General features: G+C 47.4%; 1 protein-coding gene across 1 annotated transcript; it reads right to left on the bottom strand.

Moving 5' to 3' along the window:
- Nucleotides 1-8584: 8584 nt before the first annotated feature.
- Nucleotides 8585-44745, bottom strand: LOC115312900 (alanine--glyoxylate aminotransferase 2, mitochondrial). The gene is made up of 12 exons (XM_042293454.1): nt 44677-44745; nt 35147-35337; nt 34364-34483; nt 33800-33894; nt 27568-27661; nt 24630-24830; nt 22667-22759; nt 17977-18049; nt 16519-16667; nt 14382-14531; nt 14019-14117; nt 8585-8778 (listed from the first exon to the last, which is right to left on the bottom strand). Exons 3-12 carry the CDS (start codon nt 34424-34426, stop codon nt 8680-8682), a joined length of 1116 nt encoding a protein of 371 aa, XP_042149388.1. The 5' UTR covers nt 34427-34483; nt 35147-35337; nt 44677-44745; the 3' UTR covers nt 8585-8679.
- Nucleotides 44746-56225: the final 11480 nt, after the last annotated feature.

The raw sequence follows: 56225 nt of genomic DNA, 5'->3' as shown, positions 1-56225 counted from the left end.
CAGAGCAGAGGCATTGCAAAGCTGCCCAAGTTATTGTCGTAAAAGCACATTTTGGACATAAAACAAACTAACCAAGACTTATCCCGTTGATACTGTTATTAAAGATCAATAAGCAATTATTTAGGCAAATATTTGTGTGCGGTTCTTCGTTAAAATCTTGACGTAAAACGATAAGGTCATGTGTCTAATGATTAAAAATGTGCAACATGGCGGCGGCAAATTGCCGCCGCCATGTTGCAGTCAGCTGCCAGTTTATCGCTCTGAACCCCTCTACCACGTTGGCGCGCGCAGACGGATCAGCGGAGTGCTTTATTCCACGTAGTCCCAAGCTGCCTCTGCCTCGGACGAACTAAGTTTCAGCAGTTGTTTGCGCGAGCATGTGATGGACATTCACAATCTGACGCCGTTAGAATTAGAAATCTTTCGGCGGATAAGGCTGTTAATACTCCGTCGATGAATGCAACATGGGCCAGCACAGAACGACGTGGCAACAGCATCGCCTCGAGCAGCATATTTCCATTTCCTGGTCGGTACAAATCATGCAATTGGTGTATGCGGTTCGTTCGTGTCGCGTGGTCATGCTTTAAACCAGCGATTTTGGGCAGTAAGTTCAAAAACAAGAAAATGATGGGGGCACACCAGCATTTATTTTCTCCGTAATGTCACACAAATACTGACAAAAAAAAAATCGCAATATTGTGTCCATTGAAGCTAGCCACTTGGCAGGTCCACCGTAGTCCCGTAAAATTGTCCCGCCTGTCCCCAGCTGTGCTAGTTAGTTGTGCATCATTCAATTTTCCCCTAGATGATTCCTTCCGCCCTTCTAAGACCAATTTTCTCCCCTAACTATCACCAGGCAGTGTGGGATATCACCAGGATGACCTTTAATTGGAGGATTGGGCAAGAAAACTAAGAACATAACCCGCCGCTTCTCCCCCCGGCGAGGGAGTCGTCAATTTTCCTCTGGTCAAACCTTCTCGTTACCTCAGCACCGAACCCACCGGGAGAAACAGCTGGGTTAAGACTTTGGCCCGGAGCCACGCGGGAGGGAGTCCCAATTTTCCTCTGTCCTGCCTGTCCCCAGCTATGCGAGTCAGTTGTGCATCAATCAATTTTCCCTAGATAATTTACACCAATCTTCTGATCCCCTCTTTGTGAGTGTAACATTTTTCTCTTTGGTCCTTCCAGGCGCGAAGACGGCACTACTGCAAATCTGCGAGCCCTACCGCTGTAGCCGCGTAAACACTGGCGGATGTCTAGATTAGCTTATAGCCAGCCGGCAATGACCAAGCGGCGTTGGCGGAGTGATAGCCCACGGTTATACCCTGTCTCGTAACTTGACAAAGAGCAAACGCTACACCCTTCATTGCGTTCTGACGGCTTCTCGATATGTGCTACGTATACGAACACAACGCACACACATTGGAGCGTGATGAAGCGAAAATCCCCACACTTCTTCGCAGTAAAAGCGCACTCCGGTAATAGGCTCTGGTAGTTACGTGCCTCACACCCTTGTTCCCATTGGCTCGCAGGGGCCGTAGCTTCCGCTGTACTGGCAAGTTATACGCCCACAATTTCCTGGCCTACCCAGCATTTCTTGCTTCGGACACTAGGCTAAGCGACGCCACCACTTCCAGGAATATTCAGTGTTTCTTTCTTCAGTCTCTAGATATCTCCAAACCAAACAGCATTGCAGGTTGCCTATACTGCAGATAAAGCGGCGGCGGTAGCCATGGTGTTCGCCGATGTATCATCCTACATTAGCATGCAAGGACGACTCCTATCATTGAGCTTGAAAAGTGAACCACTTGATTGAGTGGTTCACAACGAGCCGCCTTCGCTGTTGCTGCCCACTCACCTGGTGCTTGGTTGGCCCAGTGAAGCCGTGACGCCTTTCTTCCGCTTTCGTTTATATGCAGACCTCTAACTCCAGATCGCGGACATGCTTTGTGGCATCCTCGGTTTGCCTCGCCTTACCCTACATATAAAAAGTAGACTACAGCAGCACATTATACAACCATGGTTGTATAATGTGCTGCTGTAGTCTACTTTTTATATGTAGGGTAAGGCGAGGCAAACCGAGACAAAATTTTGTAAAGCGATGCTGTTTAAATTTGTTCATTGCAAATTAAAAAAAAACTCTATGAAATTTTTTTTGGCATTTTGGCTTTGCGGTCAGTAAAAATGACTAAAGTCGAGTTACTAGAACTATACATTTATTGATAATAAAAAGTTACAAATGTCTCATCTCGCCCTGAGCCCCGGGAAAAAATGAGACACCCTATCAAAACCAAGACTGCTCAGTTCTTGCACTTGGAACATTTAAATTATACTGCTTGGATCCCTACACGATCTTCGTGAGCCACTTTTCGCAAGCCATGCATTGGATCCACACGGAACAAGACACAATTTTACTCCATTTTTTGCACACCAGGCACTGCCATTTGGCGCTCGTCGCACGGTTCGCAGAACACTTCCGCCTCACCAGCTTATTCAGTGAACAAAGAGTATGCAGACCATCTCCTTCACAATGAATAGTCCTTGGTTTGATTTGCTCCACGGTAAGTGTAAACTACCTAAACTATTTTTTGAAGGCGAGCCCAAAAAAGAGACCTCTGCATACACACAATATGCTCGATTAGCTCTTCGTTTTGCTCTTCGGAAAGAACTTGTTTGGATCTTAAGTGACTTTTATAAATCACTTGCTATTTTAGATTCGGTGAGTTTCCTTGTGCGGCTTTGGAGTGCATCCGTAGGGACCCCGAGGGCTTTGGCTGCAGTGCGAATAGAGCGATGCTGCTAATGCCCACCTTCTAGATTTGTGTCACTTCCACACTATGACGCCGGTTTTTCTTCTGTACGTCCAGTCAATCATTGATAATAAGGAAAAAAATACTGAACCCACACAAAATCTGTTTAAGCCTGTTTATGGCTATATTGTCGCGTTTTGTCCCTTGCATGTACTTTCTTAAACAATTTTATCACAAACAATCAAAACTTTCAGCAGAAAAATTATATCTCGTTAGCCAACAAAACAGGCAAAATAAAAGTTTAACTTGGTACACTAGCTTTTACGTACATAACTAAGCTGCGCAGCTCCAGAAGGAAAGTGCAGAATCTCGCCCCATCAACAATAACTGCGCCGTTTTTTTGTTTTCGCCTGTTTTAAACAATCGACCATTTTCAAAAATCCCAAAAGCCCGCGCGCGCCGCGCGACGAATAATGGGAGTCCTCGGTACGCCTCTCCCAACACCTCCCCTCCCGATACCACGTGCCATACGCGAGCAAGCGCAGGTTACCACGGCAACAACGTTTGAGCGGCCAAGTCAGGCCAGAGCCGTATATGGGGAGAGTTTGGTCAGTCTATATATATATATGATCTCGCCACCGTAACGCTCTCCTCCCAAGTGAGCCAATCAGCACGCGGCGTAGAGCGAGAGGCATGAGCGCATGCGCGTGAACTTCCGGCTGCTCCCACCTGAGTGGGGAGGGCCGCCATCTTCGATCATTCTCCCGGCGGAATGCGTGGGATCGGCATCTAAATCTCGATTATTGCCTTTCATATAGCTGGCTCTGGCAAGAAAATGACATTCTGTTATTCCTCGGTGGGTTAAAAAGCTAATAAATGAAGATTTTTCGGCTTATGGGCCACAAACTTTTATTCAGGCGAAAAAGAAGTCGGCCCGTAGCAGACGACGCGTAGCCTCAGCAGTGCTCTTCTCCGACCAGTCTCCGACAGCGTTGCTCAAATATGGCGGTCGTCTCCTCTCTGCTCCCTTCTTTCTCTCTCGCTCCTTCGGCGCTCTCCTCCCTTTCATTTACTTTTCTCCTCTCCGGCGCCTTCGTCGCCACACCCACTGGCCAAACTCTCCCCGGCTCTGAGTCCGGCTCTGAGTCATCCCTCTCCTTTGTACCGGCTCTGTCGTCTGCTGCACCAACGCTTTGTCGAACCTGGTAGAGAACTGCCACGGTTGCGGTGCTCAGCAGTGAAGGTAAGTTACGATGAATAACGTATTCCCAAAATTCCCTGCCGTCGTGGCGCTGTACGTTTTGCAACAGGTCTATCGTAGCAGAGTTTCTATGAAGTAAAGCGGACCATTGCCGGCACTTGTCCGCAAGGTATCAATTACAGATGGCGCTAAACTCAAAACGTCCCATTTTGCCTAACATCTCATTTTTTGCCCCATGTTTTGCCCCGCCGGTAGCCAGTGGCGGATCCAAGGGGGGGGGGGCGGTGGGGGCGATCGCCCCCCCCAAACGCCTCGCCATTTTTTTTTTTTTTTTGTGGAGCCATTGCTTTTTCCGTTTTTTATCTTTTTGCTCGCTTTTGAAGCACATCCCTTGGTGCGCCAAAAAGTGTGGCGGCAACGCGAAGGGAGTGACGCTGTTGCTTCACTTTCAAGAGCATTCGTAGTGTTACTTATGCGCCATGAAGCCCCTGTTGTCTTTCTTTTGTACGTTTTGATCCTCCTAGACACCGAGAGGAAAATATGACTCAGGAACAACCAGGAAACTGGTACATTATTGACACACGCGTCATACAATGCCACATTGTCGCGTTTTGTCTCGCGCGTATCCCGTTACGTGAATAATTATTTCCGTAAAAAAAAGCACGCTGAACACTCAAATTTGGTCTGCATGAAGCTAATAAAACTTAGGAATGAAATTAAATTATACCTTGGTAGAAAGTCTGTGCCAACCGGGGCGTACTTCTCGAAGCGAAATCTCGCGCGGAATTATGCACCTCTTTGACGGGCGGTAAACTCGGCAATCTCAAATCGGCATTTCTTTTTCTCCGGAAAGGACTTGCCAGTCATTTATGGCTCACGCAAAGTGAACAGGCTAAGGCACGTCTCAGTGAAGCTTGAGACTTGTGTCTAGGTGATAGCTGGCACTAAACAAAAACTTTCGTTGGGTGCCTTTACTCCAACTGTCGCATTTTGCCCCGCGTCTCATTTGGCCCATCTTACCCTACTTCACTTTGGACAAACGCAATCTATTAGTTTTGGAGCTTCCCCCACACGAGTGTTCGTGCGGTCGAGGTGTTTTTTGACATATCAGTAGTAGTAACCAGGCATTGTGCGCAGCTTTTATCGGCGCCCAGCATGCTCGGGCTCACAAGCGCTTAGCTTCGAAAGCATACACTGTAAAAAGTAACCGTCAAATTTACGGCGCTATACGCTAATAAAAACTACAAGTACGCCGTGAAGAGGAATTATCTGAAATGCACCGTAAACGAGCAAAAAAAACCGAGAGGGAAACGCAAAACTTCATGGAGCAAGAAAACAGAAAGAAAAGACGCGCTTCGCTAATTGGTCACCACGTTTGACCTTTCGGAAGCTGCGGAAACCCAGAGAGTCTCCTCTCGCCCCTTCACCTCCTTTCTTTGTCCGCGCCAGCCGCGCCAACGCAGAGCGTAACTGGCGTAACTGCCTTAACTGAAAAAGGAAAAAAAAAAAAAAAAAAAAAGAGAACTAAGAGCAAACAGTAGAGCAACAATGCGACTAGCTAGAAGCATAAACAAAAGAAAGGAACGTTGGTTGGGATAACGCGGAAAGAAGTGGAAAAAGCTGACGTTCAGTTCATTTTCCCGCCTTCCCACCCGTCTCCGCGCCATTTTGTCCTCGTTCGTTTGTGGCATTCCCGGATTTTTGTGCACCTGAAAATTCGGAGCGGAAGGCAACTGGATACTCGAGGCAGGTATTTCACTATCAATCTACTGCTTGATTGGCAAGGATAGTGTAATGGTGGCATAAATACAACACTCTAAAAGATGTTTACTTGCAGAATTTGTAGTTTCTGTTCAAGCACGCTTGATGGTTGTGCAACTCGATGAGCACGTTTTCAGCTCTCGAATTCTTCAGTGTGTGGACGAAGGATGCTGTCGCCAGTTTGTTACGTATGATGCTCTCAGGTGTCATATTTTGAGAAGACATAGGCATTGGTACGCCTAAGGGAAGTTTGGTTTGTTTCGACGAGTTTGGAAAGCTTTCAGTGCACTTTGCCACCATGCCTAGAAGAGTGCCACACAAGGGAGGCTTTGCTAAAACATCTAAAAGGCCACATCACCGACAGTATTCTGTTTTCGTGTTCGTGCTCCAACTGTCAGAAGGTGTGAAATCATAGTTCGATCACGGCACATTTGAACTGGGCGCATTTACGAGTGACGGGTTTCTTGGGCGACGGCGCATCGCCTGCAGGCCCGCTTCAGGTTGAGGACTCTTCGACTCGGTCGACTAGTGCGGATTCTAATGAAGACGGTGCTGTTAACGTGATGCAATCCCCCAATGATAACTACGACGTGTTAATGTCTCTGTCTGCAGGAGAAAAAAGGAAGGCCGTAAAATACGACCTTGTTTTTTTTTTTTTTTTGTACCTGAAGTTCAACGGAACGCTTCTTATGCCGGTATCAACAGTTCAAAAAAACATTTATGAATTTCAACGTCGGCATTTCTTGTACAAACAATACATGTTCGGCCAACTTGCTGAAAGCCTTCAAAACGTGCTTGGTTCAGTCGAGGTTCATAACATCATTGAGTTCATAACATCACTATACAATGATGTTATGAACCTGAATACTACCACCTTTCTCGCCGTTTAAATTGCACCGTAAAAATAACGGCGCGCTGTAAATTTTTTTTTTTACCGCAAATTTGAAGGCCGACCGTAGATTTCTACGGTCCCCGTTTAAATTTATCGTAAACCAGATTTACAGTGCACCGTTATTTTTACTGTACAAGTTTGGCAGCATCATGTGCCTGGTATTTGACAGTAAATTTTACGGTCAAATTTACAGTCAGGACGCTACAGTGTAGCGTCCTGACTGGTGCCCCCATACGAGCAGGCACGTGTGGCGTGCACGTGAATATAGCTTTGGTAGGCTTGCAATTGCACGTGATTTTCCGCACGAGCAGAGACATTGCGTTGGAAAGATGCCCAGCTTTCTGAGGCTATGCAGTCAAAAGTACGGGAGCGTGTGCCTTGGTGTGCATGGGTCCATATCACAAGAGCGAATGACATTTTAGCGAACGGCGACATTTGAGCGAATGCTCGTTTTAGCGAATAACGGGGGCGCGCGTTAACCCATCCGTCGCGCTGCGCTTTACGCCGCTTCGCGGCGACAGTCTGCGGCAACTCATTACAAAAATATGAACTCACTTGGCCCACCCGAAAACGCCGCTTCGCGGCGTCCTACTATTCGCTAAAGTGTCGTTCGATGAAACGTGGGCGTTCGCTAAAACGTCATTCGATCAAGTGAGTGCCTCCCGGTGTGCATAGCCACAGAAAGTTCAAAGAGTTCATCCCCTACAGGTAAACCGATGCAAAAGCTCTCAAGATCTATATTATGTTATCAGAGTTTAGTAAAAACGATGACTCCACAAAAAATATAAACACTCCCTGCCCCCCCCCCCCCCCCCCCCCCCCGTTTTACGCCGAGGAACCGCCCCCCCCAAAATGGAGGTCTGGATCCGCCCCTGCCGGTAGCAGGCGCATATGCGCAAGCCGCCGCGCACGCAACTATTTATAGTGCAAATAAATTACAATTACCTACTGAATCCACCTCGTACTAGAACCTTGTAGAATTTGCCTTTGCAAGCTAGGTGTCGGCTGTGCGATGAAGTGTCTCCCCGGTCAGGTGAAGCGCACCACCATCAGCGTGCCACGTCGCATTCCAGCGCGATGACGTCACACCTGATGCACTCCCCTTTCCTCCGCAGCAACGAACACACTCTCCACCCCCTATCAGCTGGTTTACGTGTAAAAGTTAGCGCCGGACGCTAATGCAGACGGCCGAGTAGGGCAAATAGCCAAGTTAGGTCGGGCATCAACATTTGCGGGGATTTCTTTTTATTTTACAGCGTCAGCTGTACTGGGCTTGCACAGGGGCAAGTGTTGTGTTTGCAAAAACGAACAGAGCTTACGCGCGTGTATCAAACGTGTATCGCAGCTGCTTCGGCGTCGGCAAAGGGCGTTTCGAGACGTCATACGTTGTAAAACTTGCAGGTAGAGCACGCAGTCTAAAAAAGTACATTGCACATTTTCTTTTTGTTCTGTTGGAGCCTTTATTTTCCCAGCATTTCTTTCACTCAATCACAATTCTCGTAACCCGTCGGGAAGAAGCTGCATGCACTGCCCGAATTTGGCACAAATTACGTCTTTCATCAAGTTTTCAGTGTTACTAGGAAAACCTCTCAAGTAATTCAAAAAGAAAAAAAAAAATCGTTCAGCCTTTCCAGTCTCGTGAAGAAGGAAGACCAGCGGAGCTGTACTCGATACACTGTGTGCTTCTTCTTCGTCGTCGTCTGCTTTTCGCGCTGTTTCCTACGATAAATTCCCACCAACGCGCCCAACTATCCATTCTTCTATTATAGCTGGAAAGGTGGGCGCCATCTACGAACGACGGCGGAAACCATACTGGTTGTGTGCTTGCCGCCGTCGCTTATAGATGGCAGTAGCTGTCCAGGTAGGTATGTGTCGACATACCGGACACGATCCTGAGGAACCTAGCCCTTAACAGCTCCGCTGTAAAAACAAAAACAAAAACAAAAAAAAAAACGGTGGGTATTAATGTTGAAAATTGAATAACCTAGCAAAAAAAAAATATTTATTTTTGACATGGGTTCCTAGTTGAGGGTTTGCTGAGGCCGACGAAAGACTCAAATCATCTCGGCGGCGTCTCACTGCTGGGAAAGCCGTTCCAGGGACCTCCGCAACACGGCCGCCGTGAAGTCCACGTCGGCGTCCGTGATGCACATAGGGGGCTTGATCCTCAGCACCTGCCGGGGCAAGCCAGACACCGTGATGGTTAGGCTTCCGTCTTATCGGTATATACCCGGAAACGTATCACCCGAGCCGGTTTTTTTCTTTTAGATCGGGAAACAGCGAAAAAACTCCGAATTGATGCTGACCTTGAACAACCGTGTTACGATTTTTATAAAATTTTCTATTGGTTTTTGTGGCACGATACCGGTGCTATGCCGCTGTTACTTGTAATGCCTCACCTTGCACACTAAACACTTTTACACTCTTAATCGTGGGCTCCCATCTGGCTACACCCTTTCAGGACAATAGCTTATTTTGAGTACCTTTCTAGTCCTAAAATCGGATGCTGTTGCATGGGACGCGCGCCTTCAGTATTGAGGAGTAAGAAGGGTGCGGAAAAGAGTGTAAGCGACCTTACATCCGATACAAGCAGCGGAGTTTAGCGACTACTGTACCCAGGATGGAGAATAAAAATCGATGCAATTTAAATAGTGACTTATATTATGATTAATCTTATTCTGATTTAAATCAGACCAGTTTTGCTACGATTATTGAAATCAAACATTTCCCCAAAATTAATCCCGAAAAAAAATATTTTTTTTTAATTTTCCGTGTATCTATTATTTGATAATTTTATGGGCATTCGGTTTATATTTCAATAAATAAAATAACTAAGCAAGAAAGATTTATATCAAGCTGAACGCGAGCAAAAAGAAGTGCTCTTCTGAACAAAGCAGAGCACTAAGCTTGATCTCTACGTTTCATTTAGTCAGTCACAAACGTCCTATTGCAACACAATCGAAACGCAAATAGAAAAAGAGGAACTCTAGAATGTCTTATTGTAATCAAGTTGGAACACGAAAGACAAATAAAGCAACAAAAAGTTCAGGTGGGCTATAGTTTGGTCTATCCGCTTCTATCCAGTCAAACAAAGCTCTTAAAAAGAAAGCTTTTTTTATTTAGATATGGTGGGCATTATATCAATAGAAAGTACTTAAAGGGACAATGAAGACGATTTTATCTAATTTTTTAAAATGGTGTTTTTATGCTTCTTGGGAACATAGCATGCTGCCCAATTTTTTGTAGCCATTTGTGACGCGTATTTCTGTGCCTACGAAGGAAGTACGTCAAGTGTGAATAGTCGGTATCGGTAGTATTTAGGGAACCAGATTCTGGTTACCGCGGTAGGTTGTAGCAGCGCAGTGGCGCGGTCGTTTCGTCGAATCTGTCAACATGGACGGCAATGCCGCTCTCGCGAGCGAGTTCGAGCTTCCGTTCAGTAACCCAACACAAACGGAACGGGAGTGCGTGTGTGGCGGCCTCCGCCATCACCCGAGGGAGACCGACCAGCCGGTAACGAGCGGCCCGCATGCCGAAGTGCCCATAGTTGCTCGTTGGCCGTTTTGCGTCCAGCGTAGCAAAGAAAAAAACAATTATGCTGCTTTATTTACGGTTTAGTAATCCTTTCCGGTCCGATTTATGCTTTTCATGGTTACTCAAGCGCAAATTAGAACAGTATTCCTAAAAACCGAGAACCAAAACGTGACCGAGGGCGCGTCTCTCGTTTCGACCAATCGCTGAGGAGTCTCTTGTGACGTCGCGCTTCCTGGCCTCGCATCGGTCACGTGAGCTCCGCTTCTCCTGACTTCTCCCGCAACTCTCGGGGCGTCGCCCCAGTCGATCTCAGTACGATTATTACCGCGACTGTTTAATTGATTTGCGCGGCACACAAGCGCCGGTTTCGGCTGAAATTTGGGCAACGTGGCCTGAGACGTGCCTGGAACCCAGTTCAATCGCCAAAAAGATGTCCGAAATTGCCTTCATTGTCCCTTTAAATTAACTGTACCTTACGGTTCCAGTAATTCTTTCTTCCGCAGTTATTTATTATCGAACGAATTGATCAATCAATTGGCCATGTTGAAAGGCACATTATATAGTGATGAATCGCTATTTTCCAACTACAGCGATTTAAATCAAATTAATATGATTTAAATAAAACAAAGCAGAATAAAATAATATAAATCTTGTATGCTTAAATTTTTTCCTCAAAAATCATGATTTTTTTATAGGTCGTTCTAATAGTTAGCTCTTGCGCGCTGCCATGTTTGTCTACTGGGCTCACGTCCTGACATCCGCAGTAGCTCTCATCTGCGGAATATTAGACGCCGCACATGAGTCCGGGGCCCAGTGACTCAGCGCTTTTCGCTTAGATGGTAGATCGTAAGCAGTGGAATGGTGCATATCGAATAATTATTGCCTCTGGCAATTCTTTCGACCGGGAGATGCATTCCGTCAACCCGAAGATATTACGCTTGCTGTCAAATCTTGACGCCAACATAGCAACATACGTGTAGCCTTCAGAGTATTACAGACCCTTTTTCAAGAGTGCATTCACAATAGGGACTTTCAAAAGTGGCTATTGCTTGAGGGGAGAACAGACGTAGAGGCCTCTATGTCTGTTCTCCCCTCAAGCAATAGCGACTGCCAGTGTTGCTCGATGCACTTTTCAAAAAGAGTCTATAATATTGTGAAGGCTACGCGTATGTTGCTATGTTGGCGTCAAGATTTGACGGCAAGCATAATATCTTCGGGTTCACGGAATGCATCTCCCGGTCGAAAGAATTGCTAGAGGCAATAATTATTCGATATACACCTGGGTTTCGGTTGAAAAGATGGGAGGGTGGATTATAAAAGGGTTGAGGTAACGAAAATGAGGTTAGAGCATTGGTGGAAGGAGACCCACGTGGCTCCAGCCGGAAGTCTCAACCCTGTCTCTCAGTGGGTCTGGATTTTGGAAAGAACCCCACAAGGTTAACCAGAGGAAAATTGGCGACTCCCTCGCCGGGGGGAGAAGGCGAGGGTGCGTTTTTCTTTTTTTCTTTTTATTTTGTATTAGCCCGATTCTCCAAAGGTCAGCCTGGCGGTTCATTCCCCCGGCCCGGTGATAGTTGCAGGGATGTACAGGGAAACAAATCGGGTATTTAAGTGTGGGAGGAAATCATTTTCTCAGGCTAGGTGGCGCAAGCTACCGCCCGTTACAAAGGGCATAGCTAATATCATCCATCCATCCATTCGTGGAAAAGAAGCGCGTGATTGGATCCGAGCCCTCGCCGAACGCTGACGGAAGCCTCGTGTCCGATGCGTGCTCAGAGTACGTGCCCAAACAATGGCTGACTCGTATAATGGGCACAGCAGCTGCTAGATGGCGCCCACTTATGAATAGGGTCTATGCGACGAGAGTGAGGATGGGAGGAGGAGACGAGAGGGACGTCAGAACGCCGAGCTCTGGAAGGTACGATTCCACTGCATTCCTGGAACGCGTTCGAATGCGAAAGCCAAACGCCGGACGCCGGTGTTCCGCGTTCGACGAGTGCGGTGGGGACAAAGGCTGCTAGCTTCACGTCTACCCTTTAATCGTTCCAACAAGAGCACGGTGTTCTGACGTCCCTCTCGCCTCCTCCTCTCCATGTTTCTCGGCGCATCGCAAAGGCGGCCACATGACAACGAGTATCTTTCAGCTGTCGAGTATGCCAAAAAAAAAAAAAAAGGTGTGGTTTTTACACCTGTTGTCACACATACGACACCCTAAAAATTCAGTTCGCCGTACAGCGCACTGAAGTCAAACTGACGGCCCTATCTTTTACGAGAGCCTTGATGACGGTGCGATATAAAATATTAAACAGCTAAAGTACGCATCAAAGAGTACAAAAATAAAACACTGAGGTTTTGCAGTAGGGCCAATAAAAACCCCGATTACTTTTTTTACAGGCTATTTTAATAAAGCGCGAAACACATGTACGACGAAAAGGTCCGATCCGACGTGCGTACTGCCGGAATTACCTTCAGGGCCGAGGGTTTTCGTAGCACCGGAGAGCGTTGAAAAAACCCTCGCCTCCGACCGCCGTATTGTCGGATCGGACGGTTTCATCGTACATGTGATTCGCGCTTTAGTTGTACACCTCGGCTATCAAGCCGAGTTGTAGAACTAAAACAGCTGTTTTATTGATTTTGTGATTATGGGTTCTGTGCATGTGCAACTGTGTGGGGCGTGCCGCTCGTAGGCCCGTTGCTCGTAAAATATGTATTTCTGGGATGCTGCTAATTTTCTTAGGATATTTGCCATCTCTTAGGAGCGATGCTGAAGAGCCTTAGGGTGTCAGCAGCACTCGTCCTAGGAGGTGAGGCAAACACCCTAAGAAGCATAAGGGCTATAACACCCCAAGGGTGTTCCCCCTTACACCCTTAGTGTGTAACAGCGACAAAAGATCTGCGATTGATCCAATCTAAGACGTCCGTGGCGAGACTCTATAGACCATTCCATTTAGCGCTCTCTGGGCGGCACCATTTTGTTCGACGGCAGCGCCCTCTCCACACATCCGGGAAGTTCAGCGGGTTCGGCGGGGTAAAATGAGAGAGAGGGCACGCCGCCGACTCCGCTAGCAGACGACAAACCGGGAGGTTGCCGTTCTCCATCTTTGGGCTGTATCGGCGGGCTCTAACGAACATCGAACTCTCGCTCGTGGCTGCCGTTGTGAAGTGGTTCGCGTTCTTAGAATAGTTGTGGCTACTCCAAAATCAGCCTATATATAGCTCTCTGTTGTTCTATTTTGCTAAATGATCAGCTAGCATATCTTTTTTCCGTGACTTAAATAGCAGTTAAGTCAGCCGGCAGTACTACCCTCAACTACTGCTTGTATTGCGGCACGAGAGCACGTTTTATTTATTATTTCAGACTTCCACTCAAGGTCGCTAAAGGCCTACACCAGTACGAACTTTTTTATAGTAAAAAAGGTACAGCAACCGGATTTACTTTTCGCCAAAGAGACCGGCCAATCTGACACAGTTTTCCTTATATATTTTTTTTTATTTGCACGCAGGTAACAGCGCAATTGAACACTGTGAGTCTTTTTATCTAGCATAATATTACACGACAACTCGCATACCAAAATCTACGCATCTGTGCTTGAAAGTTCCAAAATGACGCGATTTTAAACAGGGTTTGCACGCCAGCCGGACGCTAGCTACAGCCCACTCGGCGGAGCGGACGACATGCGGGGTGAGAGGGGAAGTGCATTTTTTTCTCTTTTACCCTCTCTGCTATGACCCTAATGGAACGGTCTATAACTAATTACCGGTTCTCTTGCGAGAGCGATTGTCAAAATATATAGCGCGCGTGGCCAAGACGTTCAAAATTGTTAGATACGAGTTCCTTTCGTTGGTCCCTTGGGCCTGCAAAGACGGAGAGCGAACTCACGTTGCCGTTAAGGCCTCCCTTGCCGATGAGGAGGCCCATCTCCCGGCAGGATTCCAGGAGGGCACCGACCCGGGCAGCCGGGAGGGGTTCTTTGGTCTCCTGGACAGGGACACGTCGTCGCTGAGCGGAGCAGTTCTCCGGACGGCCGACACCGCCGGCGAACTAAGCGGACAGCTGGGCCTAGTAGCAAACCGCCCCGAGTAGGCAGTGAGCGAGTACTGGGGCAGGCGCCCGAGACACCCAACTGAGGGCTCTTCATCGGCCGCTAGCTGGATCTGAGAGGGGCCTCTAGAAAGGGGCCACTGACAACTCCAAAACTATTTTAACGTAGGATCTGTTAAGGCGACAGCAGAGGGAGTATACCCTGTCCTGGACCAGCTCGACGCCCAACATCAGGCCCTTGCCGCGCACGTCGCCAACGACCGGAAAGTCCTGCTGGAGCGCCGCCAGGGCGAGCAGCAGGCGCCGGCCACGCTCTCGGCTGTTGGCCATGCAGCCGTCTTCGTCGATCACCTGCGCCGGTGTGACGACGGAGCAACCCTCACCGTTTGCTCAGGCTGCAGCGAACATCCAAGACTAGAATGACGAACGTGCCTGCTCACACCTTAGGACTACACCTTAGGACTACATCTAGTCAACATGGCCTAGAATAGCCAAAGCCGGTAAACGGCCCACTCTACCTCTAAGTGATGTAATCACTCTAGGATGGCGCCAGTGATAGCGTTGGTGGCTACTTTGCGCCAAATTGGCTACACATTTCGAGCCTGTCTGGCGACCAAAAATTGGGGTTGGCTCCGGATCGGCTGGGTTTCGGGAAAGGGGGGATGAAGCCCCATAAACCTCCCTCCTGGCTACTTTTTGGTTACTTTTAGCTACAAATGCAAATATGGCTGCCAAATGCTTCGCCCGCGGTTCGAAAGCTCAATGCATCAGCCCAGAAAGCATAAGGGGCTGCCAAGAGTCGTTCAGACATAATGTGAGTACTACGTCACTTTTTTTAGACATTCTACTCATGAGATAGAATAGTATATCTGGCACGTGCAGTGAGTCTCTGGCATCATTGACCAAACAATCTGTCTAAACTCAGACTTGTAGACGTTACTAAAGAAAAGTCAGGAATTACATTTACAAATTATCCATGGCTAAATGTAAATAAATGTAACAGTTACAATCACACTCCCATATAAGTAAGTGACCGATACTTCAAAAAGTAATCCGTCACTTTTACGGCGTTACTTTCAACCTGACTGTCCTAGGGTAAGAAACAGGAGCGTTTATTGTTGCCACTCACACTTGTCTGACCTTGAGCAACATCTGGCTCTCAAAAAGTTTCATCGGACATCTTCCCTCGTTTCTTTGTGAAGATGTCGTCCGCTGCACTAAACACCTTTTCAATCCATCTTTTTCCAAACAAGTGCTGCCACCTGGACGCGCAACTGAGTGGCTAGAAAACAACGCGTTCGCAAGGCCTTCCCTACCCGCTGGACACCCAACACGTCGGCTAGATCCTGTTGGCCCATTGAGACGCTGTGTCCTAATTACAGCTCCACCAAACTTCGCTTTTCTCCCCAGCGTAGATTATCTTGGTCCCTGAAGTTGATACAAAGAAGTCATCGTCTCTCTCTCTCGGCCAGAAGGAAACAAAGAGAGAGTGAAGAGACAAAAAGAAAAGTCGGCGCACGGATCCGCTACACCAGCTCGTGTGCACTTTGACGTGTTTTTTTTTTCTTGCTATTTTTTTGTTGGAACAATTACTTTGAACTCGGGAGTTTGCCTATTATTGTTTGCAAATATACTCCAAAAGCCGGGAGACGTCATAACGAAAATAAAAACACCAACTTAAAAAAAAAAAAAAAAAAAAAAAACAGAATTTTTTTTTTTCATTTTTATGCGGGAGGCATCTTCAGTAGTTACAAAGCAAATGCAAGATTCAACCTCAAGTCAACGCCATTCATAAGGAATGTCAGCGTAAGCTTCGTGGAGAGAGTCGCGTTTTTGTTGCACACGGATGTGTCTCTGCGGACACATCCGTGTTCGGGGAGTCCGGTTCTTTGTATCAGTGTGTAAAAAGTGGAAAGCGCGAGCTGGTAGTCGGCCTTTAAAGTCATTCAGCCATAATTGAGTGAGAGGTCGCGTTTCATTGCGTAAGGTGTGCTTTATTCCAGATTGTCAATTGGGTCCTTTAAGAAGCAAATTCTAAGTGGCCAGATGCCAGACTCACAACATAACCAAAAAAAGTACGTGCACGAAGGTACAAGTACAAATCCTTATCACAAAATAAAATGATAGTGTTTCGCATAGCCACAACATAACTTAAAAAACAAAACAAAAAACTTGTTAATTTGGTTGTCGTTGCGTAAGAAGATTTTCGTGTGACCTTTGCTATGTACTTTGACTTTGCGATGTCCTTCCATGCAGCCATGGTATGGCGTAATCGCGGGCTCACCTTCGTAGCTACAGAGAGTGAATATCGATGCTGTTGAGCGAGTGCAGAACTCACGTCCACAACGGCCGAACCCACGGCGCAGGCGACGGGGTTCCCTCCGAAGGTGTTGAAGAAGCTTGCCGCGTTGAGGGCGCTGGCGATCTCCGGCGTGGTCACCACCGCCGCCAGGGGAAAGCCGTTGCCGATTCCTTTGGCCATGGTCACTGTCGTCCAGACACGGTGCCCATTTGAGACAGCCGCCTTCCGAACATCGAGCAAGCCTATCGAAGCCCCGTTAGCGCACGGGCACGCCCGTGACGTCACTCGTCATTGTCATTGGTGAGCTACCGAGCACACCTGATTGGGATGACCCCACTCATCGCTCCAGATGCAGCATTACAAACACAAGCTCACGTTAAATGTACAGCGAGGGGCAAATTATTCTAGTCCCCTTAAAATAAACCTCAGAAATCAGTTTCGCATATCACCCTATGCTGTAATTTAGCTCAAAAATATGGCTAGGACGATGTTTTGCGGGCTACTGTGAACCTCCCCTTTCTCTTCCTGTTGCAAGAAAAAAAGGACGATGCGACTGCCAGAGGTGCCGAGTGGGGTCGGGTCGGATGGGTCGTTCGTTGCGTTGGCCGCAGCAATGGTCTTTGCCAGCTGGCGCAGCGCTGTGAAGGTCTCAGGCTGGGGGAAGGAAAAAGCCCCTATTGTCGGAATTTAGAGAGATCTGCTAATAGCCGAGGGGAAGAAAAGGAGAAAAACGACTGCTCTTGAACGACGAAAATAATCACTGGAGAAGGGAAACAAGCGGGACAAAGAACAAACACGGCTACGTGACTGGTGCGCGACTGCAAAAATCCGCCTGGTTTTGGTATCGAACCAGGGACCTCTCCATTTCCAGTGAAGCGCTCTACCAACTGAGTTAACCGGGAGTTAAACGTCAGTAGAGCAAACAGGTTTTATCAGCTGCCACCAGTCGAACGCCAACAAGGTTGAACGGCTTGCATTTTTTCAAGGTTGTGACTATAATGCTATTAAAGACAAAGGTGCAAGCGATCTGGACAAGAATGACGTCATTCTTGTCCAGCTCGCTTGCACACCTGCCTTTAATTGCATTATCATCATGCTCTTTAATCCTCCCTCTGTTCTCTGAAGGGTTCGCGAGAGGCGAAGAGTGGCCTCCCCTTTCTCTCCCGCCCGCCCGTTGAGGGTCCCGAAATATATTCAACTCCAAATGCGGCAAGCGGAAGCGGTGACATGTCACCGGTGACGCCACACCACTTGCAAAACATTTCCGGCTTCCAGCAATCGGAACTCGAAATGTGGTCAGATTTGGACTGCATTTTTCCCGCAACCCAAAATCTCTCGTGACGGGAAACGGAAACCACAAAGATTGGGCAGCGCTACCCATAGCTGAATCCCGATGAAGTTAAAATGTTGGCACGAGTACCATGATTACAGGGATCTCACGTTCCAGGCTCATAATTGCAGCCGAGAATAAACGAGAAGAGCGCAAATACATACCGATATCTGGGACGACGCCGTGACCCTCGAAGCCCCAGTAAGTGTCACCCATGCGCCCAAAGCCGGTCTGAACCTGCACACAATTTACACGGACACCATGCGCTTACTCGCACGATTACTTAGTAAGAGTAGCGAGAGCTGCTAATCGCGTTTTCGAACAGGAAAACTATAAAAACCGAGATAATATGGTTGTGGCTTTTAATTTACGAAACCTTCAGTATACTTTGTATCGTTAATTACTTGGAATGATTCACGTCTTGGTGTTTTGTTTCCGTTTTTCCTGGTGTTGTTCTAGATGTCGAGAGCAGTTGTATTTAGGGACAGCGACAAGTCAAGAGTTCAGGAGCGTTATGCAAGAGCCTCCGAAAACTGACTAAGCCTGCAAGGTCAGCGCCAGAACAACCGACAGCATGGAAGGGAAGCGAAGCGGTCATTCTGCGTGCGCCCGCGCCTGCTGCTCTGTCTGTACCATGCAGAAGCAGCGTTGCCAGATTGGTAAGTGGTCGCAATACCGGACTAGATTTCGTCGGACATAAAAAAAAAATTGGCAGAGACCTTTACCTTCAAGTTCCCATAATGCCCAAAATACACTATTTAAGGAGCGATCGTTTAAGTTTGTTTTCGGGGACCGAAAAATTGATATTTTTATCAATTTCACCGGTATATCTAGCAGAGAAACTTGCTTGGTGCGTGGGTCGCTTTACGTTCATTTACCCGATAAATTTAGCGGGGGAATCTAATTTTGTGTAGAGGACACGTGACGCAAATTTCCCCGCTAAGTTTAGCGCGGAAACTGATTTGGTGCGTAGGTCACGTGAGATCAATATCCCCGTCAAACCTATAGCGGGGAAAGTGAATAGGTGTTGTGGTTTTCCCACCCAGCGCTTGTCCAAAAAAGGATGTTCGGATGTACGCGGTTCAAGCGTCGCATACTCCTGCCACGCGCTCGTGTCCCGTGCTCTAGCCCCACGGTCGCTCCTTTCGCGGCCGCCGCATCTTCGCGCAAGTTCTCTACGTGTCCAAATCCCCACAGCGGGAAATGCACGGGCGAACAAAATTTGGGAATTGAGGGCTCCGTTCAAAAAACATTTCATGCTGTAGTATAAAAGAACGCCGAAAAAAATAAAGCATAGGACATAAATTGGTGAAATGAGTTTCAGAGTGCATGCAGTGCTTAGAAGGGGAGATGCGGGTCGGAAAAGGGCAATCGTTTTTTTTTTATTTGTGATTTTAGCTTTTACATTGTTTTATATCATTGAATCTTCATATTTTATGTATAAAAAAATGAAAGCCGTTTACAAAACTCTCTGTAATGCCGAATTAGAGCGCAGCTCTTGAGGAGGAGGAGGAGGGAAGGGTACTGAGGGGGGGGTCATGTGACCTCGGGGGTCGGTCACGTGACCTCGGGGCGTCACGTGACCTCGGGGGGGGGGGGGGGGGGGGTCACGTGACCTCGGGAACGTCGACGGGTTGCATGCAACCCGGCGACTCCGGTGGGTTGCATGAAACATGGGATAAATGCAACCTGTGTTGCATTTACTCCGGCGGGTTGCATGCAACTTGGGCTAAATGCAATCTGGGTTGCATGGAACGTGTAGTTACGCCGACGCCGGCGGGTTGCATGCAACGCGGTTTGCATGCAACCTGAGTCGCATGCAAACCGCGCAATTACGCCGACGGCGACGCCGCTCAAGCCGGAAACGGGCGCTTAGGAGCTGCGCTCTACAATAATAATGACCGGTTATGATAGCGAAATTGGTGGAATACTCATTTGAAGAACTCCGGCAACCGAGAACGGCATAAGTTTGAGCCATTTTGGACTGCGCGATTCTTCAAATTGTGACGTCGCCCGCAATCACAATTATATTCGGAAGTGTCTTACTTCCACCGCAGTATTCTGTAGCTTAATTTTTCACAGAAAATTATTCGCAAGAAAATATTTTCCCCCTGCGTAAGAGCGTCGCTAACATCCATCGTAACTTTCGAACGTGTTTATCTCTTTATGTAATTTGTGTTTGAACAAACGTGTTTGTACCAACACGTTTGTTCTTAATATTGTCACATCACAACCAAATTTGGCATACATATGCTTTAGAATATACAGAACGCAACTGTCAAATTTTGATTAGAATAGATATATCTATTTTTAATATCGATTAAAATATGACACTTTTGTTAGCCCTTTGAAAATGTTTTTTTTTATTTTTGTATTATTTTAAAATCAAATATCTCTAGCACACAATATATTTGTTGTTTATTGCACTCAGTGGTCTGAAAAAAACAAAAACAATGTGTGAATTACTAGGCTCTTTTAGGTGTGTTGCTATGCCCCACGTGTGCACAATAACGGTCATACTACAAAAGGAGTTGCTTCTATTGCGTTCCCCCCTCGAAGTCACTTAAAGGGATACTGAACCGAAATTCCGAGCTCACTAAACAAGGCCGGGCGGATAGGCAGGAAGCTGCAAAACCAAAAAATGCCACTCATACGGCGATATATCTAACGGATCGCCGTATTTTTTGGAAAAGAAGTGCGCGATTGAACCAGGCCGACGAGGCCAACGAGACAAGGCACGCCACGATTCCCATTCTCTCTCCTCCTCGTAACGTCCCGTCAAGCTGGGGAACCGAAGCGAGGAGGAGAGAAGCGAGGCCGCCTCTCCTCATCCTCAAATTCTCCCGGAGGACAGTTACGTCAAAGAACCCGCTTGATCGCGCCTTTCTTTTCCAAAAGTACGGCCTTCCGTTTGAGATATCGATGTACGTGTGATGTTTTGGAGTTCGTAGCGTCCCGTTCAACACTTCTGCAGGCTTACTTTGTGAAATCCAAATTTCGGTTCAGTATCCCTTTAAAAAGGGACGTTTCTTTTCTCTTCCGCCCGTGGCGACTAATGTGCGCTTTTCCCTTTCCCGCTCGACCCCCCCCCCCCCCCCCCCCCCCCCTCCGCCCGTCGCCGATGCACTTGCTGCCACGTCTATCCACAACCGCACACCTTGCAGCCATTTCGGCCTGCAAAAGCAAAAATAATAAAATAAAATAAAAAAGGTTCTAAGTTTTTTATTCGTTTCGCGGTTTAGATTGAATCGCCTTTTACCCAAGGACCACTATCGTTTAATTGTGCCGCGGATGCTCCTATTTGATGCCCCTGTCGCGTCGAGATTTTTGGCTCATGGGCAGCCGGCGGCTCGAAGTCGTTTGCAAGCACGCTACTATTGGCTTATGCGGAGGGCAAGTTCGTCTGCTTCTTGCGCAGCGGGTAGCGGTGACGTCAGAATGCCGAGCCCCGATTGGCTAATCGCGACCCTCTATCTGAGCGTCGTCTGCTCCTTTGCAACGTCGTCTGCTCGCAACGTAGTCTGCGTCTGTCTTACCTTTCCTGCGACTTTCGGAAGTGCAGAGGCCAGATTCACGAAACGATCTTGCGCCAAAAATGTGCGTAAAACAAAACTTAAGAACAAAGTCGTATTCACGAAACGAAATTTTCGTAATTTTTGCGCAGGTTACGACGAAATCCTACGACAGCTCCGAAGCTGTCTTACGCACTTCTTACGATCAAATCAGCATGGCCGACAGCGTCGCGGTCGCGACGACCCACGGACGTTTATTTTTCTACGTGCGCTTCTGACGCGTCCCGTCTTCAAGCAGCGAGAAAAAAGTAAAAAGTACTTGAAACAGACCACGACGAACAAGAACGCTGGATCCACAAACACACGGGAAAAGCTCCAACGTCCACGATTCCACCGAACGCGACCAAGCGAGCTTTGCAGTTAGGCCTAGCAGGCACTCCGCGACTCGGCGACCGTCTGCCCACGACCGGGTGGCGTGCTAAATGGAATATGCCCGCGCGACCCTTGTGAACCCTTCCCGTATTATACTTTGATCGCTGACCTCAATTTTAGATTAAGAGGTCAATTTCTTCCTCTTGTTATCTCCTTGTTTCCCGAGGCATTGGTGACTCTCGCCGGTGAAAAAGCGGTGAATCTCCGACAGACGCAGGAAAGGTAAAGCAGCCATCGCTTTGACTAGCAGACGTAAAGCAGACGACGTTAACTGCGCTAACCTGCGGACGCTGTTAAAGAATGAGGGGTCTCGCCGCACAGGGAAGAAGGGGGAAAGTATTTGGGAGGGAACTTGCGGACACTACTAACACGCTCACTCTCGGTTCTTAGCAAACAAACCTCGGTGCCTCGGGACACCTCGCCAGTGAGTCCTTTGACTTCCCTCCTTGATGCGCGTCTGCTAGTTGTTAGACAAAAACAAGGAACCGCTCGAGTTATTTCGTCTGCCGTCTCTGAAAGGCGAAGTCGAGCTCGCTCGTAAAGACTTCCGAAACTCGCAGGAAAGGTAAGACGGGTAAGAGAGACGCAGACGACGTTGCAAAGGAGCAGACACCCTGAGATAGGGGGTCGCGATCAGCCAATCAGGGCTCGGCGTTCTGACGTCATCGCTACTTCCTTTCTCAAGCGCAGAAGACGAAAATGAGCCCACTCGCGGTGATGCGCCGCATTTGCTGTTACGCTCCGCCAGTTTGGGCTCAAGTTTTGACAGTACTTGAATACTGAATAGAATTCATCTTGGGCTTAAGGTTCACCGGCCTCGCTCTCTCTGGTAGATTTGGTGCCCGGCTCTGGCGCTGAGCTCGCAAGGCTGTCACTAGCGAGCGGCAGAGAAGGCAATGAAGCGGCCCACCTCGTCAGCGATGCAGAGGCCTCCATGCTCCCGGATGAGCTCGTACACCTTCTGCAGGTAGCCCTTGGGGAACTGCGTCGTGCCGCCCACGCCCTGGGTGGGAAGCGGGTACTTTAACGGCACCAACAAGGAACATAGGCTGGGGCCAACGACCACTTGGAAACACTCGTAGAATTGGGGAGCTCAGAGTGAACCTTCATGAAAGGATTCTCGGACTTCTGCTAACTATAGTAGTCAGAATGAATACACCTCATTTACGAAGAAACATGAAACACCTATCAATTCCGGCGTACGGGTACTAGCTCTATTAAATCATTACAATAGCATAGTCATGCCGACAAAGACCGGAGGACACAGAAAGTGTTGAGCTTTCATACGCCTGAAGTGTGGGTTGCGCATGCTGTTTGTGTGTGATGAAGGCAGGGCTGCAGTGTGCGGGGGTAGCGCAACCACGCACTTCATGGGTATGGTAGCCCGACACAGTCCGTGTCCCCCCCCCCCCCCCCCCCCCCCCGCGTCTGTCAGCGTGCTAAATGTAGTGTAAGTTTTTGACTTTATTAACCTACCGTTACCAGTCCCCACGCGCCTTCTCTTCGTAGCCCTGCTGGTATGGTATCTGGCCGGGAATCACTTGGTCGCAAATTAGATCCCCGTCGAGAGTGTTCTTACATTCGTATTGTAATAATGGCCCCTATGGGCCTAATGCTTTATATAACTTCAACTTACGTCCCACGTGAAAGTCGAGCGTTACAGTTTTTTTTTCTCACAAAAATGAGCGAATAACGCATTTTGTGTTTAGATGCTTAGGCTCCAGCCTAACGCCTACACACTAACAAACATCTCTAAAAAAAGTAACCCAAACTGTGGGCAAAAATATATTTTTGAAAGGTTATTGAATATAGAGTTTATTTATTTATTTTATTTCACAGTACTGCAGGCCAGTTCTCTGACCCAAGTAGGATGTTGGTTCTCACCTTGTTTTTCAAAGTGAAAGTCTCTACTGGTAACAATGAGAAAGTGACGTCAGGGGAAGGCAGGGGTTCTCTTTGGAGTGTACACTTAGTTCCGAACTGATTACAAGCAGTTTCATGGTGTCAAATGAATGCGTTGGAAGCTCGCTCCAGCGCCAACGCATCTGCACGAAACAAACGCTCGGCATAGTCGATTTTCAGACCGCTCGCTGGACCTGCAAGCCTGCCTTCCCCCGGCGTCACGCCACTGAAAAGCGCGGGTATATTTGATGGTTGTTTTAGGCATCATTTTCACTTGCCAATTTTACAATAACTATTCAGAATTAGTTGGGTACATCAAAATATCGACGGAGCACCTTTTTAATACGAGCCAGCGATTTGAGTAGTCGACCCGCCGGAGGCCAAAATGGTCGCAATAAATACCACCAAGACGACACCGAAAGAAATTAGATGTTTTCTCACTCCCAGACATCAGGCTAGCTGAGCCGCGATTTGGCCATCCTTGGAGTCTACCAAACACGTAGCGAAGGGGAGGGGGGGGGGGGGGCATAGGACGTCCCCCCCCCCCCCCCCCCCGAAATCTTTCTTTTTGCTGGGGCCTCCTTTCCCCCCTCCCCTCATACACGATTTTGTCATGGGCGCCCCCCACCCCCCTTCCTCAAAATCCTGGCTACGTGCCTGGACGCAGAGGCTCTGGTCGAAAGCTTCCAATAAAGACGGGAGAGGGAAGCTATGAGTTGCTGGCCGCCATATGTTGGGCGTGCCCTCCGAGCATCCACCAAGCAACCATGTTGCTTGAAGGACACTTTTGAAAATGCTCTATTGCCTTCTAACGGAAGCTATAGCACATATTTTACATGCGTTCCTGGTGTGGTCATGACTGCCCTGTCACTGACCATAGGGCCCCTAGATAGTCCTCGATGGCCCGATCAAGCGGGAATCCGGTTGGTAGCTGCACGAAATCTGTTCCCATGCACTGCCGGAGCGGCTACCTGGATGCTCTCGGCGAAGAAGGCGGCCACCCTCTTCTTGGAGACGTTGTGTCGGAGCACGTCGTGCACCTGGTCGGCGTACAGGGAAGCCGCGCTACACGGGCCCCCTTCGGGGCACGAGCATTGCCTCGGGCTCGGCACCAGGCAGTCGCGGCACGCCTGGCCGCCCCAGGGGCCGCGGTACGGGTCGGCGTTCATCGCCTGCGCAGGATTCAGCAGTGGACAAAGGTCATCTCACACGCGCCTACGAACCATCGCAAGCGACAGAGACCGGCGGAGCGCTTTTCGACGTGCTTCCCAAACCTAACGCAGCCGGGATATGGCACTTTTTGTACTCTTCCTGGGCCTACCGGTCAAACTTCCCGATCATAAGCGAGACCGGGGAAGGAAGTCCAGCAGCTGCAGTTACCAATTTAGCTTTGAGTAGCTGGCAAAAAATCAATATTTGGGTAATCCAGTGGTGCCGTTTTATGCTTTAGGAGAGCTGTACATCTGTAATCATTTTTTCCCCTTCTGCCTTATGGTTTACTGCTGTTGCTAACGACGTACGTGTGATTTGTTTTGCTCTTTGCTTTTTTGCTTTGTCAGTCTTGCGTGCATTGTGTGCTGCTGGATTTTGTCCCCGACGTTGGCCACGGGTATAGTAACTTGTCAGGCGATATTGTTCGCCTTTAATACACGTGGAATTTTCAAGTGTTGTGTGTGTGTTCTTTTCTTTCGTGATCGTCATTTGTGTGCGCTGTTTTCACCAAATGAAAGCACGTTACACCAACTAGGTGTAACGTGCGCGAACACACGAGCGCTGATCAAAGCTATGCGCGGGCTCTTTTCGCTTTCCAACAGAAAGTTGTCCCCGAGAACAGGAGTTTCGACACTCGTTTTTCTGATGGAGCACGCAGTCGCCAGCTTTATAAGAAATGAACACTGGACCCGCAACGCCACCATGTCGTCTGATGGAAAGCAAAACCGGTTGAAAAAACTTTATTACGGGATTTTATCATCGCTACATGGCACTAAGACGACAAAACACGTATTTGTGATTCACTATTGAAAAGGCACAAAACTCGCGAAAAAAAAATTCCGATTTTTATCAGATAAATTCTTACCTCGCGTCCAGCCCGCATCCCTTTGTTCGTAACGCCGCCGCTATCTACGGTTTGTTTGGAGCACAGTGCCATGTTACGAGGTCACCGCTCACGGGGTCAATTTGGGTTGCGCCCAATTGCGCGGCGTCAGCCTTGTCTGCAGAGTCCCTGATCTCCTACCGGGTTGCGGAGAACGTTGCGGGACAGCGGAAACGATCTACGAAAACTCCCCAGTGCGGAGTAAAGTTCGTCCGCTACTTTTGCAGGAGGCTGTGGTGACGTCAGAATGCCAAGCTCCGATCGAAGGAAAGTGGGTAGACCTCAAGGCAGCTTGCTTTGAGGTCTACTTCCTATCCTTCAATCAAAACCAAGCAGACCTCGGCATTCTGACATCACCTCTACCCCTAAAAGAAAAAGCAGACGAACTGGCGCTCCGCATAGTGAGTCAGCTCCTTTTGCTCGGCGCATGCGCATGTGGGGAGTGGTCGCCGGACTAACACGGACCCGCGGTCGGTTGTTTATGCGGGGTGTTGACGGGCAGTGCGTGTGCCTCGTACGCTGTTGCTTGGCATGGAGCAAGGCCTGGAGCCTGGAAAATCTGAAGCGCTCACTTCTGTCACCCGGAGATGAAGATCGAGAAAAAGAACGACAGGACAAGGTTAGGCGCGTTCGTCTTGGCGCAATTGATTGTTTTCCTTCGTACACTGCACGCCGCCGGTATTTTTTTCCTTCGTAACCGTGCAAGTAATAAATAGTTCGATACCACTTAGCGTTAAGACCAGCAATCTGATCTCTGCTGATGGCGATGGCTGTGCCTGCCCCGCGGTTTCGGGGTCGCCGGAATGTATGGCTATATAGTAAGCGAACGCGGGCCTATTCCTCCGTATTTGTTACACGGACTCCGTGGTATACGGATTATGCGGCCGACCTGTGCCGGGTGTTGCTTGTGCTGTAGGACAGTGGAGGAAATCATTGGTCGTTGGAAAGCTCAGCCAGCTCGTCATGTTCGAGCTCGGCAAGTTCGAGCAGCGGCCATTTTGAACGGCAGATCCTCCCCGGCGAGTCGCTCCAAAAATGTGGGTACAACATCTTCCCCTCGTCGATTTGGAGCTTGCGCCACTGAGCGCGTTTTTTCCCCTCTCGCGGATCTTGGACACCGATACGGGGCTAGTCAACATGTAGATTATTCGGGCGCTCCATACTCCGTTTCGCCCAACGTTACTGGAGCAACTCAGTTGGGAAACAGCCATGGAGCCTGTTTTGAAAAAATTCCTTCGACCCGTACTCGAGAACCGAACTAAAGGCGATCTCAACGCCGCCATTTTTTCCCGTAGCGGCCACTCCAGGAACTGCACGTCTGCATGTATCAATTCAGGTTGAGTCGCGCAAGGGCCGGTGGCGCCATCTGGCATTGGCATTTCACCGTAGCAATATAAATAAGCATTTATGTTTTGGCTAGTCACTAAATAGTGGCGCTGTTATCGTTATAGTATTCAGTTTGGTCTTGGTGGACACGAGCGGTCCGGGTTTCCAAGGGTGAGTTTCCCAACTGAGTATTTAAGTAACGTTGGTTTCACCTCACGTCCGGTAGCATCAAATTGGCTACGAGCCTCATCGGAGCCAATCCAAGGCCGCGTGAGTTTACCGTGAAGCTAGAGAGGAAGCGCCTTGACGCACGCGAATAGCGTGGTCACGTGTTTACGTTCGCGGAGCTGGATTGGCTGGAATGGCTCGTAGCGTCCGCTCTGGCCGGGCGTAAGGTGAAAGGTAGTACAGGTCTCGACACGGTGTACTCCAGGGCGCGAGTGGCGTATTTCGGATGCTTCACTCCTTCTGCCTCTCTGCAGACTCACGTGATGCACGCCAAAGCCGGTGGGCCAGTGATGCCTGTAGGCACCGACGCCGCACATGCCGCCGCTGTAGGGACTCATGCCGTGGTACGCATTCCTGCGAAGCAAGAGGAACACACCTCAGCATCCTAGCTCGAAACAATTTGTAGCTTCAGAGGTGGCGGCACAGCGGAAAACGCTCGAAGAAGTCGAGGGTTACTGCCTATCCAAGTGTGCGGCGAATAACTCCTGGAGGATGAAATGTGCAAAAGAGGAAAGGACGAAGACTGGACGAAACATATCGGAAAGATGTCTTGTCCTGTCTTTGTCCTAGATGTCCCTTTCCTTTTATCCCTGTAACTTACACTCTAAGAAAAAAGGGAGCGCGACTTAGTCCCTCGGGGGACCAAATGCGCTGCCACAACCATTAGTCCCCTAGGGGAGCAACTGTAACGGGAGCAACTGTTGCGCCCCGTCAGTTAGTCCCTCTCACTAGCACCGTTGGGACTAACTGTTGCACCCTTTCAGTTACACCTCGAGGACCAACTGTTGGGCCCTTGCGCTTGGTCCTTTGGGACCAACTGTTACACCGTTTCAATTGAACCTCAAAGACCAACTGTTAGACTCTTGCGCTTGGACCCCTGGGACTAACTGTTACACCGGTTCAAATGAACCCCGAGGACTCACTGTTAGGCGCTTGCACTTGGACCCCTGGGTCTAAACGTTGCGCCCTTCGATTTAGGCTTCTGGGACTAAAGGTTTATCCTTTTCATTTGGTCCCGTGCCACAAATCTCCAAAACGAAATCGTGGAGTTCAGGTTAAAAGTAGTTTTATTGCCTCGTAGATACACATCGCATTCAAGGATGAATGAAGTCGAAGTTCCAGGGCGGTAGAATCCACGATAAGGCCAAATTCCGAAGAGCGCACTTGCGTCGACGATGGCTTGGACACTGGGACGTCTGCCCAAGTTGGTCGTGGTCCCAGCACCGCTTATTGGGGCTCCGGCAGCTTCTTTCCTGTTTGCGAGGAATTTGGATTATTAGTAACAGGGCAGCATAAATACCCAATCGCGTGACAAATATGAGATATAAGTTATAACACACGCATAATAAATTAACAAATAGGCTGCATAAGTGATACAATGGTTCACATCCAACATGCGGTCTGTTGACAGCATATCAGCGCAATATTAGATTTTAGTAGACCATTCGCTGCGAATTACAGACCCAGCGCGTGCGTGCTCAAACTATGCTTCAAAGTGACGGCACGATCTCCCGCCATCAACGCGAAAGTCTAGTGTACAATCGAATAAATGTCTCCATTAATGCCGGTTCTCACACGCAGCGAAGCGCTGATGTAACGCTGCTCACGTGTCATGAGCTACTTTTCGTCTGCCGTGAGCATGAGTTTTGTCGGTGCAATACAAAGCTTTTGACCGATCCCGTCAGCACGCGCTTAGCGCAAGGTCAGCGTTATGCCTGTAGCGCTCCGCTGCATGTGGACAGGCGTTTATGGTCAAGCGATCCTGCCAGGGTCTGCGAAACACACACACACACAAAAAAATAAGCCATCGGTAGAACTGGCGTTTCGCTCGATACGATAGAATATGAGGTCTCTGTGCTGCATAACAAAATCAGCAACCGTGGTGCCAAAAAGAATAGAGCATGGCGCGCGCTTTGCAAGCTAGAGAACGCGCTCAAAAGAAAACACTTTCTGAAGCCACAGTTAATAAATACACCATAAACAGAAGCACTTCGACATACCTTAATCGAGTTCCCTTGGCTTGTGACGTCAGAACAGATCAAGTGCAGTGCTTCAGCACCGCGAATCCAAACCCGATCCCGGCATGATCGGAGACGACACAAGGCGACCAGCCTCCGACGAAGGCTGTTTTTCGACTTTCAACTTACTAAAAACAGGTTCTTTTCAAACAAAGGCACTTCCCGTTTTCCCGACGGACCCCATCTGACCAACGCCCAACCCCCCGCGTGTACAAGGAGCAAAGATTGCGGGGTAGGGGATTGGGGGGAGGGGGCAGTGCGCGCAGAAGATAATCTCTTTTCCCGCTCCCACTACACACGACACAAGGACACCGAAGAGCTCCAAGGACGGGAGACGGTCGCCACTTTCAACACGCCGGTCGAGTGACCTCAAGCAAACACTTTTTTTCTTTCTTTCTTTTCTCTCTCTCTCTCTCTAAAGCATTTTCAACTTTCTCGGGTGGCTTTTTTTCTTTTTTTTTTTTTTTTTTAGTTTGCGTTTGTTTTGTATTAGTAGGGTGCTGCCAGGTGTGACGTTCCGGGCGGGGTTCGTTCTCCGTTGTTCATCTGGATTGTTCTGGAAACAGCGACGACGATGGCATGAAGGCGTCTGGATACTGCCCCTGAATGTGCTCTTTAAGTGGAACGTGCCGTGCATCAAGTGTGTCGTTGCGGATTTTAGTTCGACATTGGACTACCCAGAAAGGTTTGTCACACAGAGACGGAGGCGCGTTCCCACCGGCGATGCGATCTAGCCGCGCGATAACTTTCATCGCAAAAGCGACCATCGCGGGCAAAAAGCGACGCGATTGGAGCAGTCGCTTTTTTGCGATGCGATCTAGTCGCGGAGTGGCTGAGCAAATCAACGGCGTTCGGAGCGAGAGTTTTCGACAAACGACTCGCCAACGAAGGCGTTGGACTCGCTTATCGCACACGCCGGTGTGACCATCTATTTTTTTTTTTTTTTTTTTTTTTTTGCGATGCGATCTAGTGGCATCGCGCGATTGCTTATATCGTTGGTGGGAATGCTCAGTTTTAGCGATTGAAGTGACCATTTATTCTGACTGCCAAACTTCGGTGTTAAAAGCGTGGCTTCTGCAAAGTTTCATTTTTAAAAGAAAAAAGTGTTAGTATTTGGAGGTGTTGCGTTTGGATAAATGCACATTTTTTGCGCGAAGGCAAATTACGTAAATGGGACTTGTGGAATGTCAACAGATCATTTTTGAGGAGGTAGTTGGGTGAAGTCGAGTCAACACATTCGTTCACTCGCTTTCACACAACGCGTGAAGCTCTACCATGTAATGTCTTAACGTTCGTGGCACATTAAACAAATTCGCCAGTTTCGTCCGAGTTTTGTCAACACTTTCAGCCGTGCTGGGCTGAGTCTCGCCGATCCCCAAGACAAGCGAAACAAGACAAGCAAGCATTACAGAGAGTTGTAAACGTTTCTTTTTTTTAAATTTATTTTTCACAATTTTCAGGGGACATAAGCGCGTCAATGACAGAATAAGTAAGGCAGGGAGGAGCTTTAGTTGAAGCACCTCCAGCGCGAGACCCTCGATAGCGCTTCGGCGCCTCGTGAGCCTCGAGCGTGCGCGCGCAGCGAAAACGGGGTGGAAGGCAACCAACGCCTGCATTCGAAAGAGACGCTCTTCTCGTGCTGCCAGTGACGGAGTGAGACTGAGGAAGAAGAGGAGCACAGGTCGGGCCCTTAGAGGGAGCCGGTAAAAGCTTCGCCTTCAGCACGATCTCGCTGGCTTCCGCAGTGCTTTGGATGCATGTGCCTTCACACTTTTGTGGGCAAAAAGCTCGCGCTGAAAGCGGACCTTCTAGTTTCAACGGAGTATAGGGAGTATTCACTGGATGCCATATTTGTGGGCGCTGTTTAGAGCACGTGCCCAGAACAAGCTCACATTAATAGGTTGCTCAGACTGGCAATCTTGATGGTGCGGAATGCAGGTTACCAAATAACTGTGGAAGCTCGCCATCAGCACGCGCCCAGCAGTCGCGCACACAGATATGGCCGCCATTGAACACTTCCTATTATCGGCGGGATGTTTTGGTGGCGCCCTCGTATGTTTCCCTCTAGTGAAGTCATTACCTTGCGAACAACAAGTTCGATGGTGTTTGTAATTAGCATGGTGGAAGTTTGCAATCATTAAGCTCTTAAAGCAACACTGCCAATCACCATCAAAATTGGAAGTTCTTACATTCCTCTTATTTTCGTCGATCAGAAATTATTCGCTGACGTCATAGTCAGCATTCGGCCGATCTTGGAAGGCCGACCACAGCGATGACGCTTCCGATCGCGCACGTCGCCATAAGCTGCCTTTGTCTCTGCCGTGTTGAGTCGGGGCGAACAAGAGCACCGTCTGCTCCTCGCGCAGTGGCTCGCGTTCCAGCTCCTTCGAACAGTGGGTAGACGATGGCAGCTAGCCTACCCTCTATTCGAATCAGAGCTTGGCGCTCTGACATCTTCACGCTTTCAACTCTTTCTCTCACCAAGTTTCCCCGCGTATAGATGCTCACACTGGTATTTATTTCGGAAATAGCTCGCTCTCCGACAAACAGGCAGCGATGAGTGCACGACAAGCTAAATAACAATAAAAAAGCAAAAAAAAAAAAAACATTGTGTTGGTGATTAATATTTACATCTTTTGAAAATACAAGACGTGAACGGTATACGGTGCACGCCGCTGGAAACACGGAATGAGTGACACTATGGCACGAATTGAATTGCCCCCAAAATGCGGACGCACGGGGCGATCGATCGAGCTGGTTATAGGTTCCTATGGTGTCCCTGAGCTGAGGCCAAGAGCTATAAGTAATGAACTGAGAAGGCTAGTGACTAGTCTCCTCAGTCTCGAATCTCCACCATAAACCAAGCGGGCGAAAACAATGCAGCAGGTCCGCCTGCAAACACTGAGCAGCCATCTCTACATATAAACCATCGCTTCTGGCGAGCTGTTAAGTTTAATTGCCAAAGGAGTCGATGACGGCGTGGTGCCGATGCGGAGGCTTTTCAAAGGATCGTGACTGAAGTCTTTCTAAATAATCACCTTAAAAATGGAATCGTGTGACTGACGGCTTGACTGTTGGAAGAACCGAAGCTCACTTTGCAAAATTCGCAACGACTTCAGTCTTGGCAATGACACCGGGGAAACGTGATGCAACCCAGTTATACGAGGAACTTCAGCAGCTTCATCCGCAAGTGTTAATATTCTCGGTTCCCCTCAATAAAACCACGCGAATTGTTACTCCTGAGCGACTCTCGCTGTAATACATGCGCTCCCTTGAGCATCTGGCAACCACCTACGCATGTTGACCTGGGACATGGGAATACACCAAATGAGAGAGTACAGGGGGATATCGGTTGGGCATCTTTTGAGACTATAGACAAGCGATCAGTAAACTAAAATTTGAACAAAGACTAGCTAAAATTGAGGACACACGGTGGGCAGCAAAAGTGTACAAGTATCTATATATGAAAAGTCTAAACACTAAGTGGACAAACCGAACCCGCAAGCTGAGATTTACATTCAACGAGATGGAGCCGATCAGAGCACATCAGTAGAAAAGGGAGTAAAGAAAACGGAGAGGAATTTGTAAGAAAAGAGAATGTAGGGGAAATCAGCTTTAAAAATATACAGGACACAAAAACAAGAAATAAAGAAGGAACAGTTGTGTGATAATTCATTGGGGAGCTCATTGCTGTTTGAAGCTAGAACGGGGGTGCTAAGAACGAAAACATATAGGACTAAATACCAAGAAATAGACACTATATGCGACATATGCAACCTCGAAAGGGAAACTATAGAACATGTAATTTTAAGATGCATGGGGCTTCATCCCACCCTATTGGGGGGGATGAGTACGGATTTGGAGGGGGCGCTGGGATTTGCAGACATGGATGGACGAATGGATAGGGAAAGAGTTGCGGTAACTAAAAGGAGATTGAAAGATTGGTGGAAAAGATCTAGGGAGGGGTAAAAATACAGAAAAAAAGCAATGCCAACGCTTTAAAAAAAAAGGGGGGGGGGGGAGGGTTGTGTTAGAACAAATTTATACAAATTTAAAAAAAAGAAGGGATGACGAAATGTTAGGCTAGGTGCCGCAAGCTGCCACCCGTTACAAAGGGTATAGCCATTACCACCCATCCATCCATCCATCCATCCTAATGCGCATGTAACCACGTGATGAATTACCCCCACGTACCTCGACTGCCTCTGTCTGTGCATTCACCGTGTCGTTGAAAAAAAGAAAGAGTTAAGAGAGGACGACAGGGCGACATTTCGAGAAGATGCGCATGCCATGAAGGCCGAGATTGACCGTGAGCGTCGGCCGCGTTTCTCTTCAAATGCGACTAGATTAAAGGCAGCTAGAAATTTTTCGTTGTCGCACACATCTTTGACGGTGGTCTTTTGCAAGCGCGTCCCTCCAGAGAAGCGCACCGCAACCGTGAAGGCTGAATAAGGTAGTAAACCCTCTCACTCACCGGAGGGCGATGATATCGAAGGCGCCCGTGTGCAGCCGCGCCAGCATCATGGCTAAGTCGTTTGCTTCAGACCCACTGTTGGTGAAGTAGCACACCTGCATCAGGATGTGCTTGGTTATCGTCTCGCCTCCAATCATCTGGTCAGTGTTGTTGCAAGATTCTCAGAGGGGCGGGTGAGTGATAGGTGTTAGCGCACCACATGTAGCTTGGAAGCCAAAGGTCACGCCGCAGAAACTACAGGATCCCGTTTGCTTACACCGAGGGGCATTGTACCAGGGTGCAATCGTAGTAACTACTGGACGATGCATGCTCAGCGTGTATTAGCCCTACTGCAACGAGACGAGCGCCTCACTTTCTGAGTATGACATAACAGTTCCTTAGCTATCTGAAGGAGCATACTCCCCCAAACCAGGAGGAGGGGGAGGTAGGAGGGAGTCGTGCTCAGTGTTCAAAATAACCCCATCTGGTATAAACTAACCCTCAGTACACTTAGGCAGGGGAGTGTAAGATAATCTTCATTTACTTGGCATGCAACCGCCGAAATTTACTCGCTTTACTACTCGCCTTGAGATTTCCGGGCAACTTGGCCGTCAGCTTTTCAGCAAACTCGTGGACCGATGGATACATGTAGATGTTTGACGTGTGCCACAGCCTTCCCAGCTGATGCTCAGCAGCCGCCAACACCTTGCTGCGTCAGTGTAGTCATTTACCTTTAAAAAAACTCAAAGCCACGAATAGTGAACAATTCAACTTTTTCTCCAAATTACGCACATTGGCGTTTTACATCGATTTCAATAGACACAAAAACAGTGATGAATCTGAAGTTGCCATTCGGATTATTTATTTTGAAGCAGGCCATTTTTCAGCATACGCATATATGATTATGGGTTTTGAAGTCAATCACATTTTGGATCAGGAACTGTTCCCATGGGCGAGTTTGTGCGCAATTTGTAAGCAGACCGTAAACCATTTGGGAATCATATTAACCGCGTTGAGAGTTGTTGCGAGTCATGGGCGAGATTGTGGAGCTTCAGTTTTTCCTGGGGGATAATGGGGGATAATATATTATTTAAGTAATAACATTTTATTCAGAACACGTACTGAAAGTTTGTTATAATCATCGGGAATATCACGTTTCTTCATTATGGTGGGCAGAAATATTGCAAAGTTTGTCACACTCCAAAAGAATATGTCGGGCCTATAAAGACATACATTGCTGAGATTTTCGCCTGTAATTCTTCCGCGAAGTATGTCTGCCGTCGTCCGACTAAAACCAATTTTTAAACTTTTTTTGTTGTTGGCGAATGTTTTCTAGAGTATTGGGGATAACCGAGGAGTTCAACGCACGGGTGGCAGTGTCCCACGCTGACCGTGACGATGCCGGCGAACATGTCCAGGTAGCGCTTGCCCGTGTGGTCCCAGAGCCACTGCATGTGGCCCTGGCTCACCAGCAGGGGGCGCCCGAACATCAGGTTCGAGCTCAGGCTCGGGTTCAGGTGCCTCTTGCGCAGCGAGGCCACCTCGTCGTAGGGGCGCCCCTGCAACAAGTGGGCACAGCGCGCTCCTCAGAATATACGTTGGGCCTTGCCGGACTCGAGTTACTCTAAACTTCGAAGACTTTCTACTACTTTGAAACACGGTGCCTAGAAAGGCGTCTTCGATTATGGTGCGGTTTCATCCCGCCCCTCGCAGTGACAGCAGATAACGTCTCAGACGCCGGCGTGTTGTTATGCTGTCGCATGTCGCAATCCTGGCGGTTAGTGCTGAAGTGCCGGTGAAAATTGCGAGCGAACGCGAGTGTCGCTGTCGTCGCGGCGTCCCAACTCCTGGCCGCCGAAGCTTCCGAGCCTTCCGAGGACTGTCCAGCTGAAGAGCGATCTGCAGCAGAACAGGCGTCGGTCACATCCACCATCGCTGCTGGGACACCCCGCCTGGATTGCGACCGGCGACAACATGTCATTTTTAGGACGTTATCAGGTGGAAAGGACCACCTTTAAGGACGTAGTAAACACAGCAGTCAGAGGCACGTTCTAGGTACCGTACTCTGATCAGGTTATTAAGAAGCGCCTTGAAAGAACCCGTCTCTATACTCCGTTACAGCGTTTCGTCTACTGTGTCGTAAATTTCCCCCAGCCGAAAAAGATATTTGAGGCACGCGAATGGTACATATGGTACGCTTAACTACAGCTTACTGATATGGGGAAATGTATGCGTCGCTCGCAATCGTCCGAAGTCCGGGTCGACATACATGTCAAAAATAATGCACCCTCACATATCGCATCACGTAGAGCGTTTTAAAGTTCTTGTTTGCAGCTTTCCTCCGGGCGATATCTTTATTGCTAACTTCAGATAGTAGAGATTTTAGAGCCGTTCGGAAGGTGAGAGACAAACTGGATAGCTATTGTTTAGTGTTGTTGGAAACAGATAAGTCGGGGAAGTTCAACGTCCCCTTCCCGTTCCAAAAAAAAAAAAAAGAAAAGAAAAACAACTATACTAGTTACGAAGATTTGAAAGGATTGCGACTCTCCGTCTGGTAAGCAAAATAAGAAGTGCAAAAGAAAGTTCGTTAAGTGTAAAGTTATTAGTTATTACTGAAGGACCCAGCAGCGTAGACTTTCCATTTTCCCGGGGAGGCGGGGGAGGGGGGGGGGGGGATCTTTGGGGGGGCGGGGGGTGCTTTTCTGCGCGATTGTTTTTACACCGTCAATTATCAGTAGCTTATTTTAGGGTGTACATCTTAGAGCGTACGCACATCGCCATGTGTCCGTCGCTGTGTGTCAATGTCAATCACCGTGCAAGCGTCGTAGCCGTGTGTTCATCGCCGATACCACGGCGCATGCGCTGGCGAGCACAGATCTGAAAAATTCTCGGTAAGGATCACGGCCCGGGGGGGGGGGGGGAGGGGAGGCACAAGCCCCGATGCCCTCCCTCCCCCCCCCCCCCCCCGTAGTCTATTCCTATGGAAGGACCTCAAGGGTGATTTGCCCTTGAGGTCTCCAGGTGAAGGGTTTTCTCAGTTCATACCTGCCAAGTGCGGAGAAACCAAATCTGCGAGAATTTCTAAGCCGGGGGGGGGGGGGGGGGGGGGGGCGGGTTTTTAAAAATATATATTGATAAAAAATTTCCATGAAGGCAACGTTATTACATTTATATTGCCCTGCTCATGCGAGCGAGATACAGCTGTGCCTCGTTATCATTGCAGCCGTTTGTTGCAACGGCAGAGACTCCTTGTTTAAAGGGGCACTGACACATCAAAATCATTGTTTTTTTATTACCCGAAACGATTGATAACGATGCCAGGACATTACCCTCAAAGTTTGAAATTTGGGAATTCAGTATTTATGAAGTAAAAAAACAATTTCCAAATGCCGAATTCGAAGTTCCCGCGCGATCGGCGCCGGTGCCTTGACGTCAAATATTGCGGAGTCCTGAGAGTCCACTTTCTTTCACCACTCCCTGCTGTTGCCATGGCGACCCAAAGCGAGGAGGAAAGGAGCGAGCGCCGGCGTTGCGGCGGACCGGTTTTGAGCGGTTTCGCCTGTTGTCCGTTGGAGGATACAAATCCACTAGGAGACGGCTCCACAACGAACTCCCGATTTTTGGTATTTCAAAAAGAAGGGCCGTAGTGCGTTCGCAATTGCGTTAAAACACATGTTTTAGGATTGCCGTCATTAAATGTTATAAAGATGTTGCCTACAAAGCTTCTAAATTTCATGATTCTTGACGTCACGAATCAAAAGAAGCGAGAAGGCGAGAGGCGCGAGAATCAAACGCCAAAATAAAAAGGCGCGCGCGCGCGCGGAAAGATTTTTTTTCGCGATGCGTTTTTTTTTGCGTGTCTATGACTGCAACTTGCATCGTTTTAGACAATAAAAATAAATACGACCTTTGGGGTGTCAGTGCCCCTTTAAGTAATTTGAGTTCTCCGGGAGATTTTTCTGTCAATCGTACAACCGTACAAATTGGTCAAAATTCGGGAGTCTCCCGGGTAATACGGGAGACTTGGCAGGTATGTCCGTTTATTCAGAAAGGTTTGGTATGTATGACACATTTAGCATTACTTTGGTCGAGGAGTGCTGACCAGTGGGTTTACCACAGTTGATCGAATGCCGTTTCATCGAAGCACGTTTTAGAGAATGGGCACGTTTTATCGAAGCACGGTTTAAAGAAAGCACAGCCTCAGTTTAGAGAAACGCCATTTATCGAAAAGGGGACGCTTTGTTAAAAAAGGCTTTCCTACTTCTCGCGTGTATCACTGGTGCGCGTGTTAAGAAATGCCCTCTGCGGTAAAACGGCGTTCGCTAAAACAAGCTTCTCTAAACCGCATGCCTCCGCTGACCAGTTGCTAACCGAGATTTTTTTCATGTCGCCATTAAAGCGCTTTTACGTCGGTACTTTCGCGTTAGAGGACATCACATAATGTGCGATAGAAAACGGTACGATCGATGCTACATGGCCTCTTTTTTGTGGACATCAATAAAAAAAGTATTTGTCTTCACTTCGCATTACATGTTTTACAACGGAAGTTCCTATTTGGTTATGATATTATATATATATACAGATATTTAAATTACCGAATAACAATAACGTCGAAATATCCTAATTGCTTTCAGAACTTGCGTCGATTTTTGCTCGCATAGTGAATAAGATTAGTTCAAAATATACCCGAAACGAAAAGCTGGTATGTGTATTCTCTGAGCTGTTACTGTCCTAGCGGTCTAACGTTCAGGAAGGGCTATTTTCATGTGTTTTGTACTGGTTGTCTTGAGCTGCAGAGCATTTTAATGTCGAAATTAAGAAGAAAAGAAAACAGCATGATCCCTTTAGCTTTGCTAAACCAGATTAACCGCGCCTTCCCGCAACTATATGCATTTGGCAATTTTATCCACTGCCGGGCGTGAGAGACGGAGCTTGCGTACACTCTCGCGAGGCGAGCTGAAACGGACATGGCGTCAAGCAAAAATAAGAACGAATATAAGGGGAAAAAAATATCTCCGCTATAAAACACTTGTTTCCGTAGAGATCGTAGAACATAGGTTCAATTGGAGTGCCTTCATGCACACGTGCGGTTGTAGAGTTAAGACATCTCCACAAATTTGCCGCCCAGCATCTTTTTTTTTTTTTTTTTTTTTTTTGTATAGTCGCTTTGAGGGGTATTGATAACTGCGAGCCACGAACAAAAAGGATTCGCTAGCAACCGTCAGGAGTGCGAACGGTAAAGGCTCGTTCACACTCTTGCGACCGAGTAAGACCGAGAAAAACCAGAGCGGTTTTTAAGCCTCTTGCGATGTCTTAGGACCAGGCTCCGCTGCATCGCATCCGGTCCTAAGAAGTCGCATAAGGCTTAAAAACCGGTCTGGTCTCTCTCAGTCTTACTCGGTCGCAAACATATTCTCACAAGCTGCAAATATTTATTTGGCTTAGCAAGTAGAATATGCTAACGAAATGTGATTATTATAGATCACAATATACCATTTCTCGGTTCTTCAAGATCATTTCCCTAGTCCTGAACGGTCGCGCTACGGGCCGCGGCTGCACGCCCACACCCCTGCCCTCGCAGCTGCGTGGGCGAGGGCAAAAAGCCGTGCGCTCGACTCAACACCCCCTAGAAGACAAGGCCGTAGCGCTCTTCTCGTGACGTCGCGAAGGAAGGCCACCGGGGGAGCGCGTCGAAGCGAAGGCAACGCGCGTGGATCGACCGTCGTAACGCGTTTTTAGTCACACACGCGTGTCTTATTAGCTAAAATGAAAGCTGCACATTGCAAAACGGGTCTAGAAAGCATTTTGTTACACGGGCAAAACATTGCACCGCTAAATGATAAGTACGAAATGGTACGAGGTGAGCGTATAAGAGAAAACATTGGGTTACGCAATTATTGCTGTAGGAATGCATATTTTACACAGAAATACTTCGACAAAATGGCGAGACACGCTGTGATTGGACACAGCAAAACAGATCGGTTAAAAATTAGGTAAACGTAGTCAACTTGGACACTTACGATCATGTAAGCGATGTTATCGCGTGCAGTCACTGAATTCTTGCATCATACCCCGGCCACATGGCAAAAGTAATGTAATATCGATCGAATGACATTATGGGGTCGACAAATCAGCTTGCGGCGCTCGTATAATCACTCAAGACCGCGAGCTAATTAGGTCCCATATCATTTAATGAAAATATACTAACTTTTCCGTGTGGCAAGTGTACTAAACTCACTATTTGCAGTCAACTAATTTACTTCTCCCTATGGGCTCGAGCTGCCTTAGAACAAAATATAACTTATTTTGTATACAATAATACAATTACCTTAATACAGTTAAGATTCTAGTATAAAAGTGGTAAAGGCAATAAAATAACATTAGTATAAAGAAACACATAAGCACAAACAACGCACTTTGTATAATCACACGAACTTGTTATTCACCTTCCAGTGAAAACTAGAATATTACCTCGCATATTTACAAATGTCGACGTAACCGCACACAGATAACGACGGGCAAGATGCCATTCTATCACGAAAAAAAAAACAAAAAAACTAACCCTACTACAGCACTTTACTCGCGTCCCACATGACCAAGAAAGCCCGTAAATACTGTAAAACCCTTTATTTTCGCGGCCCCTATTTTTCGCGAATCGGTCACAGATGACATAATCGCGACTACTAAATTTCGCGAATTCCAGACGCCTGCATTGAAAATCTTAAGGACCGAAATTTTCGCGCGCCCTTAAATTTCGCGAATTCTTCAATTCGTGAAATTCGCGAAAATTGAGGGCTCGTGAACATTAAGGGTTTTACAGTAAGTTGTTTCTCACCTGCCGATCGTATCCATACGTCCCACAATATCTGGCACGAAAACATTTGAACACGATAGACCTCTCTCTCTCTCTCTCTGTCGAGAGAGAGAGAGGTTTATCGATAACCGAACAGTGTCATCGTTGGCTAGTTGCCACACATGTCACTCAAACCGTAGCAGGACTTGTTCCGCGAATCCACGTAAATGACGTAGTATCAAGCGAACATAAAAAAAAAAGAAACTACCAGAGACTGCGGTGACGACCAAGAAACGACGGGAAGGATCAAAAGAACCACACACACGCACACACGAGAGCAGCGGCAGCGGTGTGGGAGGCTTAACGTCGTCGACCCTTCTCTTGCTCGCGTGCGCTCCTTGCGGCGATGACTGGATCGTTTTCGGTTCCCTTCCCTTCTGAAAGTCTCTGCGTTCCTTTTTAGACAACCAACAGCTTACACACAACGGGAATTCACCAGAATCGGAGCCCGTACGAGGAAAGAAAACGTCGCAGCGGACCGGTTCATTCGAAAAGTGTGGGGAGCTGCGGGACTGCACGTTGTCCCGCGGTTACGGGGATAATCATAAATTTAAAATTGGTACTTTCGACCTCGGTAGCGAGTTGTATATTACGTTTATATTATATATGTATAATAAATTGTACAATACTGCGCTTTTAAACGCATAATAATGTCGGATAAACGCTCAAGACCACCACCACGCCACTCGACAAGAAACGTTTTTTTTTCACGTCGCTGCCAGAAATTTTCTCACGTAGTTGCGCGGCTTGCGCCATGGACTTCCTTCTCCAACATTGTGACGTAACCACTCGGAGGTGTTGCTCGACTACGGAGCTAGGTTGTGTCGTCTGCTACTGTACCGCCAACAGGAGAGCGATAGCTCTGAGTGTTGCACAGATGCGTGTTGCGGTACAACTCTGTACGTCTGTCCTGGAGGAACATAAAAAGATAGGCTCTTTGACCACCTCCTAAGCTAGCAAAAATAATGGACTGAAACGTTTCTGAAATAGCGGCCAGACATTAAAAAAGCATTTGTCACAGAACTTGGTTTCTGAAATGGCATATCTTTTTTAGCAAGAAATCACCTGCATGCTCACCACTGGGACGACGAAATCGTCACTATTTATTACGTCAAGTGTATTTGCACTGATGAAGAAAGATCTGAACCCATCCTTCTTCCAACGGCCTATGTCAAATAACAAAACACTTTTTTAAACATGTATGCACAAATAACTGATTTATTGCTACACTTGTATAAACACGTGAATTAAACGAAGTCAAACCGCATTTCTGATTAGATCTTGATGTCTACACCAACTACATTCATGTTTGTTTAGGGCTTCATTGAACCATAACTTCAACGATACTTCGATCTCACTAGAAACCTCAACGTGTGAAGCTTCCGCAGACGGTCGCTTGCGAGTATTCTCAATGTAAGACTTCAGAAGCTTTCGCTTGCCCCAGGGAGCTTGCTTTCGACTAGAGCACTGCATGGGCCCGGGCCAGTCGAAGGGCCCGAGCCCGGCCCAGCCCGAGGTCCGGGCTCGGGCCCGGTAGCACGCATTTTCTCGGGCCCGGGCCGGCGTCGGGCTTGAAAAAAACATTTTTCGTGTCGGCCCGGGCCGGCCCGGGCAGTCGTGTGCAGCAAATTTTAAAAACAAAAAGTGTGCTCATTGATCTTTTAGGGTCAATGAAAACAAACAAGCGAAGAGCAAAGTCACCACGGCGCCGTTCAAAATATATAACAAAAATACGTCTTGCACTTGGAAAGCTTCTAAGTGACTAAAAGAAAACGTATGTACTCTGGCAGCGCGTTAGGAGAGCGAATGCTTTATGCTTAGACAGTTCTTAGATTGAAGCCTGCAAACATTTTCGGGATCATGTTTATAATCTGTCGGGCTCAAGCCGGGCTCAGCCTCATTTTTCCTTTTTTCATTTTTTGACGTGCTTGGGTTTATGTTTAAAATTTTTGTCGGACTCGGGCCGGGCCCGGGCCGTGTCTTTACCGGGTCGGGCCGAGCCTAGAAATTCCGGCCCGTCCAGTGCTCTACTTTCGATCCATGACACCAAAGGCGAATGCAACATTTCCGAGCGACGCAAATTCGGACGCCCAAAACGCGAAGCGCAGCTGCGTTAAACCAGCACCACAGGGAGATCTATCCACCAAAGAACCAGGAAAGTGAGACTCGCACACTGACTTGCAGAATGAAACAGGATACGGGCGCGGAAGAACACCTTCACGGTACGATCGCCGAACGGACGATTTCGTGGACAGCGAGCGCGGCCTCACGGGAGAGAGAGATACCTTAAAAACAATGAAAACAGGCACCGACACATTGGTTCTTTTAATTCGCTGTAGTTACGGAACAGATCGACTTACATGAATAATTTCGATATTATTCGATTCCGTAATAAATTTAGAAGACATTCAATGAAATACTTTATCTGTTTACATTTAGATAATTTTGTAAATTCGCTCCGAACGCAAGAGGGCCGAATTAGCCGATTTTGGCTTATTTTTGACCATTTTCATTTTTAAAAGAATACGATTAAATTTATAATAAAACATTTCTTCCATTTAATGTCTCGAAAATGCCTCAATGTCTTTAAAGCCGGAATTCGCAAGGAGATCCGCGCAGCCGTTATTGTATATGTGACAATTTTTCGAAGATGACGAAAAACCTTATGTATTCTCTATGGGGCTCTGAGGTGCGCCCCCTCTCTTCCTTTCATAATAAAAACCGAAAAAAGAAACTGCTGACCTTACAATGTACAAAGAGAACAACAAAGAGACAACAACAACAACAACAAAGAGAACAAAAACGTCAAACCAAGGTACCAACTGGCTGTCACTCCGATTGCCTACCCCCTGACACTTCTGCGGTGAACTACAGAAAACAGATTTTGCTTGGATACCCTAGTTTATATTTAAAAAAAAATGAAAAAGATCCAGGTTTTTGCCGCCTCTCAACTTGTACGTCGTGTTCCGGGTCACGTGCGCAGTGACGTCACTTGAGTAGGCGCGGGGTTCCGGAAAAGTGCTCTCCTTAGAGCCATCAGTGAGCAGCGAGAACTCATCCGCTCGCGACCGCGTGACCACGTGCTGGCGGGCGCCGCGCGAACAATATGGTGAAAGGAGGAAAGTCTCATTAGGGTCCGGCCATACACGTCCGGCCCTGTCCCCCTTCCCCTCCGGCTTCTGGCGGCTGTTACGGTTTTGTGGACCTAGGATAGATGGCGGCACTAAAACTCCGTATAATACAAGTTTTGTTGATGATACCAGGTTTTTGACGCATTTATATATATATATGTTGGAACGACAAGATTTATAGAAAAGTTACCTTTTATTGAGCAGGTATTCGCACAACTTGCTATCTTTCTACAAGATTCCCCACTGACGTCACGCCGCGTGTTTCTCATGGCCGCCGCTCGCGGCTGCAGGTCGGGGAATATTTTAAGTTTTGCCTCGCTATTACGCGGCGGAATCGCAACATTTCGATGAGAAGAGGTGTGTTTTCTGTCATTTGTGACAAGGTGAACATCAAAAGCAGAAGATGCCAATTCTTTCAACGTTAAAATCGTTGCACAGCACCCTTACAGCCGGAATTCGCAAGAAGATCCGCGCAGCCGTTATTATTCGAATTTTTCGGAGATAGCGAAAAACCTCATGTATTCTCTATGGGGCTCTGAGGTGCGCCCTTTCTTAAAAGTAAACCCTATCTACCTCGAGACCTCGGTTTACACCAACCCTGTTCTTGCATTTTGCATCGATGATTTTGTGCAAGATTAATTTGCTAGTCGAAGAAAATCAGCTTCCTAACCCAAATTTTGTGCCTTGTTGGCATTTAAGGAAGTGAGCACGCTTGCATCAATAATAACTCGTTGCTATGACGATAAATCCACGCGTGTTGCCTTCTCTTCTGCGCTCCAGCGCAGCCCCGATGGCTTTCTTTTTGGCCATGCGGAAAGAGCGCGGAGCTAGTCTAGGAAGTGTTGGTACTACAGACTGCCGCTGTAATAGAGAAGAAGTAATGGAAACTATCCGAGGTGTGAAGTAGGGCATACCCGGTACGGCTCCGGTGTGAAGTTGCACGGCGGCATCTGGGGCTCGGCTGCTGTGGCCACATGCCTCGTCAGGGCTGCAGTGCAAAAAGGGTACCGGACGGGCATTGATCAAGTAATGTGGAGCAGTGGAAAAATGACAAGGATGTAAAGCAATAAAAAATACAAGGGTATATCGCCTTCCACAAGAAAATAAACTTCCGCGAGGAAACAGGCTTTAAGAAAAACATTCCTCCAACAGTTTCTTGGAAGACCATGGACGGGGATCATACCGTCCTGCGATATGTAACTATAATACTATCGCGTAATGCACTGGAAAGGTAACTCCGGTATATTCTCTCGAGTTTAGGGTAGTGACTGTTTTTAGCGAAGGAAGTGTCCCTGCATTATGAGGTGTAAGTTTTCTTCCGGTGCCTTTTGTAGTTTTCGAGATATCCTATCTCAAACGTATTGTTTCGGACGTTGACGCCGAAACCGAAACCACTGGGTCAAGCTTGATGGCAACACTTGTGATCATCTGCATGGCCATCGTGTGGCGCGAAGTTCGTTCTGCTGTATTGCAAAACGTTCGACTGGTCTATAGTCACAAGAACAGTGGCGACCAGTCAGGTAAGAGGCTATGGCTGTTTTACTGCTTTGCTTTGCAAATGTCGAACATTTGTAACAAATATAAATACACATTCATAAAGTTGCCGGCCGAAAAGCGAGTTTGCCACGATGAACGCAGGCTCAGAATGAGACCCCACTTATTGTCTGAGAACAACAATCGTGGTGGTGTGCAATTCACATTGCAGAGGCGTTGTGGGAGCTAATCGTAAGCTCGCGCTGAGCAGGAACGGACTGAACTACGGCCGCCAGTGAACGCCATTTACGGCACCGCGACGCGCTTCAGCAAGAAAGGAATAAATAATCTTTGTGCGTGATCGCCCAATAGCACTTACTAACTATACGGCCGCTAAAACATAACAAGCAGAAATGGTCCGCTGAGACAGCTGAAAACGCATCAAAAAAACACGGCGAAAAAAGTGGCAATACGAACAAGAAACCTCCTTGAAAACGAAGATGACACCAAGGCACAAGGTTGCTTGACAAACAGCCAGTCTGCTGAATGCTCAATGAGAAGCTGGTAGTAGCATTTTTAATATCGGTTTTATAGAGTGGATCGTGGTTTCCCATTAGTGTAATATTTTGGCAGTGCTCGAAAATCGATATCAGTCATTTTACTATGGTTCGCCTTTTGACCGAAGTTACCATTTAAAACTTCCAGGGCTATCAACCAGTGCCTTGGCTAAATTGACCCTTTACAAGGTTTAACCAGTATTGCCAATTTTCAAAGGCAGATTGACTTTTTGCAGAAATAATATTTAAAGCTTCCAGTTTTCTCTGGATTGGTATGTTCCAACACTTCCATGACAGCTTGCTCTGGGTGGTTGTGTTTCGTTATTTATATAACAATTTGCTTTTAATTAGTGTGTTCCAATAGTTATATGACAGCTCGCTTCGAATAGGAGTCTTCCAATACTTGTATGACAGCTTGCTTTAAATTGGTGTGGTCCAAAGATAGGCAAAATACTTGCAAAAACGTATCAAAATACAAATACAAAATACTTAAACAAAAATTAATTTATTTGCATATCCAACTGCACGTTTCAGAAAAAAAGTTAAATATAACATAAAGATACAACAAAGGATATTTGATCATCTTTAAATCTTTCTAGATATACAATTTGCTTCCACCAATTTGAGATATTAGACTTAAACTTACTCCCCTCCTTTCCCCACAAAAAAATAAACAAATAAATAAATAGAGACCATGCCCAAATTAGAAATAAAGTTGCAGCTTGAAAAGTTAAAGTTATTTGGTCTATGATAGGCCGGTACAAGACTTGCTGCGCAAAGTCCAGCAGGTTTTGTGGTTTTTCCATCCCTCTCATCGCAAAGAGCGCCCAAAATCGAATTCGATTGCGAACAACAGTGCACAAAATACTATTTGGGCAGCTTCTAAAAAACAAGTATTTGAAATACTAATTTTGATATTCTGGGTTCAGAAAACATTGTTCAACAAAATTAGCTTTGTTAAATAAAAGAAAAAACGCATTAGAAATCTTTGAAAAAAAAAAAAAAAAGAGCTTGTATAGTTGGCATTTTGATAAATTACCCGAGACTGAAGCGAAGACTTGGTCACTGTAATTTCGTAGTTGGCGTGTTCGTTGACTTTTTTTTAACATATGATTTTATTACATTTTTTAAGTGAATGCTATATAGGAACCGAGAAAATAAAACCTCACTATAGACGGCTTGACGAGCTCTCGGCTTCTATACATTCTGCAGCAGCAGAGGAACAGGAACGTTTAAACAAAGTAGACAATTTATCACTCTACACTTGGCCAACCCCCCCCCCCCCCCCCCCCCCAATCTTAAAAAAAAGAAAGCAATAGAAGTTTTGCATTCTTCGCAGGACGGTAGTTGCAAGATTTTCCATGCGCCAGCTCGCTGACGTTGGTCGGTGTGCTTAAGTTAATTTATTTGGCTACAGATGCAAAACAGTCAGGGCAAGAGCATATCGCAGGTGACGGAGATGTTTGCGTACATCAGAACAACCAGCATGTCGTTTATTAGAGGCTTTAGAAACATCACAGAACTTGTGACGCCTTGTGGAAGCCGAACGTGTTTTGTGCGCCGGTCACATCATTGTGTGTAGCAAAATAGTTTTGTGGGTGGGTGAAAATATTGTGGTGTTTGCGCTGTGCTTGGTTTAAAACGTGAGTCACGCATGGTGACCGTCAAGCTCCGGTAGGGCAACGCTCACTGTATCAATGTCTCTGTGTCAGAGGCTCGCAGCTCACTGCACACCGTCGCGGCTTTAGTGCACTGCAACACGTGAGGCATTGCGACCAAAAGTTCGAGCATACCTTTAAACATGTATTCCAGCGTACGCCAGGTTTGTTGTCGTGTCCACGGTAGCCTATGGTAACGCAATGCAAGGACTGCATAGCAACGGCATCGGCATGTTCGGCGGTCTTATTTATTGCTCTACCAAAAGAAACGTTCCAGTGTCGTGTTATTCGCATCGTCAAGACAGCCCTCAGCAAAACTGCCCGTTCTAAGCACACCTCACGGTCGGCACACAGACACGCTTAAAAATTCTACAAGCATTTCTTCATTTGCCTTTGGAATTAGCTGAAAGCAGGCATGCGTAGTCTGGCTTTTGAAAGCGCTTGGAGCCAACTATCATGTTTCTTGTCACGGTCTTTCAGGGCATAAAATGTGAACCCATTCCCGATGTCTATCGCTCGATACACCGTTGCGCAAGCAGTTCTCTTCTACTTTCCGGAAAGAGTAAACTTTTCCTAGATAATACGCAAGACTTTTGCACAACTAAGGAGAGCTTTTGCCGTCACGTTGAGCACAAAATCTGCTGGTGACCGGAGGACCCGAAACCCGCAGCATATGCGATCTACGAAAAGTTCCCAATGAAATGAGACATCAGAATAACCTTGTGCAGTGTTGTTGCAAAGCGGACCACAACAATTCCCATTTTAACGCATTCGCTCTTTCAGTGAGAACTGCATGATGCTTGAACACGCCGATCGAACAGCCGCACCAAGCGCGACGATCCCTTCCACCGTCTCCGCCACCGTCCCCGCTCCTCTGGTTTTTCGCTCGTCCGCTAGAGGGCGAGCGGCGGGCTGGAGTTGCGATATTAGATTCTGCACTATAAACATTTTGAACGACACTGTTGGATAATCAAAGCATTATAGATCCCATAATGAAAAGGTATATGCAATGTTCCTTAACCCGGGATAATTCATGGTGTTGATATAGAGAACTTAGTCTCATGATTCGGTAGGCCAACATTCCTTTACCGGTACGCAGCCGTGCTCTTGCAAATAGTGAAGATTCCTAATTCGTAGGTTGCGAGATTTCGCTGCCTATTACCCAGTCCTATGAAGGAAGAGGTTTTACGTCACTCTTTTGTTTTATGTGTTATGGATAGCTAATTGTAATGAGTATATTTTAATTTTGGAATAGGCTTTCTGTCTGCGAAATATATGGTGCACTTGCAATTATGCGCAGCATCCTCTTTTGAATCGGTTTCACTATCTCTAGGTTTGTTCCAGTGGTCATTCCCCGACCGACGAACAATGATTTAAATGAGAATAAAATAATAACTTTTACAGTATAATCTTCATCGAGGTATCCGAAGTATATATATATCGATGCCGACACATCAGTACTACCGTTTTTGATAACTTTTTAGATAAGTAATAGATATGTTCGTCCCAGGATATATTATGTCAATTGCACGCGCACTCGATGACATCAAGTGCGCGTGCGATTGTACTGAATCTTTATACAACCGTGTTCGCAACCGCTTTGCGAACGCGGATCCGCTTCCAGTGTGAATGCGGCGGTCACAGCTCCGGAAAAAAACGTACGAAATTACTGCGGCTGGGCTCTGTCGCCTCGGGTACACGTAATCTTCATTTGCAGCAGGAGTGACGGACGGCACCGGGCGAAGTTTGAAATGATGAAGAACGCTTATTTTGATGTTCCTGAGAACGCGACGAGTACAGGCGGCAACGTCGACTACACGCACCAGCGCGGGCACCGCCGAGCCGCCGAACAACCGACCCCACACACGCCGAGCGACCGACATTTCAAAGCGTAGTCAGCGGCATCCAAAGAAAACCTGTTGTTGACGTCAAAATAAAAGCTGTTATTCTGACGTCCGTGACGTCATTGGCCACGCCCCCTGGGTAGCAATCGGTTCCAAAAATACGCAGCCTCGCTGAGCGCGCTACATAAACGACCACTACACGCCCACTCGTCGGGGCACGACATATCGTCAACGGCTCAGTGCACTCGCCGCTACTTCTACCACAGGTTAGTTACCTCGACTGCGCTAAAGATTACAGCAGTAGCGATTATTGTCTACTTGCATGCCGTGCCCCTACAACTTGAGATGGCGTAGCTTTTTTTTTTTATGTTAACGTTCTATTATCGCGTATGGTGACACAGACCGGTGACACAGAAAAGAACCCTAGGCTTACAGAGATACAAACTGTTTTAGCCATTGTACAACGAATCGAGCAGGGACAATCAGCCCTACTTGCAGAAATTAAAGCGGTACTACAACGAAATTTCGACGCTCAGAGGAGCAGTATCATATCGGACACAACAATATCTTGTTAAAAAAAAGACACGAAAAGGAATTTTAAAACAAACTAAACGATTAGCAAAGAGCACCTGGTGGATGTTGCTAAAGCCTCGTTTGTAATGCCCGTCTAGGAACCTCGACAGATCGTTCCGTGAATCTCGCCTCAGATTCACGGAACAATCTTACGCCAAAAATGTGCGTAAGACAAAACTTAAGAACAAATTCGTATTCACGAAACGAAATTTGCTTAAGTTTTGCGCAGGTTACGACGAAATCCTACGACAGCTCCGAAGCTGCCTTACGCACTTCTTACGATCAAATCAGCATGGCCGACAGCGTCGCTCGGTTGGTCGCGACAACCAACGGACGCTTCTCACGCGTCCCGACTTCAATCAGCAAGAAAAAAGTAAAAAGTACTTGAAACAAACCACGACAAACGAACAAGAACGCTGGATCCACAAACACCCGGGAAAAGCTCCAACGGCCTCGATTCCACGGACCCCGACCGAGCGAGCACGGCAGATATGCCTAGCAGGCACTCCGACTCAGCGCAGCGGTGCTCTGACGGTCCTTGGCCAAGACCGTCTGCCCACGACCGGGTGGCATGCTGAACGGAATATGCCCGCGCGTCCCTTGTGAACCCTCCCCGTATTATAGTTTGATCGCTGACCTCAATTTTATATTAAGAGGTCAATCTCTTCCTCTTGTCATCTCCTTGTTTTCCGAGGCAGCGGTGACGAACGCTGTCGTCGAAAAGGGGCTCTCATCGATTCTGTCCCTGTTTTGTGTGATTTCGAGCTCAAATAAACGCCGTATGGATTACCTTCGCAACACGGTATGTACACTTTGTTATTAGTATTCCATATTTATTCTGACACTACTGCACCTCACTGTCGATCGCTATAACAGTTCGTGGGTTGCAATGCCGGTCCAACCTTTCTTTGCCGGGTGTCACGTAAGCATCGAGTTGCAATGGTAAAGGATCGGCCCCGAAGCGCTTATCAATTCGCAGTCCAACAGCGCGAATCCAGCACTTCGATCAAACGCGCGCGTCCGCTCCGAGTGTGAACAGGTATTACGTGGCTCTTTCTGACACTCGTAGTTCAAACGTTTTTTTGTTTGTTTTTTTAACGTCGGCTCGCTCCTGCATCTCCGAGGCCGCGAACAACGCCGTGGCAATTTGTTTCCATCTACGTCGCTTTGCAAACGACTGACACGGGCCGTCTTTTACCAACAATAGGGAGTTTTAGAATAGCGCACGCTAAAGCTTTGCGTACGCAAAGAATAGCGTCGTCGCCACTGCGCATGCTCCGAACGCAAACCACGCTTTGCGTGCGCAATTTTAGCGTGCGCTATTTCTCGGAAATAGCGTGCGTACGCAAAGAGTCTTTGCGCTTCTCCTAGGAGGATTCGTGATGAGAAGTTGGCTAAAGCCAAGACGAGCACAGTTAAAAAAAAATGGCGGCTTTAGGATTATGTCGGCCATTGTCGGCGGCTGCTTTGGCGGCAAATGTTTGGCGGCGTCGTGAGTGCGAGGTCGGCGGTATCCTCGCGACTGCAATTTTCAATTTTCAATACGGGACGACATTGTACTCGGTTTGGCAGCGATCACCAACAACTTGATGCTTGCGACGCGCGAACATTTCACGGCGAAGGAACGATGTGCGAAGGTCAGTACACGAGACCTCTCTTGCCGAGGCGACGCAAGCGGACACGACCGCTCAACCGCTCGCGTCGCGTTCTCATGTTTAAACAAATTAAAATAATACTCTGGACCAAAAAACTCGTTTTTTTTCTAAAGTTACAGCATTTCGTGTGTGAAATAAATTTTTTTACTGTATCTTGTTGGCTTCGCAAGCGCGAGATGCTTGGGCTTTTGCGTCGCGGCGGAGAAACGCTATTCTAAAACTCTCTTGCGTCGCGTGCGCTAATACAAGCGCTAAATTTAGCGCTAGCGTGCGCTAAAATTGCGTACGTTATTCTAAAACTCCCTAATGACAGTTGGGTTGACTCCGTAGCGACCGAGTTCGTAGCAGTATATGGGGGCGGTTACGCATCCCGGCCTCGGCATTCGGGAGTGTTTAAATCGTGTTAGCGTCGATATATCACTGCACGGACACGAACCACAGACAAGCGGTGGCAGAAAGACCGCCTGTGTTTGTTATGAAAAATCCACGTGCTCCGAACGGCTCCGAACAAATGCCGAGCTCTCCGATTGGTTGTTCGTGCTGCCGAAGACTCCGTCGCCATAGCTACAGCACCGGTAAGTTTTAGTTTCTCCGTACGACAGCGTCGCTTTCCTCCTCTCACTTAAGAACGCGTTCGTGAATACCGATTTCTCCCCTTCTTACGATGTTCTTAACTTACGAACTTCTTAGCTAAGTTGTCGTAAACTAAGAAGCTTCACCTCAGCCAATCCCAGTCCTCACCGTCGCTCGCAAAAACGCTATCTCTTTGTCTAACAGGGCAATGGAGGCAGCGCTGACACATTGTGTTCCAGACTGTTTTATCAAGTCTGCTTCTATTATTTCCCTGACCGTCTTATCCTTGTGTCTGGCTAGAATCGCGCACGTGTTGAACAAGGGCCTGCACCCATAATCGTGACAATGAACTGAAAGATGACCGTCACGGTGGTTACTAACAATGCCACCTATCATTTAGGCATCTGCCTGTTTGCCCGATGTACTTTTTACCGCATGACAACTGAATCACGTACACGACTCCTTCTGCGCAACCGACAAACGGGCTTCTATGCTTCTTGCCACAGCACAGGGGGCCTCCGCGAAAGGGATTCGTTAATCTGCACAACCTGGCTAGCTACTCCGGAGCCGAGAAAACAACCTTCGTATTCACTCTGTTAGCTATTTTCTTAAGGTTGTGCTCAGTTTTGTGCATATAGGGGACAACCGCTATCTTTAATACAACATGTAGTACCTATTGACGCAGTTATGACTAAATAAGGTGATATTCGATTAGATAGTATCGATGTCGCTTTTGTGTGTTTACTGGCAATTTTAGTGTTTGCTTGCAGAAAGTGGAGTGACAACGAGGTAGGGTGGTAGCCGGCGCTGTCACGAACCACGCTACGAGAGTTTTGATTTTGAGGCTTCATCAACGCACGCCTGCAAGTTTGATTACATTGTTAAAATAAAGGCACTCCCTGCGTTTTTACTTTCTCTGGGAGTCGCCGTTTCGTGCGCGAAAACGGATACAATGGTTGCTTTGCCTTCACCAGAAGAGATAACAATATTGTAAATATGCATGTTTTTCGGTTTGAGTCCCTTGCCGTCAGCTTAGCATGAAAGTATGCGTTCCATATTCGCAACGTTACGTTTTTAGTCTTTAAATTCCAGTTTCTGGTGTAAGGACACACACTGACGTTAGGAAGTTGAGGAGAGTTAGAAAATGTCGGGTGTGCAAAGTCAAGGCATGATAGTTCTGTGTTTAGATTTATGCAGATACATGGAAATCGCGAAAAAACGCCAACTAAAAGGCAATATTATTCTATTTTGGCATAAATTACTTGTGAACTGAAAAGAATATTGTTATAATAATAATAATAATTTTATTTGCACATACTGGAAGGGGCCCATGTGGTGATGTGCGGGGCTAGGCAGATAGGTGAAAACCCTTACGCAGAGCTCCAGCCAGCCAGACTTGAACGTAGTTCAGCTACTTTACTCAAGTTACTGTAGTTTAACTACTTTTCTGAATAGTTTAGCAACTTTCAATTACATTTATATTTGCATTATTAGTAGTTAACTACTTTTCCGAGTGACTTACTAAATTACAAATTACGTTCAAATTTTAGTGGTTGTTTTGCCTATCAACAGAGATAAGATGTTGGAAGGTCAGCTGATATTTGCAGAGGGGGAGCATGTGGCGTAGAAAAGGCGGGGGGGGGGGGGGGGAGAGAAAGAAAGTAATTTGGATTGTTCAAAACCCCCAAAAATTTTGACAAGCCCCCCCCCCTCCCCCCCCCCCCCCCCCCCCCCCTGCAACAACACTGCTACGAGGCGCGGGGAGCGAACAGACACGATGGAGAGAGGCCGAGTAACTGTGGGATTAGCGCCGAACACTGGCGTTTCTCTGTGTCCCGAAGCTCAAGGAGACTTGACGCATTTGAAGAAAGGGCTTGTCCCCGTTTCTCCCCAATCTAGGAATTCTTGCCCACTACAGGAGGGATACACACAGCATTTTCACTCAAAAGAGGTAACAAAGTGCAGCACCCGCTCTGAAGTTCATATATTGTGCTCCTGTATAGCTTGTGCTGTCTTTCGAGACGTCATCTGGTCATTTCTCTGAGTGAAGTAATGGCGGCTATAAAACCGTTACAAATAAGTGCTTTATAAGTTGAGTGTGTTAAATGGTTCGGCAAAGATAATAAAACAATTACTCTATGGCTTATTACTTTCCGCCATTTCCAAAAAGAAAAACAACTGATGCATTTTCCATTTTGCCGTTCTTTTCATAAAAAACTGGTGCAACTCCGATTTCCTCTAAAACAATGCATACCAATCAATTAAAAAAAAACAAAAAACAACCGCATCTCCACGTGGTGAATGATGTTGATTGGGGCGAAGCTCTGGTGGTGCTTGTCTGCGTAGACGGTGAGCCGCAGCATGCCAAGCCTTTCGTTCGTTTTAATCCATGTCACGCTGCGGTCAAATGCTCAAATGCGCATAAAACCACGTTCCATACCACACAATCTCTTTCTGACATGGATGAAAACGAACGAAAGGCTCGGCATGCTGCGGCTCACCGTCTACGCAGACAAGCACCACCAGAGCTTCGCCCCAATCACGGTGTAAGATAATACTCTTCAGATGAGGACAGCGCGCTCCTCGCGCAGTGCAGATAAAGTTCGCTTTTCACTCTCTCTCTTTCTCTCTCTCACTATGGTTTCAAGCGGCACCGGCAGATGACTCGTCGACCCGTGGGCACGGCAAAGACGGCTCGTGCCGCCTCATGCTCCACACGCGCAGAGCTCCAGCGAGGTTGTCGCTCGTGCAGAGAGACCACGGTGTACCGGGGTGTCATGGCAACGAGATCATTTTTTTCGCTCTCACACAGTTTCGCCGTTTGGCCACCGGCGACACTGTCAGCCGCGGGCACGGTGGCCGCAGAATAATGCAGCCTTTCGGATGTCCATCGAACGAACAGTATCAGATTCCTCGCGCCGCGCGTTCAGCCCCGCCGTGTCCTGACCTAAAGAGTGTATCTTACACCGTGGCCCCAATCAACATCAATCACCACATGGAGATGCGGCTGTTGTTGTTTTTTTTTTTTTTACCCCACACGAGCACGGGAGCACGTGCTCACGTGCTCGTGAGCACGTGAGGTCACGAGCAGGAGCACGTGCACCCGACGGCGGACGGACATACCGACATGGCTAGCCCCTAAGGAGCTTCGCCCCTAAAAAACGTTGTATACGAAATGAAAGGACATACTGAAAGAGTGTGTGATAAGTACTTCAACTTTACTTAGGGAGTACATTGTATTTATATATATAGTACTTTGCTTCAAGTACATTGCATTCGGTGTACTTACTACTTTACTTGAAATATGTAACCTCTCAATTACTTTGTACTTCCAGGCAGTTTTTAGACGTACTTTACGCAACACTGTAAGCGATCAAACACTGTCTGCAAAATCAAGCACAGGCAGTGCTAAACTGTTAAACCTCAAAGGTGAAATGATACATCCGCAGTACATCCTGGACTAAAAAGAAGTACACTACAATTAGGCATGCAGAAGCAGAACCAGCTATTAAAGCGTTTATGTGAAAACACAAGCTGCTTTATATTCGGCTAGCAGAATTTCGCTAACACGTCAAAACCTTTGTAAGTACTTGTTAGCATAGAAAAAATAAAAGTAACTTCAAAAGTAACTTGCTACATTTTTACAGCAATTAGTAATTTACTCAATTACTTTCTATTTGAGTAATTTCTATTCTACTCAAATTACTTTGAGGCTAATACTCAGTAACTTAACTTAATTACTTTTTTTGAGTAGCTTGTACATGTCTGCTGCCAGCCCGCCACCACATAGGAAAAAACAAAGCAGATAAATAAATGTACAGAATATACAAACTACAGAAAGTACGTAGAAAGAGAAGCAAAGAAGGGAGAAAACATGTATCACATTATGACGAGGATGCCAGCAGCATCCCATACATTCCGGCAAGCTCTCGTGACTCTGCCCCGTTTGACGGCAGTGGGCTGCGCACACTGATCGTAATTGTCAGTTTCAATCAAGTCAATGTTTCAACTACCTCGTTCCATCAATGGAAAGGTCAAATGAAAATCGCACTATCCAGAATGAACCGCATCATTTGTCGCTTGCGCAGTGGACTGCGTAAATTACTGTCGATCTTCTGTTCTTATGGCAG

This window comes from Ixodes scapularis, unplaced genomic scaffold, assembly GCF_016920785.2.
Source record: "Ixodes scapularis isolate PalLabHiFi unplaced genomic scaffold, ASM1692078v2 PGA_scaffold4__175_contigs__length_147842914, whole genome shotgun sequence".
Taxonomy (NCBI): domain Eukaryota; kingdom Metazoa; phylum Arthropoda; class Arachnida; order Ixodida; family Ixodidae; genus Ixodes; species Ixodes scapularis.
This window is presented reverse-complemented; position numbering and strand designations above follow the sequence as displayed.

What these genes read in the sequence shown, in the direction of transcription:
- LOC115312900 (XM_042293454.1), bottom strand. Translation starts at nt 34,426, where the DNA reads ATGTATCCATCGGTCCACGAGTTTGCTGAAAAGCTGACGGCCAAGTTG. An exon ending in GCCTCTGCATCGCTGACGAG is followed by an intron (nt 18,050 to 22,666) that starts GTGGGCCGCTTC and finishes AATTGTGTGCAG; the next exon opens with GTTCAGACCGGCTTTGGGCG. An exon ending in TCGAGCTGGTCCAGGACAGG is followed by an intron (nt 14,118 to 14,381) that starts GTATACTCCCTC and finishes GTCCCTGTCCAG; the next exon opens with GAGACCAAAGAACCCCTCCC.